This window comes from Apium graveolens, chromosome 2, assembly GCF_009905375.1.
Source record: "Apium graveolens cultivar Ventura chromosome 2, ASM990537v1, whole genome shotgun sequence".
NCBI lineage: Eukaryota > Viridiplantae > Streptophyta > Magnoliopsida > Apiales > Apiaceae > Apium > Apium graveolens.
This window is the reverse complement of record NC_133648.1, coordinates 78,334,608-78,386,285: the sequence shown is the minus strand read 5'-3', so window position 1 is coordinate 78,386,285 and position 51,678 is coordinate 78,334,608. Positions and strand designations below refer to the sequence as shown.

The following is a 51,678-nucleotide window of genomic DNA, read 5'->3' as shown; positions in this document are numbered from 1 at the left end:
GCTTTCAACGGATAGGGAATATCTGTTGATAGAATAAGTCTTACTCAAAGCCAACTTTGTTCTTGCAGCAAATTCATTTCAGGCTTCAAGGCAGATTTCAAAGAGGACATAAATTTATGAATAATTAAGCATACCTAGCTCACTTACTAATCTTGTGAATGTTAATTCATCAAGTGGCTTGGTAACTATGTCTGCAATCTGCTTTTCACTTGGAACAAAATGAAGTTCCACTGTACCTTTCATCACATGTTCCCTAATGAAGTGGTACTTGATGTCAATGTGCTTGGTTCTTGAGTACTGCACTGGATTTTCAGTAATGGCAATGGCACTTATGTTGTCACAGAATATAGGAATTTTGTCAACAGTTAGTCCATAGTCAAATAGTTGATTTCTCATCCATAGTATATGTGCACAGCAACTACCAGCAACAATGTACTCTGCTTCAGCTGTTGATGTAGAAACAGAATTTTGTTTCTTGCTGAACCATGACACAAGCTTGTTCCCTAGAAATTGACAGGTGCCAGTTGTGCTTTTCCTGTCTATTTTGCAGCCTGCATAATCTGCATCTGAGTAGCCAATTAGATCAAAACCAGACTCTCTAGGGGTACTAAATTCCTAGATTTGGAGTCCCTTTGAGATATCTGAAGATTCTTTTAATAGCCACTAAGTGAGATTCTTTAGGGTCAGCTTGAAATCTAGCACAGAGACATGTAGAAAACATTATATCAGGTCTACTAGCAGTTAAATATAAAAGTGAGCCAACCATGCCTCTATAACTTGAAATGTGCACAAACTTTTCAGCCTTGTTTAATTCAAGCTTGGTGGTAGTGGCCATGGGAGTTTTTGCAGATGAACAGTCCATTAAGTCAAACTTCTTTAAAAGATCATGAATATATTTAGTTTGACTAATGAAAATTCCACCACTAACTTGTTTAACTTGTAAACCAAGAAAATAAGTTAGCTCTCCCATCATGCTCATTTCATATTTACTTTGCATTAACTTAGCAAACTTTTTACAAAGCTTATCATCTGTAGATCCAAATATAATATCATCTACATAAATTTGAACAAGTATTGTAGAGCCATTAACATTTCTAAAGAAAAGAGTTTTGTCAACAGTACCTCTTGTGAAGTGATTATCTAGAAGAAATTTTGACAAAGTCTCATACCAGGCTCTAGGTGCTTGCTTTAGTCCATAGAGTGCTTTCAACAGATAATACACATAGTCTGGAAAGTTTGGATCTTCAAATCCTGGAGGTTGGCTTACATAAACTTCTTCCTCCAATTCCCTATTTAGAAATGCACTCTTGACATCCATTTGATAGACTTTGAAATTGGCATGGGCTGCATAGGTTAGAAAGATTCTGATGGCTTCAAGTCTGGCAACTGGAGCAAATGTTTCATCAAAATCTATTCCCTCTTGTTGAGAATAGCCTTTAGCAACCAATCTGGATTTATTCCTTATGACAATGCCATTTTCATCCATCTTGTTTCTGAATACCCATTTTATGTCAATAGAACTCTTGTTCTTTGGCTTGGGTACCAGCTTCCATACTTTGTTCCTCTCAAATTGGTTTAGCTCCTCTTGCATTGCTAAAATCCAATCTGGATCCAATAGAGCTTCTTCCACTCTCTTAGGTTCCTCCTGTGATAGAAAACTACTATACAAACATTCATCTTGAGTAGCCCTTCTAGTTTGCACTTTAGATGTAGCATCACCAATGATCAGTTCAAAAGGGTGATTCTTGGTCCAATTCCTTTGAGGTGGTAGATTAGCTCTAAATGAGGTTGCCTCAGTATTGTCATGATGTGTGATAGAATGTTGATTGGTTGAAACTCCCCCTGAGTTGTTGATCCTTTGAAAGGAATTGGGAGCTCTATCAACTGATGAAGTGAATTGATTATCCGTTGACAGACCGTGATCAACGGATGCTTCATTATGAACTTCAACGGATGATGCACTTTGTCTTTCAACGGATGCTGCATTGCTTCTTTCAACGGAAGCTGAATTATAACTTTCAACGGATGCAGCATTCTGTGCATTATCCAAAGGCAGATTTTGAATTCTTCTTGAGATGCCTTCTTCATCATTCTCATCTTCACTATCATCACAATATATCTCAATATTGTCAAATTTGAGTCCTTCATGATGTCCCTCATCTGTTAGTCCATTAATCTTTTTATCATCAAACACAATATGCACAGATTTCATGACAATGTTGGTTCTTAGATTGTAGACCCTATATGATTTTCCAGCAGAATAACCAACAAATATTCCTTCATCAGCCTTTGCATCAAACTTCCCTTTGTGATCAGATTGATTCCTTAAGATGTAACATTTGCAACCAAAGACATGCAGAAAGTTTAAAGTTGGTTTTCTTCTCTTGAATAATTGATAGGGAGTCATGCCTTTTGCCTGATTGATTAGAGAAATATTCTGAGTGTAACATGCACAGTTAACAGCCTCAGCCCAAAAGTAAGTTGGGAGTTTTGACTCTTCAAGCATTGTCCTTGCAGCTTCAATTAGTGATATGTTCTTCCTTTCCACCACACCATTTTGTTGTGAGGTCCTTGGAGCTGAGAACTCATGCATGATCCCATTTTTTTCACAGAACAACTTCATGGTTGAATTCTTGAACTCAGTTCCATTGTCACGCCTAATATTCCTTACTTTGAAATCAGGATGATTGTTGACTTGCTTGATATGATTGATAATGATTTCACTAGCTTCATCCTTTGATCCAAGAAAATAAACCCATGAAAACTTTGAGAAATCATCTACAATCACTAGGCAATATTTTTTCCTTGAAATTGACAATACATTGACTGGTCCAAAAAGATCCATGTGTAGCAGTTGTAATGGTTCATCAATTGCAGATTCAAGCTTCTTACTGAATGATACTTTCTTTTGCTTTCTTTTCTGACAAGCATCACACAGTCCATCCCTTGTGAATTCTACTAGAGGTATTCCTCTAACTAAGTCCTTTTTGACTAGATCATTCATTGTCTTGAAATTCAAATGGGACAGCTTCTTGTGCCATAGCCAACTTTCAACTGAGCTTGCTTTGCTGAGAAGACAAGTAATAGATTCTGCATCTGTAGAGTTGAAGTCAGCTAAGTACACATTCCCTTTTCTAACTCCAGTTAGAACCACTTTATTGTCCTTCTTACTTGTGACAATACAGGCTTCAGAATTGAAGGAAACAGTATTCCCTCTGTCACATAGTTGACTGATGTTCAATAAGTTGTGTTTGAGACCATCAACCAGTGCAACTTCATCAATGATGACATTTTCTTTTGAAATCAAGCCATATCCCATAGTGAATCCTTTGCTGCCATCTCCAAAGGTTATGCTAGGGTCAGCTCTCTCCTTAAACTCTGTGAGCAGGGTGAAATCTCCTGTCATGTGTCTTGAACAGCCACTGTCCAAGTACCATAGATTACTTCTTTTTCCCTGCACACAACAAAATCAATCAAGTTGATTTTGGTACCCAAGTTTCCTTGGGTCCAGCCTTGTTAGTCTTTTTCCTAGACTTCATTCCTCCTGCATCTTTTGACTTAGGTAACTTTGGGTCAACCTTGATCTCGGATGTGGTTGGTTGAAGTGTAGGGTTAGTCACAAAATCATTTAGCACATTTGATTGAATTTGATAAGGCATAGATTGTGCAAATATGTTATTCCACATAGGCATATTGTATGGCATTTGAGGCATACTAAATGCAGTAAAATAAGGATTATTAATATATGGCATGTTTGCAAAATGTGCATGGGGATTCTGATGAGACATAACAGGCATAGCATGCAGAGGTGACATAGACATGTTAGGCATGGAGGGATTTGAAGGCATGGGAGCATTTTTAACAGATTTGCAATTATCAGATAGGTGATTAACACTTTTACAATGTACACAGCTTTTTCTAGGAGCATACCTATTAGGTGTGTAATTGTTATGTTTATTAATCCCTACCTTCCCATTTCTTTTAGATTTTCTTTTAGTTTCCTTCTTACCCTCAACCAACTTAAGCCTATTTTTCAGCTGGTCTAAAGTCATGTGTCCTATATTCACCTTACTGGCATCTTTGGATGTGCTAGCTCCTTCTTTGACAAAGTTCTTGAAAGTTGAATCATCCTTCTTATTGAGATTTTTATTTTTAAAATTACTTGCATGTTCTAATTGATGAGCCTTCAACGGATGCTCTTTTTCTTCCTTCAACGGATAACTTTCATCATCCGTTGATTCCACATCCGTTGACAATCCATCAATTAATTCTAACTCCTTTTTATTTTTCTTCCAGGCATCCTCACAGAATGATTCAATTCCCTGAACCTTGGCAATCTGAACACTAACATCCCTAGATGTTTTCCAGGCCTTGATTACCTCTTGCTCACTTTCTAACTGTTTAGAAAGAATTTATACTTTCTTAACAGCTTCTTCTAGTTCACTCTCAACAGTCAAGCATCTAAGTTTAATCTTTTCAAGCTCAATTACCTGATCTTCTAACACAGCATTCCTATCACTTAAAAACACATTATTCTCTTTGATCCTGGTGTTTTCTTTAGCTAGTGATTTAAGGGAAACACGCAAATGATATAATTCATTGGACATATCATTTATGGCTTCATTGCATTCATTTTTAGAAAGCTGAGAGAGATCAGTAGTAATTACCTGGTTGCTTGATGGGCTAGTTTCATTTTCATCAGAATTAGCCATCAGGGCTAGGTTGACATATTCCATATCATCATCTTCATTGACTCCATCTACTGCCCAATCATCTTGAGTGAGAAAAGCTCTTTCCTTTTGTTTGAGCAAATCAAAATACTTCTTTTTGTAATCAACTTGCTCAAATTTCTTCTTATCAGAGGTTGGCTTCCTACACTCACTTGCAAAGTGTCCACTAATGCCACAGTTATAACATTTGAACTTGGATTTGTCCACCATATTTTTGTTTGGCTTAGTGAATTTTATATTTTTCCTGAACTTCATCTTTGCAAACCTCCTGGACAGAAAAGCCAGATGTTCATCAACATCATCAGAGTCATCCTGACTGGAATTGTTTTCATCCTCAGCTACTTGCTCTTTACCCTTGCTTGATTCTGATTTGCTTGTGCCAATTTTGAGACTTGGCATTGTCTTCTCCTCATTCCTGGCTCCAACCTTCTCACTGTCAGCTACAAGTGCAACTGATCCTCCTTTTCTCTTTCCCTTTTCCAACAGCTCATCTTGCTCCATCTCAAGTTCATATGTCTTCAAAATTCCATATAATCTTTCAAGTGTGAAGTCCTTATAATCTTGAGAATTTCTTAGAGAAACAGTCATAGGCTTCCATTCCTTTGGTAGAGACCTTAAAAATTTTAAATTGGAGTCCTTGACTTGGTAAATTCTGTCATACAACTTCAATCCATTCACCAGTTTCTGAAATCTGTTGAAGGTATCATTCAATGATTCTCCTTCTTCAAAATGAAAATATTCATACTGTTGAATGAGAAACTGCATTTTGTTTTCTCTAACTTGCTCAGTGCCTTCACAGATAAGCTGCACAGTGTCCCAAATTTCCTTAGCAGTTTGGCTGTTAATGACATTGTCAAACATATCTTGATCTAGGCCATTAAACAGAATGTTCATGGCTTTCTTGTCCTTGTGAACCTCTTCAATATCTTCAACAGTCCATTCTGCTTTTGGCTTGGGAATAGACTGTCCAACAGCAACTGTTGCAGTAGCAGCTGTGGCTACCTTGTGAGGGATGTGAGGACCATTTTCAATGCAGTTGATGTAGCTTTCATCTTGAGAGAGAAGATGTATATGCATCTTCACTTTCCAGTGATGATAGTTATCTCTTTCCAAGATTGGAATCTTTACACCAATATCCTTCTTACTCATGATGTTAGCAGAATAGATCTTTAAACTCTTTGTATGTTAAGAGCTTGCTCTGATACCAATTGTTATTCCCAGTGGACTAACAATGAGATTTACAGAAGGGGGGTTGAATGTAAATCTCAAAACTTTTTCAAGTTTTGAGTAGTTTCTAAGGCTAAGTGTTTTAGTGAGCAAATGTGTGTGAATGGATTGAAGTTAATACAGACAGATATATATACAAACACAAATGTAAAGAACACAAAAAACTTAAAAACTTTTCTGATGGATTTGTTGTTCCACTAGAGATGTGTTATTTCAGAAAATCTGTGATTCAAGGAATTAAATCACAGCTGCTTCCTAGTACAAACTAGATGATTTTCTCTCTGGATTTTTCTAAACAGTTCTGGAAAAATTCACATCTAATTACTAGCTGTTACTTGGTTTATATATCACCAAGTTTACAAGTGAAGACAAAACTGTAAAATACAATTAAAAAGGCTCTTCAAATGTTTCTTCTTCATTTCTCTATCCAATGCAATTTAGGCTTAGCTGTTAATCTTTGAATACTTCCTTGTTTGTACCAGAATGGAAATGCTACATTTTCTTGATTCCTCCTAGAGGCTTCCACATTCCAGTTTGTCTCTGTCAACCCATGTGCCTCTGTCAGCTTATGAATTGTCACTATCAACTGCTAATGAACTAAGCATCCGTTGATGCCTTCATCCGTTGATGCCTTATCCGTTGAGGCTTTATCCGTTGAAGCTTTATCCGTTGATGCATTAGCAGTTGAAGTCTTTATCCGTTGAAGCACTTATCCGTTGATGGATATTATCCGTTGAAACTTTAGAGACATCCGTTGAAGCTTTGTTTCTTATCCGTTGAAGGTCTTCAATATCAGTTGATACTTCTTCACTTATACAAAATTACAAGGCATGAAATATTTACAATTAGCCCTCATATTTGCATATCCACTAGTAGTCAACATGACTGATAATTTCCTACAACATCTAAGAATTACAACTTGAATCCAGAGAATGAAATGTGCTACAATACTAAACTTATTGCTAAGTAAAGATACTCCTTCAACGGATAGCCAAGATGATCTTATCCGTTGAGGCTACAAACACTAGATTTCTACTTAAGTGTTTTGTATAACTTATCATCAAACTAATACACATATTCCTAACACATACTGACTAATGCCTACTAGCTAGTAATAGAGCTTAGTTATAAATCGAATACAAACTTAAAACCCTTTTTTCTAAGAAGTTGGTTAATAACATTTTATCGATTTAACAGCTTGTATGCCTATAATTTTTTTTAAAAACTGAAGAGTTAGGGATAATAGGTAAATTTATTAGTTAAAATACAATTATCTAAAATTTGTTGAAACTGTAATGATTTATGCTACTATGGTATTGGCTATATTTATTAGATATATTCAAATATTATTTTATTCAATGCAATTGAAAATGGAAGAATATGTATTTAGTAAAAAGTTATTTAATGATAATATTTTTATATTTATGTAAATATTATAAAAAATTATTACAATTATAAACATAATAATATATTTAATAATGGCAAAAATAAAGGTAACAAATGTTACTTACATATATTTTAAATGTATAACTAAAACATAATTTATATATTAGAATTTTAAATTTTGGTTAACAATTATATAATATTTCAAAATGATTTAAGATAGTATGTCATATGTTATAAAATAAAATAATTTTTTTAGAGAGGACTTGGGTAGGATTATGTCATAGTCATAAGATCTTTTAAGCAGAGATGATGAGGATTGATTTACATGAAGGTAACAAATATATTGTGCCCCTTTTTTGAAATATTTTAGATATTATACCTAATATATAATTAGTTGTTCCAAATGTATTTGGTTAAAATAATATAAATAAATATTATGTAAAATTTGCGGAATTTATAAGTGTTGTGTCCCGATGGGACTAATTATAATGTTAAATTTATATTTGTTAAAGAGATTCGATAAATTTAGCTCACATTAGATGTTGGTTATAATTTTAATTAAAAAAAATTATGAGTAAAGTTTTAGAATGTATATAAATTATCTATAATATTTGCCACCTAACTAGCATTTTTTTGCCAAGAATTTCTTACATCAAAGATGCTGTTATAAAGCACTTTTTAAATAGGAATATATGTCAAATTGACCGTGCAGTAGGCATTTGCTACTTCCCTACTTTGGGCAATAGGAAATATTAAAATAGATAATTTATAACTTAAAATGCATAAATAACTTATAAGTGACTTAAAATAATAAGTAAATGAAAACTTATAAATTATATAAGTGTTTTGATGATTTAATTTATGTCAACTTTTTTTACTTAAATGAACTAAAATAAATAATATTTAAATATAACTATCTTTATTTGTGGATTTTAAATTTAAAATACATTTACAAACATATATTTTAAATCTAAAATTAATAAAAAAGAGAAAAATTAAAATAAGTTGGGAAAAGTATTCAACTTATCAACATATAAGTTATGAATTCAATTTATGAATTATATCGACAAATACTGTTCATAAGTGTTTTAGCCATTATTTTAAGGTCTTTGTTCCTACTAAATCCGATAACTAATATCTCATACATGTTTTCTAATATTAGCAATTTAGCATGAAAATGATTATTGGTATTTGATTTAATGTCTCGCAATCTATCTAGTACTTATATTCGCTATTTTTGTCACTTATAATTACATGTCAAGTTATAACTTGAGTGAATTATGCTAGCAATTATTTATGCACAATGTACACTTTCGATGACTTGATGTTATAAAGAGAGCTAAGATTACTAAAAGTTGCTTGTGAGGCAACTAACTAGATAAAATTTATGTAAACCAACTATGTAAATATAGACAAGACATGGCTAAGACTCGAGAGCTTGTGCACGAAATCTTTGACATGTATGTAAAAACATAGTAATTCTAATTCATATGATTATGTTTCTGCCCAATTTAAAACACACAGGCAGCCTGACATAAATCATGCATGCAACTATTCAAGATATTAATGTTACCAACACTTTCAAGCATGGAACCACGTTAACTCGAGTGGAGTTAAGATTCTCACCTAAACAATTTTATATATATATCCCTTGTACTACCATTTTAAGAACTTAAAATGCAAATTTAATTGCGCATGTATAAGAAACATACATTAATATGTATAGGTTATACAGATTACAAAGAGTGTGAATCGTCAAATATTTGGTGACCGTACAATATCACGGTGAGCATTTTTTTATTATCTTAAGATTTTAAATTTTAGAATGATTGATTTTTAATATAATATTAAAGAACTTGTTTTAGGGTGTATTTGTGTTGGAGTCCTCCCCCAAGCATATTGAAGACTGTAATGCACTGTTGGGCCCACGTACTTAAAAAAAAGTTCACAATATAACTTGCCTAAGCAAAGGTTAGATGATAAATAAAGTTAGTGACAAATAACGTAGGTATAACTGTGACTACTTGTTTGTAAGCATGGTTATAAAAAATAGGTTGATTTATGAAAAATCGTTAATAAATTGCTTAAAAATTGGTTAAAAAAATTGTTAGATTTAATTGTTTTTTGATAAATCACCGATAAATTATTAGATATTTTAAAAATCAATTGATAAATCGTAAATTAATAACTCAACCGAATAATTTTGATTTCACACTATATTTGTTATGAATTGTGATACATGCTCCATTTTTAGAGCCTATTTAGTTTGGTAAAAAACTACTATTTATAAAGTGTACTAGTGCCATGCACAGGGTTAAAATATTAAAAAGTACTCCTATAATTTTGTATGTAAATTATATTATTTTATTATATTATAATTTAAATTAGTAAAATTAATTTTGGAAGTGTTTGGTTCCCACAAAGAAGATAAGAAAAAGAAGTTAAATGGGATTAGAAATTAAGTTGAATAATTTTTTATAGAGTTTGTAGTTGGATACATGTTTTAATTTTTAAAATTAAATTATACTACTCATTTAAACTTTATTTTGGAAGATGTTAACGTACTTTTTAGAAAAGCGTTAACCAACCGGCCAAGCCAAACATGATTTCGCTTGTAATAGTATAGTACATATTGTGAATATTAATTTATTTTAATTATGTTTATATTGATATAATAATATTGTGAATATTAATTTATTAATAAGGGTATTTTATATTAAATATATAAAATCTTAATTTATGTTTTTAGAAGATGCTAATATTTTTGGAAGGTGTTAAGCAACCAATTAAATTATCTTATATTTTGCTTGTAATAGTATAGTTTAATAATACGGATATATTGTTAAAAATAATTAATATTATTAAAATAATTAGTAATATGTAAATTGTTTATATATATTTTTTCTTATAATTTAAAATAAGCATCGGTTGGTTATTCGAATGCAAGAAAATTCAGAAGAGCAAGAAAATTCAAAAGAGGAGTACACTATGTTGTGATCACAATGAAGTGTTTGTATGTATGTACGTCACAATTGTGATTTAAAAAAATATTAAAATCTTTTTTTTTGAAAATATAATATTAAAATCTTAATTTGTGTTCTTAGAATGTGCTACTATTTTTTTGGAAGGTGTTAACCAACCAACCAAATTATCATATGTTTTGCGTATAATAGTATAGTATAGAATGTAAATTGTTTATATGTTTTTTTCTTATATCATTTAAAATAAGCATCAGTTGGTTATTCAAATACAAGAAGATTTCAGAGGAGTACGCTATGTTGTGATCACAATGAAATGTTTGTATGTATGTACGTCACATTTGTGATTTAAAAAAATAATATTAAAACTCTTTTATTTTGAAAAAATAATATTAAAATCTTAATTTGTGTTTTTAGAAGGTGCTACTATTTTGTTGGAAGGTGTTAACCAACCAACCAAATTATCATATATTTTGTTTATAATAGTATAATATAGATAGTCATTTAAGTTGTATAGTGAAAAATTACAATTTTTTGATTGGGTAATTTTAGGATTTTGTATAATGTGAAAAATTAAAATTGTTTGATCGGATATTTTTATGATTTCGTATGACTTTGAGTTATTAAAAATAATAATTTTAGGAGTTACTTAGCAATTATCGAATAAAAAAATTAAATCATTTTCAAAAAAGTATTTCTTATCAACTTCCGATTTTAATTTTTTTAACTTAAAATTATTTCTTGACTTATTACGAAATAAGAAATTTTTATTTTGAAGTTAAAATGCGAGCTAGATAGGCTCGTAATTTGAACAACAAGAAACTGAGACCACGTTCCCGGTTGTATCATGATTGTTGAGCCAGAATATTGCAAAAAACAGATTTTTATTTAAAAAGAAGTATATTGCTATTTTTATTATATTTAAATATTACTTTTTCTAAAAAAAACATCTTTGCCCATATTCTAGTTCAACGGCCATGATACAACCAGGCCCTCCTCCATGATATAGCAACCATGTAGAATTCGGTCCTTGTTTTTTAAAAAAAAATATTTTTCACAGGTTGTTTCAACATTAAACATCAACTCAGATCTTACTCTTTTCTATATTATGGCTCAAAATGATCTATATATAAAAAATACTACAAAGAATAAACTGATTCTGTAACGGTACTTAATTTACCCACATTTTTCTTCGGGTTTCCCCATAAATCATAAGCTTAATCAAGGTCCCTAATTGAACAAGAATTTAGAACGGTACATACCGGACAATTAACCATGGTTAAACATTTAACAAAATAAAATAAAATAAACCATAGTTAAAGCAACAGGTAATGTAATTTTCATTGGGTATTTTTTAACATTTTAACAGGCAATGTAATCCTTAAATAAAAATTCATTTGGATTTCCTTTTTTAATTTATATATTTAAAATTTTAAAATTTGTTAATAAAAAAATAGTCAAAATAATCTAACTTTTCAATTTTTTTTAAAATACTGATAAAGTTACATATTGCAAAAAAATATTTGATATTACATATAAGGTTTGTACAAAATTTGTTACAAAAAGAAATATGTAACTTCGAATATTTTTTAAAAAACCACAAAAGTATTGTATATTCAAATTTTATTTAATACCTATTTTAATCTAGATTTTAACCATATTAAATAATGGTTTTATTCAAAAAATTTAAAATTTTAATATATAGGCTAAATTCCAGTTTTTTTAGGTAAGGGTCAGGTTGAATTCTTCCAAAAAATAAAAGGTGCATTTGAAGCTTATTGTCAAGCAGGATCAAGATTTTAGACTTTTTCCTGTCCGATCGAGTTTGGTTTTGGACTTCTTAAACTTGAACATTGGAGAAAATATCCTTAAAAAACACACTCTATTCACTTTTTAAAAATTTAAGTATTATTTTGAAAAAAAATTATAATTAGATAATTTTTTATATTTTCAAAGTAATACACTAATAATAGTGAAGAAAATAAGTTTAGAAAATACGTGAATAACATAAAATTATTATTCACAAGTGCATGTGTAAAATTAATAATTAAATAAGGAAGTGTAGCCTAATATTATTGCAAGTTGTAAGTGGACTCGCATGGGGACCTAGCAGAAAAATATTGTTTTGAAAAAGAGAGAAAAAGATTAAAAAACTGTAGACATGGACACTTCATAAACCAACAAGAAGAGAACACGTTTCACAAAATCTCCAACTTCTTCGCATATGCAAATTCACCAGTCTCACGTGCACACCATTAGCTCACTCGCCAATATTCAACTCATTTTAGTTTTATTTCTCCATTCTACTCAAATGTACAAGTGCTGTGATATAATATGCAAGAAGTTTCTTTAAATATGTTTCTAAATTTTAAGCTTATTATATATGTTGATATAGTTGCGGATGTGTACATAAAGTTGACAAATGTAAAATATGGATAAGTGGTTTCTGCAAGATGAGACTTAATAACATTTTCTCATCGATACTAACCTAAAAAAAATAATAAGTATGTATTATTGAGATTAATGAAATTAAAATATTTATATATTATTTTATATGTATTATATTATTAAATGATTCAAAATTTAAATAGTTAAAAACTTAATAAGTCTTTTTACCACGGACTCCGCTTTATTGTGCCAATATAGTGCTTATATGAAAGTGAGAGTCTTGAATGATTTGGTATTGTTTTTCTTAATATTGATTTTTTATTTTTTTTCTTAATTTATTAATTATTTTGTTATATTATAATCTGAATAACCAAAATTAATCTTGAAACTGTTTGGTTCCTATAAAAGAGGTAAAATAGAAGTCGACTTTGATTAGAAATTAAGTTGGATAATATTTTTTAATTAAATTATAATTATTTAAACTTTATTTTGGAAAGTGTTAACAGACTTTTTAGGAAGGTGTGAACCAACCAACCAAATTATCATATGTTTTGTTTATAATAGTATAGTATAGATAAGGAATTTATATTGTTTCATAAAATTAAATTAAATCTATAATATTTTTTGTGTACACATGAAATAACCATCCACCAAAAATTGGAATATCCATCCACAAAGACTATAGTATTCAGCTATATGTCTGCCCTAGTAGTTGAAAAGTTAAAATTTTGTTGGAATAAACAAATAAATACAAACAAGGAGAAAAAATGATATTTAAGCCAAAAAGGAAAAGTAAAATGAGACTAGTGCAAATTTATATCATATCTATATATGTATACATAATTTCTATAATACATTTTTTACATATAAACTAATATTTTTTATATAATTTTGCAATTTTTATAACACAAATATTTTTCATTCTAAAATTTTAAAATGATTAAAGAAAAATTTATGAATAATTATGCATAATAATAAAATATTACTAGGTCAACAAGTGGACAAAACCAAATTAGTTGGTCAAAAATTGGTTTAATCCTGAAAAATTTACATAATTGGTTAAAAAATTGAAAAATATGTAGTAGAAATATAAAGGCATTTTTAAAGTAGAAAACTAAATTAAAATACTAAATAAAAATTTCATTATCGTGCACATAATTATTATTTTAAATGATTAAATTATGAACCTTCTTTATTTTTCCTCTCAAATTGATCAAATTCAACAATTAAATATTAAAAATTATATTTAATCTAATAATGATATATATTTTAAATATGTTTGTATAAATATATGTTAATTTTATATGCACAATAAAAAAATTAAAATAATGTCATCCAAATAATAATAGAAAAATAAGTTTAAATTAGTTTCGATTAATAACCTCGTTAATTATTTGATTAAAATCCGATTATTCGATTAATCCTTTTACAAATCCGGTCTTACTATTCCGAAAAATACATGCCAAATGAACCCTTAAATTTTAAATATAAGGAATTTAAAATAAAATGTCGCTAGAAGAGGTTAGCTAGTTGTTCATTAAAAATTTAGCATGTTCTACTCTATTATTAAGGAATCATAGGGATGAGCGCGGTGCGGGCGGTGCGGTTTTTTCCTCAAACCGTAAACCAAGTTACGCATGCAGTTTGATCAAATTTCCAAACCGCACCCGCACCACGTACTCTCAAAAATCGCATAAACCACACCATGAAAATGCGGTGCGGTGCGGTGCGGTTTACACTTTACAAGTTTGAAAATTTTAAATAAAATATAAAACTTAAATTTAAATAAAATACAAAACTTAAATTTAATCAAATTTCGACTAATATAACACAAAGTCGCCAATATTCTTCAATAATATAAATTAGAAATTACACACCGGGAAATTTAACTTTTTTAGGAATTCAATTACAAAACAAAAATAACTTATAAATTATAAATTATAATTATTCTAATAAAAAATTAAGTTATGATTAAAAATAACTGGTGGACAACAATGGTTAATTGTATTTTATATTTTTGGTAGGTAATGCAGCAGAGTAGTCATTTTTCCAAGTCAATGATCTCACGAGAACAAGTAACCAAAGGGAAAAAAATAACTTAAATCTATTGTAACCTTTAAATTCTATTAAATGAGTTCACTATTTATAACATATTAAATATTAGGGTACGGTACGAACGGTTTTTGCGGTTTTTGCAGTTTTCTGCTCACCCCTAAAGAATCATATCTCATTTTTTTCATTTTTATGAATAAAATATTTATTTTCTTTCATTTTCAATCTTTTTTCCTCTCTTTCATTCTTTAAATTTAATTTTAAATTATAATAAAAGGCATATATAAAGAGTATTAAGGTTATGTAAGAATTATCATTTACCTTATAATATCCAAAACCTCGTTAGGTTTTACATTGATAAGAAATGTACCAAGAGACTTTCAAAGTTCGATTGTTTCAAGTCTATTGCCTCTTTTTACAAGACCAATGATAACACGAAAATTTATAGGAGTGAACTAGTAAGTAATCAGTCCGTTTAAAAATTTAAGGTGATAAGAGAAAATTTTGAACATGATTTTATACTCTACTCTCTCTCAACCGTATAATATATTTCGCTACAATTGACAACGATAAATACGACCAATACCAATATACCAATACTAACAATAAATATTTAAATTAAATAAACGGGTTGAGAGGACTCGAACCCGAGTCTCTCTCTAAACCGAGTTCTGATATCATGTTAAGTAATCAGTCCGTCTAAAATATTAAGGCGGTAGAGGAAGACCCGAACATGATCTTATACTTTTATACAAAATGACTAAACGTAGGCCTGGAAGTCGGGCTGAGCGAGCAGAATTCCGAGTCTGTCATAATTGGAGCGGAGTTTACTCTAGTCAAGCTGAACCGGCTCGTTTAACTAATTGAGCATAAACCTCCGAACTCCACTCGTTTAATTTTAAGAGTCAAGTCGAGTCGGCTCATTTAGCTAAACGAGACGTATTAAACGAGTCGGGCAAACCGGCTCCTTAAATTTTATACTTAATGGACTATAAAACTTTTCTCGAACTCCACACATTTACTTTCACGAGACGAGTCGGCTTGTTTAATTAAATGAATTAGAATCTGTGCCCGAACTCGGCTCGTTTAATCAAACAAGTCGAGTCTTAAATAAGCTGAATTGATCTAACTTAAACGAGTTTGAGTCGGGCGAGTTCGTCAGCCGATATAATCGAATTACAGGTTTGGGTGAACGATTTGGAGTAACATCTCGGAACTTATTTAGTGGACTCTTTAAAATCTTATATCAAAACGTGATTATACGCGACGAGACATGTTTTATTAATAAAAAAAATTGTAAGCATTTTTCTGAATATCTTAATATATTTCTTTAAAAAGCTGATGTAAAATTTGGTTTGAAAAATGCTTCCGATCGAAAAAATATATAGGAAGTTATGGGGATCGGGCGGCGGTGGTTAGACTAGACTAGTATAGTAGGTAAGAAGGATTATAATAACAATAAATGCATGTAGGGCTGAACATTCGGTCGGTTCGGTCCAAAACCGGACTGAACCGAATAGACCGAAAAATCGAATTATCATATTTTCTTGGAACGAACCGGACCGAAATTTTATTATGGACCGCACCGGACCGAACCGAAATAATTCGGTTTGGTCCGGTTTTGGACCGAATGGAGCGAATTTTTTGAAAAAAATAAAACTATATTAAAATTTTAAATCAAAAATTATAAAATCTAAAATATAATTAAAATAAGGTGATATGTAGAGTTCTAAGAGTGTATAAATATAATTATAAATTAAAATTTATGATTAAATTTTTTAAGATATATGTAAAAGATATAACATAAAATTATGATATTTATGATTTGGACTATTCGGTCTATTCGGTCCGGACCCAAATATTTTTTACAAGAACCGGACCGAACCGAATTTTATTTCGGTCTATTCGGTCCGGACCGAATAGACCGAATTTTCTGAAAAATCAGGACCGAACCGAACTGAATGAAAAATTAGGACCTCGGTTCGGTTCGGTTTTGCTAATGCATGGGCTGTATGTCCGTTCCTTTAAAACCGCAACTATTGGATGGAAAGACCATTTAAATCTTTGAATCTTGCGCTCTGTTTATTTTCGGGTCGAGAGAGAGGCACTTGCAGCTTGAGCTCTATTTGTTTTTCTGGAATTTTCAGAGGAAACATTTTCTAAACTTGCATGCAAAATACCTTCTTTTTTTTAATTTTCTTATGGCTATGTTATCTGGATAGTATTTTTGTTGAAGGGGCAATTTTAAAAATAAACGGTTTCTTACCATTTTTTTTGATAATATTTAAATAACGAAAAATATTTTTTCAATATTTCTTTGTTAGATAATATTTCCTAGAAAAATATTTTCCATTTAAGATGAATATTTATTCCAAAAAAAGTTATTTTAGACAAAAATAGTGGAATATTGACGTTTATGTTAAGTGTCCGTTCGGAAAATTTTAAAATAATTGACTTATAATTTGAAATAAATAAGCAATTTAGAAGTGATAAGTAGATGAATTCTTATAAGTTATATAAGTTTTTGGATAATTTTACTAACAAATCGATTTTTTTTACTTAAATAAAAAATATATTTTTAATATAACTATCTTAAATATTTGTTAATTTTAAATTAGATTAACATTTGAAACAATAAAATAATTTTTTTGTTAATAAAAAATGAAAAATCAAAGTAAGTTGAAAAGAGTACGTCGTTATCAATATTGAAATTTTCAGCTTATAAGTTCAATAAGCTGTTACGAATTTATAAGATATAAGGTGACTTATAAGCTCGTGCAAAACATATCATTAGTGATCAGTCGCTCTAAATCTTAACGGTGTAAAGTAAAGTTCATATACACTTTAACACTTCTCATCAACCGTATGATACATTTAACTAGTATTGACATAACAAATATGTTATTTCAATTTTTTACATCTAAATTTGTCAGATAGGATTACTTTTGTAAACCTTATTATTGCCTTTGTTTTTGTAAAGGATGCCTTTGTTCTTGTTTTAATGTAAACTAGCATAATAACTCGGCCGAGACACGAGTCATTTTTAAAATTTTTTGTGTACACCATACAATTATATTAGTAAAATTCTTGATCATTTTCTTATTGATAAATATTGTATAACGTCTAAAATATATCAAATACAAGTTGAGTATCTATCAATGAGTATAATTTTCATGTAAAACATTATTAACGTTCATAACGTTTTTAATATATCTCATTAATCATAATACATATTTTCTTGTTTGTGCCTTGTAATTTGTTTATACTAAATGAATACAAGCAGGGTAGTCACTATACGTGTAAAAAGAAAATATTGAAGTTAATTTATCAAATATTGTCAATATATTTATAAAAAGAAACTAAAATTTAACATATATGTAAATTACAAAGTCGAGTAAATTTTTTAAGTTTTGGTCAAATAAACCCGGAGTAATGAGATATTTTATTACTAAAGTCATTACTAATTTACAATTACCTTGCTTAATTTAAAATGATTAGTAATACATAATTAAAGTGGTCAAGATCTGCAATCGTAATATTCAACAAAGTAAAATTTACACTACAATTAATATAAGTTTATTTTTTAAGAAAAATGTTATTATTTAAATTCAACGTTTATGTTGATTTAATATCATTGCTAATGTTTTAATTCATTAACTAAATTTCATCTCGTCCGTATAGTTACTTTTTAATCCTCTCTATTATACAAAGTTAATTTTATAAGATGTCAGATAATTGTCAATTCATAAATTAAAATCGACATAATTGATAAGTAGATTTTATATCTACTTGGAACGCTTCATTTCAGGCTTAAATTGATGTTTTGGACTCAAGTATCTGGTATGTTTGATGTGTTTTTGTGTAATTGCATTGCAGGCACTAGTTGGATGAGGAAAGGAGCTTTACATGGATTTTATGCTGAAAATAGATCAGAATTGGAAGTCTAGACCATTCTCAAGTTGTAGAGAAACTCGTTAGCTTCGTGTGGGCAGTTGAATTGCCTAATTCTGACGAGCAGAACTCAAGATACGGCCAAAAGAAGAATTGTCAGAAAATCACTAGAAGTCCGGCGCGCCCGCACCCCAGAAAACAGTGAACCGGAGCGCCCGCGTGGATTTTGGGGCGCCTGGCGCCGCCCTTTTTGCCTCAGAATCCTGTTTTGAGTGGAATTTGATGATTTTAAGAGTTCAGGTCCACTAGGGGATTACATAAACCAATAAAAGACGTTTTTAACAAAAACAAAGGAGCCAATGGAGAGCACAAGACGGCTACGGAGAAGAAGATTTTTGTATTCTTCAATATAGTTGATACTTTGGATGCTTATTTTCGATTTGTCTTTAAACCCTAGTACTGTTATATTGTTTTTATCATGTTTTCATTGGAACCCATGGTGACGATGAGTTCAATTGTGAACTAATAGTTGTCATGGGGTTCTAACGGATTTATCTATGGATTTCAATAGTTAATTGTTTTATAATTCTATGTCTGTGGTGATTTATGATTTTCTAGTTTGGTTGTGCTTATTCGTATTTGATGCGTAGCTAACATCTAAGATTGTTTGTTAATTTCTATTGAAGCGAAAGTGAATATAGAGGTTTAGAACTTGCCATGCTAGCATAGGTTTATGTATATTTGATATGCATAATTTGTGGGTAATTTTAACCATCTTATTCACCCTATGTAATCAAGATAGGTCACTTACTCTTAAACCATTATATTTTCAATCTTTATAGACATATAGGGACTAAGCATAATTAATGTATATTCAACTTCTATCTTAATTGTGGATGTTTGATAGTAGGGTATATGTATAACGAAATTTAGCGTATACTAGTTTCGTGTTATCTGATTAGTTGTCATCACCATCACATGCTAGGGTTAAAGAATATAACTTTGAATGAAGTATTTAATGAAGTTAGAATCCCATGTTTATTCTCATATAAGTAATTCAATCTTAATTCTCTTAGTTAATATTATTTAGTATAATCTCTTATTTAAATCAAAACTCAATTTGTTATTTGTCTTAGCATTGAACGATAACCATACATTATTGCATATGTGCATAATCTGAACTTAACCTAAACTGAGTCTCTATGGGAACGAACTTGACTTATATCTTATACTACTTGTGATCGCGTACGCTTGCGTGTATTTTCTCTTTTGATTTACAGCGAACAAGTTTTTGGCGCCGCTGCCAGGGACTTGGTGTTATTTTTAGTTTATGTGCTTGACATTAGTGGTCGTTAAAGTTCACTGACTCCGATTCTTTTACTTTCACGGTTTACTTATTTGTGTTTCAGGTACTCGAGAGAGCGTGTATGCGAACACATTCTCAATTTCTTAAGGAAACTATTGAAGAAGTTGAAGAAGAAGTTTTTGTTGTAATGGGAGAACAAGCAGCAAATCCAAAAGTTTTGATGGATTATTCTCAACCGAAGATCAATGACATTCAATTAAGCATTGTCAGGCCAGCCATCGCGACTAATACCTTCGAGATCAAGCCTGGCACGATCCAGATGATCCAAAACTCAGTTCAGTTTGGGGATTCTCCAACGGAAGATCCAAATATGCACATCAGGGATTTCATAAAGATCTGCAACACCTTCAGGTTCATTGGTGTGTCTGAGGATGCGTTGAAACTAAGACTGTTCCCATTCTCTCTGAGGGACAAGGCTAAGAGCTGGTTACACCCTCTATCAACTGGTTCGATTGCTACTTGGGAAGATCTTGCACAAAAGTGTCTCACTAAATTCTTCCTCATGGCAAAAATAGCTGCAATCAGGAATGCTCTTACTCAGTTTACGCAGCAATCAGGGGAATCGCTAGGTGAAGCTTAGGAGCGATATAAGGAGATGCTTAGGAAGTATCCTCATCATGGAATGCCTAATTGGATGATCATCAATTGCGTCTATAACGGTTTGGGAGCACATTTAAGACCCATGCTCGATGCAGCATCAGGTGGAGCCTTATGGGCTAAGAGTTGTAATGAATCTTATGAGCTAATTGAACTGATGGTTGCTAATGAATATCAGTATCCAACCCAGAGATTGACATATGACAAGGTAGCAGGGGTTCTTGAAGTGGATACAGCTTTGGCTATCACTGCTCAACTAAAGGCGTTGTCTATGAAGATCGATTCTCTGGATAACTATGGTGTTAATCAGATAACTAGTATTTATGAGTTGTGTGCAGGTTCGCATGCGACGGAGCAATACGATATATCTAGTGAATCAGCTCAGTTTGTGAGCAACTTTCTGAGACAGCAGCAGCCAGTTCCTGCCATGTACCATCCTAACAACTATAATCATCCGAACTTCAGCTGGAGCAATAATCAGAATGCAATGCAACAGTCGTACCGGCAGTTTGGAAATAAGTAATTCAATCTTCCTGGTTTTCAGCAGCAATTTACACCAAGACAACAACTCCAACTTCAACAACAAACTCATGGAGGTGCAAGTCAATCTTCGAATGAAAAATATGAATTGGAGGAGTTGAGGCTTATGTGCATAAATCAGGCTCTTATATGTAAAAGCCAGACTGCTTCTATCAAGACTCTGGAGAACCAAATATGGCAAATTGCTAATGCCTTATTGAATCGACCAACATGAACGATTCTTAGTGATACAGAAGCCAATCCAGGCAAAAGGGAAATGAAAGAACAAGTGAACTCCATCATCTTGAGGTCTGGAAAGGTCGAAATCCCTCAAATTCAACAAGATGAAGATTCTGAAGATTATGTTCAAAATATAGGTGCATCTGCACTTTTGCCAATTCCAGAAAATGAGATTGTAGCTGAAAAAGTTGTGCAGAAGGATGCCGAGGTGGAACCAAATAAGAAAGCTGTTGAAAGCAATCCTCCTGAGGGTAATACAGGGGATAAGAAGGTCTACCCACCTCCCCCATTTCTTAAAAGGCTTCAAAAGCACAAGCTCGACAAGCAGTTTGCTAAGTTTTTGGAGGTTTTCAAGAAGTTTCACATTAACATACCTTTTACGGAAGCTCTAGGACAGATGCCGAGCTATGGTAAGTTTATGAAGGGTATTCTATCTCGGAAGCTAAAACTTGAGGAGTTGGAAACCGTTGCTCTAACAGAAGAGTGCAATGTTGTGCTGCAACAGAAACTACCCCCCAAACTTAAAGATCCAGGAAGCTTCACTATTCCTTGCACTATTGAAAACTTTTCTTTTGACAAGTGTTTATGTGACTTGGGAGCTAGCATCAATCTGATGCCATTATCAGTCTTCATGAAACTTGGTTTGCCTGAGCCAAAATCGACAAACATGTCCTTACAGTTTACCGATCGGATCATCACTTATCCACGAGGTATAGTGGAGGATGTCTTGTTCAAGGAGGACAAACTCATCTTCCCTGCTGATTTTGTAATTCTGGATTTTGAGGAAGATAAGAAGATTCCCATCATCTTGGGAAGACCATTCTTGGCGACAGGCCGAACTATGATCGATGTGCAAAAATGAGAGCTTACGATGAAGGTTCAAGATCAGAAGGTCACTTTTAATGTGTTCAAGGTAATAAAGTTACCCACAGATAAAGAAGAGTGCTTTAAAGTAAAGCGGGTCGCCTCTGTCGTGAATTCGGAGCTTGAGCAATTTCCAAAGTCAGATACCTTCGAGAGATCTTTAATAGGGGAATAAGTTATTGAAGATGAAGAAGGAGCAGAGCAACTGCAGGTTTTGAATGCACCTCCGTGTAAGAGGAAGTTGGATATGTCATTCGATTCTCTTGAGTTAGCAGAGCTGAAAATTTCTCAGGAGCGTCTTGAGCCGTCTATTGAAGAAACTCCCAAACTTGGGCTCAAACCGCTGCCAGATCATTTGAGTTATGCATTTTTAGGTGCACCCTCTGACAAGGGGTTGTAATATATCTATGATAATCTAAAGGGTGACCGGCCGGTCCCTTCCGTACTTATAGAGGGTCCCTCTCGTGCACCACAGACAGTTGATAGGTTTGGTCTTGGTGATGCGCAGTATAGAAGGTCGATTCGGCGTATTGAAGCCATGCATGACATCCACCGATGTTTTGCTGAAGATTTGACACACGCTCTCGGTACTATTTTCAGAGACACTTGTGTTGAGGTTGATTGACCACTTGATCCTCCACCCGAAGAGGGTGATCCTCCCGCTAACTAGGTATACCTTGTATCCTTATCATTACCTTCAATGAGGACATTGAAAATTTTAAGTTTGGTAGTGATAATGTAAGGATTAGTTTGTGTGTGTCCATATAGATTCAAATAGATTCATGTTGCATGTTTAGTTGTATTTCATCCATATTTTTGCATGATTGTTCATATAGGACATATTTGTTTGTATTTTTATGTAAGTGCATATAGTTGCATTTGCATGCATATAGCATGATCCCTTAGGTTGAGTTGTTTCTGATTGATTGGTTGGTGTTAATTTGAGTGTAATGATGACGAATAGAGGGATGTTTAAGTCTTAATGAATTGATTTGCATGCCCAGAAAAAAAATCACAAGTCTTATAGGATTGCTTTTGATCAACAGAAAGCGATGCAAGTATTCAAATGGTAAAAGGGTAAAAGGAGAAATTTACCTTCACAAGTAAATAATATATAATTTACAATTAGAATATGGAGTGATAACAGTAATTGTGATCTTTATAAGAGAGACCGGAAGTCAAAAGAATACACATAAATACATACTAGCTTAAAACATGTGCCATGCACAGATCACACAGATTTTTTTAATATTACATATTTTTAAAAAAAATATATTTTGAATTCAATTTTGAATTTTATTTATTTAAGAAATTTAATGATATGACTTCATGATAATTATATTAGTAGACATATATGTTCATAATTTTTTAGAACATTTAAACTTATTTTAAGTGATAACATTGGTAAAGGGGGAAATATTATTATAACGAAATTATTATTATATTGAAGATAAAAATATAATGTCTCCAATATGTTGGGACATTAAAAAATATTATTTTAGCATGATGATTAATTAATCGATTAATTATAATTTTATAAAAGATATTTGAGAAAGACAATATTACTAATTGAACGATGTAGTTTTATTGATAATTATATGTGTGTTTAAAAAAATATTGTTATTCCTAGAAGACTAACAATGAGATTTACAGAAGGGGGGTTGAATGTAAATCTCAAAACTTTTTCAAGTTTTGAGCAGTTTATAAAGTTGTGTGTTCAAGAAGAACAAGTGTGTGAATTGCTTTAAGCTAATACAGACAGATATATATTCAAGCACAAATGTAAAGAACACAACAGACCTTAAAAACTTTTCTGGTGGATTTGTTGTTCCACCAGAGATGGTATATTAGAAAATCTGTGTTCAACAATGTTGATCACAGCTGCATCCTAGTACAAACTAGATGAATTTTCTCTCAAGATATTTCTTAACAGCTCTGGAAAAAATCTCTCTAATTACTAGCTTCTTCTTGGTTCATATATATTACCAAGTGTACAAGTGAAAAACAATATAAAATTACAATAGTAAAATAAGTTCTTCACTTGCTTCTTTTCCTGTTCACTCAAGTACTTTGTTGACTATTGCAACTTTGTACAAAAGAAGAACGGCTGCTTTTTCTGTTGATCCTGAAATTCGGCTACCACATCTCAGTTTTCTCTGTCAACCCACGTGCCTCTGCTTGTAGGTACAACTACCACTTATCAACGGCTGATTAGCAGAACATCCGTTGAAGCTTTCATCCGTTGATGACTTCATCCGTTGAAGGATGTTATCCGTTGAAGCTTTCATCCGTTGATGCTCTCATCCGTTGAAGGATGTTATCCGTTGAAGCTTTCATCCGTTGATGCTCTCATCCGTTGAAGGATGTTATCCGTTGAAGCTTTCATCCGTTGATGCTCTCATCCGTTGAAGGATGTTATCCGTTGAAGCTTTAGAGACATCCGTTGAAGCTTAGCTTCTCATCCGTTGAAGGTCTTTTAAGTCATCCGTTGATACCACTTCATTTATACAAAATTACAAGGCATGAAATATTTACAATTGGCCTTCCTATCTGCATATCATCTAGTAGTCAACATGACTCATAGTTTCTCTCAACTTCTAAGAATTACAATTTTAAATACAGAGACTGAAATATGCTACAATACTAGACTTATTTCTAAGTAAAGCTACACCATCAACGGATAGCCAAAGTGGTCTTATCCGTTGAGGCTACAGACACTAAATTTCTACTTAAGTGTTTTGTTAAACATATCATCAAACTAATGCACATATATTCCTAACAATCTCCCCCTATTTATGTCTATAAGAACTGTAGGCATAAATTCAGAGTTAACTTGATGATAACAAAACACTTAACAAATATTTGAATTGAAACTAAGTAGAAATATAAAAAGTGCTGCAAAAGTGTATGTACTAGGAGGTAATTGAAGATTTACAGTATTTCCAAGGGTGCTCCTCTAGCCTGAGCAAAACATCATTTTCTTCTTTGTTCCCTGGTTTTCTTTCCTAGCCCTTTGTCATTTCCCTCAATTTGGAGTTGGAGTTTTCTGAAGAATTCAGCTTCATCTTCATCACTGATATCCAACTTAGATTGCATTTCCTTGAGAGTTTCATTGCTGGCAATCTTGAGTTGGTCTTCAAGTCTGAAAAATCTTCTGACTCCTCTGTCATCTCTAAATTCCATCAACCAATGAGGTGATTTGTGAATTTTAGTTCCCCTTTCTTGTATGAGTAAGGTTCTGGGCAAAGCATTTGGTTCCCTCCAAGTCTTCCTTATGTTGGCAATCTTGTTGAGAATTTCAGTCTTGGCTGTTCTGGTAAAGCCAGAATCCTTTTTGATGGCTGAAAAGACTCTGATCAAGGTAGAGTAGCCTTCATTTAGAATCCTGTGGAGAGGCCATGTTCTTTCCCCAGCTCCTTTATATCTGAACACTAATCTTTCTGGTAACTGTCTGTAGGCAGCTATTCCCCTTACATCCTCCAGCTCATCCAGATAGAGTTCAATGTCTGAAATTTCTTTTATGTCACAGATGTGAACATAATCATCTTTAGAAATGGGTGACTTAGGTTTAGGTTTTTGTTTTTGAGTGAATTTCTTAGAGGTGTGGGAGGTGTAGATTTTGGTTTTCTTTTCTGTTTCTTTGGTGGTGGAAGAGTGGTTAGAAAGGTAGGCAATGTGATGTTGTCCCAATCAATAGGTTCCTCTTTTGGAATGATTGGTTCACCATGGATATTTATAGAGGGATCAGTAACAAAAGGTTCAGGTATGGAAGGTAGTGGTTTAGATGTAGATTTGGTATCTTCAGGGTTATCTTCACTCCTTCTGTGTGCCTTGGCCTTTCTTCTGTTTCCCTTCTGCCATTCCTCTCTTTCCTCCATATTTTCACCAAATATGCTCCCAAGAACCTCATCTAAGTTAGCAATCTTTTCTTCACCCCTGACTTCAATTCCTTTCATTTCTTCAACTTGGCTTGACTTTAGCTGTTTTTCAAGCTTTGCTTGTGCTCTTTTGTCAGCCTTTAATTGCTTGGCTTCTTCTTTCTTAGCTATTGAGAATTTGGGATGTCCTTGCATCACACATATGCTCTTTCCCTCTCTAATGATAATAGCTCTATTTCTCCTTACAGCCTCATCCATGGACTTTTTGAGATAGGCAATACTCCTGCCTAAGATCTTGTTCTCATCATCTTTTGAAGGAGGAAAGTCCACTTCTTTTAAAGGATTCTTTGTTGAGTCCTTATTGGATCTTTCATTGGGCTTGAGGATTATAGCTTGTAGCTCTTTGGAAGAAGCTTCTCCATCCTTAAGACTCCCTACTGGCATGAGCTCCATGTTGATTGGTTCAATCTTTGTGCTAAATTTCACAGATGTTGATTTGTTTTGTGTAGAACCAAACACCAATTGCAACCTTTCATCAATTCTCCTCCATTGTTCTTTCATTTGTATTTCAGCTGCTGCTAGCTGAATCAAATCAATTCCATCAGATTTTCCCTTGATTTGAATGATTGGAGAGGTAGTGATGGCAGGAACTAGCACTTTAGATATCTGAATCTTTGTAGAGGGCTCTCCTTCCCCTTCCCTGTTATTCTCCCCCTTTTTGTTATCATCAAGGAGAGGGGTCAAGCCTTGTGCTTTTGCCAGCTGCATTAGGAGATTGGTTTGAGATTGTTGGTTGAGAAGAAGGGTGGCCACAGAATCTTCAATTCCTTGAACTCTGTCTTCCAACTTGGCCAGCCTTTGTTCAGTAACTGATTCCTTTTTCAATCTCGAAACCAAGTCCTGCAAAGTACCATAGGGCATGACTGAATCCAATTTTTCTGAAGTGAAGGATTTCAAGTCAGCAATATCTTTCCTGAGATCATTTAGACTCATATCTTGCTTTACTTTCTGCAACTTCATGAGATGCAGTGAGTCCAGGTGAGCTTGGAGGATAGCCTTGATATTTGCATTTGAAGTGTTCTGAATGGCCTGTTGAATAGTGATGATTTGTTTGACCAGGTGGACATTGAATTCACCTGTTCTATGCTCCTTAGTCAGGGCCCATTCAGGTAGATTAGAAATGGAACTAGGGTCTTCATCTCCCCCTATGTTCATGCTTCCATCAGAAGAAATAGAGTCATCATCATCAGAATTTACTCCAAATTCCTCAGATGGCTCACCAGCTGTAGAAGGCATCCTGTTAATAGCAGCTTTATCCCTTTGAAGAGATTCTGTTGAGTGCACTAGATGTAGTGTCCTCTCTGCCTCCTCATTGCCCTGAGCAGCCAACAGTTGATAGGCTGTCACAGGATGAGTAAAAGTGTCAGCATCCAAGGAAATGTTATCAATTACAGCTTTGTAATGTTGCTGAAATTGTCTTTCCTTTTCAGCATCATCCACAATCATTGACTCATGAGCAATGGCTGGTTCCACCCTTGTATCAACTGTACCTGCTTTTCTCTCTTTTTCTCTATGTTCTTGCATCAGGGGCTCCCCCTGGCTCACACATCTCACTCCCTCACCTTCACCTTCTAAGGTGGTACTCCACTCACTGACTTTTGCCATGCTGGAAGAAATAGCATGCATTTTTGTGCTCTCAATCTCTCCTTTTGCCTGGGAGCAACCCAGCCTCTCACTCAAATTTTCACTCCCTGCCCTCAATCCTAAAAGTGATTGCACAGTATTCATGTCTTCTACACTTGGAATCATTTCAGTTGTTTGTGTAGAGACTATCAACGGATGTGGAATATCCGTTGAAGTTGAAACTGTTGTTATCAACGGATAACTGCTGTTAAGCTTATCCGTTGAAGAGCAACCACTTGTCAACGGATGAGTGATATCCATTGAAGAAGGAAAAGAAGATGAAATTGAAAGTGATATAACTGTTGAATCTGTATAGATTGATTTGATATGTGTTGATACAGATCCTTCAATTATATCTGAAAGAATTTGCGGGTGATCCAACAAATCATCTAAAAGATGATGATCACCTGTATTTGAGTGGGGCTCCTCCCTGAGTTGTAAAGAGGGAGAATCAGGAATTGATGGGAATAGCATATCCACATCCAGAGATGGTGAAGAAGCATTTGGTGATTGATGTGTAGTTATTGTGAGAGAATGGGGCTGTGACTCCACATTTATTGGAGTCACATCAAACTGAGTTTGAGAAGGCACAGAGACAGATGGATGTTTCTGTGCAGTGTGTGCACCCTGTGTAGAAGATTGGGTTCTAGCCTTCTTTCTTCTAATAAAGGCTTTTGTAGGTGAGTGTTTGGCTTTAGTGTCCCTCCCTCTTTTGTTCTGTGTTCCTGGATGGGAACTCTTTTCAATAGTAACATCCTTTTGGGAGGATGCTACTAGGGATGTGCTAGAGACCTTTTCAACCACCACAGCTTTTTGAGAAACTGGGGCTTGGCTAGCTTGGGAAGCACTCAACTCTCCTTCCTTATCCTGGGGGTTTCTTTGATGTTCACCCCTCCCCTCACCACTCATACCCTGATCACTTCCCTCAGGGTTAATGGTTGTTGTTACAACTGTTGTCTTTTGAGAAACAACAGAGGTGGTTTTCTTTGTCTTGGATTTTGAAAGTTTGGATTTGGTGACTTTGGTAGAAATCTGTTGGGGCATTGACACAGATTTCATGGCCACACTAGAAGATAAAGAAATAGAGGGGTTGGAAGAAGTAGGAGTTGTAGAAGCAATTACCTCACCTACCTGGGGTGCATTCATGATTGGTAAATATACCAATTGCACACTGCTGTTAAGATCCATTCTCTTCAAGTCTGCAAGAACTCTTTTCTCTTGTGCCCAGCACTTGAGTTTATTATTCTCATTGATTATGACTAAACCTTCAGCAACATGGTTAGCCAATAACATAAAGAATCTAGCATAATAGATGTTATTAGGTCTATTAGCTTTGTTACCTAATCTAGTACCTAATTCTAGCATCACATAGTTGCTAAAGTTAAAGTACCTATCAGAAACAAGCATATAGAACATGTTAACAAGAGATGAAGTTATGGCATCAAAATTACTAATTTTCCCAGAGAAAACCTTTATGAAGGCATCCCCAAGAAAACTCCATTCTTTCCTAAGGCCTTTTCGTCTAATACCCCCTAAATTAGCAGAGTTAAGAGAGTAACCTATGGAATCTAACATGCTGGATACATCACTATCAGTGTGTGGTGTCATGGCATTGTTCTCAGGTAATTTAAAACATGCTTGTAAGTCATCACAGTTTATACAGTGATTTTTACCTTTGAGAGTGAAGGAGATAGTCATATCCATGGAGTTGAACTCAGCAGTTGTCCAAATCTCCTCAACTACTTCACAGAAAATCGTTGGGGCTTCCAGCATTGCATAGCTAAGTTTACAGTTTTTGATGAAGTCCATCATTTTGTGATAATCTGAGTGGGCTTCATTCTTCTCTACCAGAGCTATGAAATTATTCTTCTCGTAGATGAACCCAGATTGAGACATAATCTTCACGACTGGTGCCATTGTTGTGAGTAGAAATTGCAGAGAATAACTTGAGGGTTTTGCAGAGAGAAAATGGTAAATGCTTGAAATTCTAAGAAAGCGTAAAGTAATAATGAACAATCAGAAGGGCTTATATGCTTTCAAAAAAAAAAATAAATAAAGGATTAATCAATAAATAGGTGTTAGTGAATTTCAGCCGTTTAAGAATAAACTGTAAGTATTCTAATAACTACCTTTAAAACCAATACATACAGATGTATGTATGGTATCAACGGTTAAGAAAATAGAATCAACGGCTGTGAAACACCTCAAACGTCTGATGTGACATTTCAACGGATAATGTAAATTGTCATCCGTTGAAAGGTACTTCAGCTTTATCCGTTGACGGATAAAAGTTCCAGAGATATACTTGTCTTTCAACGGATAATGAATATCCGTTGATAGAGCAATTTTGACTTTCAACGGATAGGGAACATCCGTTGATGGAATAAACTTTGTTAAAAGTCAAATTTGTTCTAGCAACTAATATATTTCAGGCTCCACATCAAATTGCAAAGAAGACATGAATTTTAAGAGTAATTAAGCATACCTAGCTCACTTACCAATCTTGTGAATGTTGATTCATCAAGTGGCTTGGTAAATATGTCAGCAATTTGTTGTTCACTTGGAACAAAATGTAGTTCTACTGTACCATTCATGACATGCTCCCTGATGAAGTGGTACTTAATATCAATGTGCTTGGTCCTTGAGTGCTGCACAGGATTCTCTGTTATGGCTATGGCACTTGTGTTGTCACAAAAGATAGGTACTCTATCAACATGAAGTCCATAATCAAGGAGTTGATTCCTCATCCATAACATTTGAGAACAGCAACTTCCAGCAGCAATGTATTCAGCCTCAGCTGTAGAAGTAGAGACTGAATTTTGCTTTTTGCTAAACCATGATACAAGCTTGTTTCCCAGGAATTGACAGGAGCCTGTTGTACTTTTCCTGTCTATTTTGCAACCTGCATAGTCTGCATCTGAATAACCAATTAGATCAAAGCCAGATTCTCTAGGATACCAAATTCCTAAATTTGGTGTACCCTTGAGATATCTGAAAATTCTCTTGATAGCAATTAAGTGAGACTCCCTAGGATCAGCTTGAAATCTCGCACACAGACATGTAGCAAACATTATATCTGGTCTGCTAGCAGTTAAATATAAAAGTGAACCAACCATGCCTCTATAACTTGTAATGTCCACAGACCTTTCAGTCTTATTTAATTCAAGTTTGGTGGCAGTGGCCATGGGAGTTTTTGCAGATGAACATTCCATTAAGTCAAACTTCTTTAAAAGATCATGAATATATTTAGTTTGACTAATGAAAATTCCATTACTAACTTGTTTAATTTGTAAACCAAGAAAATAGGTTAGTTCTCCCATTAGGCTCATTTCATAATTGCTTTGCATTAGCTTAGCAAACTTCTTACAAAGATTATTATCTTTAGAACCAAATATTATGTCATCTACATAAATTTGAACAAGTATACTAGAGCCATTAACATTTCTAAAGAAGAGAGTTTTATCAACAGTACCTCTAGTGAAGTGATTCTCCAAAAGAAATTTTGATAATGTTTCATACCAGGCTCTAGGTGCTTGCTTCAGTCCATAGAGTGCTTTCAACAGATAATACACATAGTCTGGAAAATTTGGATCTTCAAATCCTGGAGGTTGACTTACATAGACTTCTTCCTCTAATTTCCCATTTAGAAATGCACTCTTGACATCCATTTGATAGACTTTGAAATTGGCATGGGCTGCATAGGCTAGAAAGATTCTGATAGCTTCAAGTCTTGCAACAGGAGCATATGTCTCATCAAAATCTATTCCCTCTTGCTGAGAATAGCCTTTAGCAACCAATCTGGCTTTATTCCTTATGATAATGCCATTTTCATCCATCTTATTTCTGAATACCCATTTTGTATCAATAGGACTCTTGTTCTTTGGTTTGGGTACCAGCTTCCAAACTTGGTTTCTCTCAAATTGGTTTAGCTCTTCCTGCATAGCTAATATCCAATCTGGATCCAATAAGGCTTCTTCCACTTTCTTAGGTTCCTCCTGAGATAGAAAACTACTATACAGACATTCATCTTGAGTAGCTCTTCTTGTTTGCACTTTAGATGATGCATCACCAATGATCAGTTCAAAGGGATGATTCTTGGTCCATTTCCTTTGAGGTGGAAGATGAGCTCTAGATGAGGTGATCTCAGTATTGTCATGATGTGAGATAGAGTTTTGATTAGTTGAAACTCCCCCTGAGTTGTTGGTCCTTTGCAGGGAACTTGGAGTTCCATCAATTAATGATGTAAATTGATTATCAGTTGATGAGCTATGATCAACGGATGTTTCATTAAGTACTTCAACGGATGATGCACAATGTCTTTCAACGGATGCTGAATTTTGTGCATTATCCAGGAGCAAATTTTGTATTCCTTTTGAAGTGTCGTCTCCATCAATCTCTTCTTCACTATCATCACAATATATTTCAATATTGTCAAATTTGAGTCTCTCATAATGTTCCTCATCTGTTAGTCCATCAATCTTTTTATCATCAAACACAACATGCACAGATTCCATAACAATGTTGGTTCTTAGATTGTAGACCCTATAAGATTTTCCAGCTGAATAACCAACAAATATTCCTTCATCAGCCTTTGCATCAAACTTCCCTTTATGGTCAGATTGATTCCTTAGTATAAAACATTTACATCCAAAGACATGAAGAAAGTTTAGAGTTGGTTTTCTTTTCTTGAACAACTGATAAGGAGTCATGCCTTTAGCTTGATTGATCAGAGAAATATTTTGAGTGAAACAGGCACAATTAACAGCTTCAGCCCAAAAATATGTTGGTAACTTTGATTCTTCAAGCATTGTTCTGGCAGCCTCAATTAAAGATCTGTTCTTTCTTTCAACTACCCCATTTTGCTGAGGTGTTCTTGGAGCTGAGAACTCATGCATGATTCCATTTTCTTCACAGAACAGCCTTAATGTCAAATTCTTGAATTCAGTTCCATTGTCACTCCTGATGTTTCTTACTTTTAAGTCAGGATGATTATTGACTTGCCTGATGTGATTGATAATGATTTCACTTGCTTCATCCTTTGATCCAAGAAAATAGACCCATGTGAACTTTGAGAAATCATCTACAATCACTAAACAATATCTTTTTCTTGCTATTGACAATACATTGACTGGTCCAAACAAATCCATATGTAACAGCTGTAATGGTTCATCAATTGTTGTTTCAAGCTTCTTCTGAAATGATGCTTTCCTTTGTTTGCCTTTCTGACAAGCATCACACAGACCATCCCTTGAGAATTCAACAAGAGGAATTCCTCTTACTAAGTCCTTTTTGACTAGATCATTCATTGTCTTGAAATTCAAATGGGATAGCTTCTTGTGCCATAGCCAACTCTCAACTGAACTTGCTTTGCTGAAAAGACAAGTAATAGATTCTGCATCTGTAGAGTTGAAGTCAGCTAAGTACACATTTCCTTTTCTAACTCCAGTTAGAACCACTTTGTTGTCTTTCTTACTAGTGACAACACAGGCTTCAGAATTGAAGGAAACTGTATTCCCTCTATCACATAGTTGACTGATACTCAGTAAGTTGTGCTTGAGACCATCAACTAATGCAACTTCTTCAATGATGACATTCCTTGTTGAAATCAAGCCATATCCCATAGTAAACCCTTTGCTGTCATCTCCAAAGGTTATGCTGGGGCCAGCTCTCTCTTTAAACTCTGTGAGCAGGGAGAAATCTCCAGTCATGTGTCTTGAACAGCCACTGTCCAAGTACCATAGATTTCTTCTATTTTCCTGCACACCACAAAATCAATCAATTTGATTTTGGTACCCAAGTTTCCTTGGGTCCATTCTTGTTAGCCTTTCTCCTAGACTTCATTCCTCCTGCATCTTTAGACTTAGGTGAGTTTGAGTCAACCTTGGTCTTAGATGTGGTTGGTTGAGGTGTAGGGTTAGTCACAACATTATCCAGCACATTTATAGTATTATTAGGCATGGATTGTGCATACATGTTATTCCACATTGGCATATTGTATGGAAATTGAGGCATACTGAATGCAGCAAGATAAGAATTGTTAAAATATGGCATGTTTGCAAAATGTGCATAAGGATTTTGTTGAGACATAACAGGCAGAGCATGTAGAGGTGATACAGACATGTTAGGCATGGAAGAGGGTACAGTTATGGGAGATTTCTTAATAGATTTACAGTTAGCAGATAGATGATTAACACTACTACAATGCACACAGCTTTTTCTAGGAGCATACTTGTCAGGTGTGTAATTGTTATGTTTGTTAACTCCTACCTTCCCATTTCTGTTGGATTTCCTTTTGGATTCCTTTTTATCCTCAACCATCTTGAGCCTATTGTTTAACTGTTCTAAGGTCATGTGCCCTACATTCACCTTTCTGACATCTTTGGATGTGCTTGCTCCTTCTTTGACAAAGTTCTTTGAAGTTGAACCAAACTTTTTGTTGAGTTTCTTTAGATTTTCTCTTTTAGAAACATCTGCCTGTTTTAATTGAGGAACCTTCAACGGATGTTCCTTTTCTTCCTTCAACGGATAACTTTCATCATCCGTTGATTCCACATCCGTTGACAGTCCATCAATTAATTCCAGTTTCTTTTTATTTTTATCCCAGGCAGTTTCACAGAATGATTCAATTCCTTGGACTTTGGCAATTTGAGCACTTACATCCCTAGATGTTTTCCAGGCTTTAATCACCTCTTGCTCTTTCTCTAATTGATTGGAAAGTATTTCTACTTTCTTAATAGATTCAGCTAGTTCATTTTCAACAGATACACAATGCAGCTTAGTCTTTTCTAGGTCAATTAACTTATCTTCTAACACAGCATTTCTATTACTTAAAAACAGATTGTTCTCTTTAATCCTACTATTTTCTTTAGCAAGAGATTTAAGAGATACACGCAAATGATACAGTTCAGTAGACATGTCATTAAAAGCATCATTGCACTCTTCTTTAGTAAGCTGTGTTATATCAGTAGTAATTACCTGGTTGCTTGATGAACTAACTTCATTCTCCTCAGAATCAGCCATGAGAGCCAAGTTAACATATTCCATGTCTTCATCCTCTTCTTCTCCATCAGCTGCCCAGTCTCTTTCTTGAGTAATGAAAGCCCTTTCCTTCTGTTTGAGCAGATCAAAATATTTCTTTTTGTAATCTACTTGTTCAAATTTCTTCTTTTCAGAGGTTGGCTTTCTGCACTCACTTGCAAAGTGTCCACTCATACCACAATTAAAACACTTGAACTTGGATTTGTCCACCATGTTCTTATGGGGTTTAGTGGCTCTAGTGTTTTTCCTGAACTTCATCTTTGCAAATCTCCTGGACAGAAATGCAAGATGCTCATCAATACCATCAGAGTCATCTTGACTGGAGTTGTCTTCATTTTCAGCAACTTGCCCTTTACCCTTGTCTGATTCTGGATTTCTTACACCATCTTTGGAGCTTGATGTAGATCTCACAGTTTCTTTTCTGCATTCTTTCTCATTTTCAGCTACCAATGCAACTGAACCTCCTTTCTTTCTCCCCCTCTCCAATACCTCATCCTGTTCCAACTCTAGTTCATAAGTCTTCAAGATTCCATATAATCTTTCAAGAGTAAAGTCCTTATAATCTTGAGAGTTTCTTAAGGAAACAGTCATGGGTTTCCATTCCTTTGGTAAGGATCTCAAAAATTTAAGATTTGAATCCTTCACCTGGTACACTCTACCATACAGCTTCAGTCCATTCAACAGTTTTTGGAATCTATTGAATGTGTCATTTAAAGATTCATTTTCTTCAAAATGAAAGTGCTCATACTGTTGAATGAGAAGCTGCATTTTGTTCTCTCTTACTTGTTCTGTACCTTCACACAGCAGCTGAACTGTGTCCCAAACCTCTTTGGCAGTTGAACAATTTATCACATTATCAAACATATCCTTGTCAAGACCATTAAACAAAATGTTCATAGCCTTCTTATCCTTGTGGACTTCTTCTGTGTCTTCCATTGTCCATTCTGCTCTGGGTTTTGGAATGGATTGACCAACAGCAATTGTGGCCGTAGCAACTGTGGCTACTTTGTGGGGAATGTGAGGACCATTCTCAATGCAGTTTACATAACCTTCATCTTGGGAGAGTAGATGAAGGTGCATTTTCACCTTCCAGTGGTGATAACTGTCTTTGTCAAGAACTGGGATCTTTACTCCAATATCCTTCTTACTCATCTTTGTTAGATTCCAAGATCTTTAAACTCTTTGTGTGTCAAGAGCCTGCTCTGATACCAATTGTTATTCCTAGAAGACTAACAATGAGATTTACAGAAGGGGGGTTGAATGTAAATCTCAAAACTTTTTCAAGTTTTGAGCAGTTTATAAAGTTGTGTGTTCAAGAAGAACAAGTGTGTGAATTGCTTTAAGCTAATACAGACAGATATATATTCAAGCACAAATGTAAAGAACACAACAGACCTTAAAAACTTTTCTGGTGGATTTGTTGTTCCACCAGAGATGGTATATTAGAAAATCTGTGTTCAACAATGTTGATCACAGCTGCATCCTAGTACAAACTAGATGAATTTTCTCTCAAGATATTTCTTAACAGCTCTGGAAAAAATCTCTCTAATTACTAGCTTCTTCTTGGTTCATATATATTACCAAGTGTACAAGTGAAAAACAATATAAAATTACAATAGTAAAATAAGTTCTTCACTTGCTTCTTTTCCTGTTCACTCAAGTACTTTGTTGACTATTGCAACTTTGTACAAAAGAAGAACGGCTGCTTTTTCTGTTGATCCTGAAATTCGGCTACCACATCTCAGTTTTCTCTGTCAACCCACGTGCCTCTGCTTGTAGGTACAACTACCACTTATCAACGGCTGATTAGCAGAACATCCGTTGAAGCTTTCATCCGTTGATGACTTCATCCGTTGAAGGATGTTATCCGTTGAAGCTTTCATCCGTTGATGCTCTCATCCGTTGAAGGATGTTATCCGTTGAAGCTTTCATCCGTTGATGCTCTCATCCGTTGAAGGATGTTATCCGTTGAAGCTTTCATCCGTTGATGCTCTCATCCGTTGAAGGATGTTATCCGTTGAAGCTTTAGAGACATCCGTTGAAGCTTAGCTTCTCATCCGTTGAAGGTCTTTTAAGTCATCCGTTGATACCACTTCATTTATACAAAATTACAAGGCATGAAATATTTACAATTGGCCTTCCTATCTGCATATCATCTAGTAGTCAACATGACTCATAGTTTCTCTCAACTTCTAAGAATTACAATTTTAAATACAGAGACTGAAATATGCTACAATACTAGACTTATTTCTAAGTAAAGCTACACCATCAACGGATAGCCAAAGTGGTCTTATCCGTTGAGGCTACAGACACTAAATTTCTACTTAAGTGTTTTGTTAAACATATCATCAAACTAATGCACATATATTCCTAACAAATATTTATGTTTTAATTAAAATTTATTTTTTAGTTCACATTAATAGGATACGAATAATACCTAATTTAATATTAATTTGATTTATCTCGTATAAATGGTTTACATTATTTTATTTTAGCCCGGTGTCCACTACACCAATCAAGTCAAACTAATTCTTTTTAGTTTAATTTTATTTTTTTTTAAAGTCGAGATCAATAAGATAGTTTTGTTTTAGACTAAATAATTAGTATATATGATTTTATTTGTGTTGGTCAAATTATATTTTTTTGTGTTAGTCTAAATCAATTGTATAATGTTTTTTTACTCTGGATAAATAAAATATATTATTTTGTTTATTCAAGTTCATTAGTATAATTTTTTTAGGAGGACTAATAATATTATTATTTTATCTTAACTCGAGTCACATTATATCAACTAAATCTAAATAATTATATTTAGTTTGCTTAAATTTATTTTAGCCCGAATTAACAAATTGGAATAATATAGAACTTGATATGAATCAAAATTTAAATTGGTAGAAGAAGTTGAATATAATGTAAATTATAATGATATAGAGTTCGATATAAAATAAAATTGAAATTGGTAAAGTAATAGAGGAACTTGACTTCAATATCAATTAGAATTAGAATTGATCGACCCAATAATTAGAATTAAAATAATTTAGTAAGGGTAATTAAGTAATTTCAGCAAGTACCGATCAACCGACTACCCAACTTTTAATGTTTCGTCTATTATACCCATGCGATGCACGAATTGTTTTTAATATTATATAATTTTTAAAATTTAATTTGAAGTGAAAATTTTAAGCTATGATATTTAATTCTTTGAAATATTAACAATATAATTTGATAATAATTACAATATACACATAGGTGTATAAGTGAGTGGTATTTCAATTTAAAAAAAGAAGTAATTATTGAAATATTTAGTTTTATTGATATTTAAAGGTGTGTTTACAAAAGATAATTATAATTTAATCGAAAGATTAATTTTAGCTCACATTAAAAATATACGAATTATTTTTAGTCTGTTAACCGACCAAATTCAACGAACTATATTCGTATTTATGTTAGATTAATTTGTTTAAACTCGGATCAATGGTAAAATTTAATATATCAATGGAAATTTTTTACGTATTAATATTAAAATAATTTATGTTAGCCGGATAAATATAAACATTAATTTATTTTAGTTGTTCTAGATTTTTTCTTATTTTATTTTTGTTTATTATGGATTAATTGTATAACTTTTTAGCCCAAATAAATAGTACTTTGATTTATTTTCGTTCGTTGCTGACTAAGGAATCATCTATATTTTCAGTTTATTAAAATAATATGTATATTATAGAAATTAAAGATAACTCGTATTTATATAAACCCAAACATGCATTGTATACACAAATCAACTATCAAATTTTAATATTTCGGCTATTAGGGTCGGATCCCACTTACCCCACTCTTCTGAGCCTATATGATATCTACCAACGAATTAGATGGACTTTAATTTGATTTTTAACCCGGATCCAAAATATAAGAATTATCTTTAGTATGAATTTAGTTTTGGCGTAGATTAATAAAATATATATTTTTTTTATCCCAAGACCGTTATATCTACCAGATCTAACTAATTATATTTAGCTTGTTTTTAATTTTATTTTAGCTATGGGTGAATATTATTTTGTTTTAAATCGAATAAATGTTATTTTTTTATTTTGTTTTAGTATAATGCCCTTATATTGATGAAAAAATTACCTTTCAAATTTTAATTTTGTTTTAGCCCCGTTCAATAATATTTTTTAGTCAGATCGGTAGTATTCATTTTTTTTTTATTTAGAATGAGACATCAAATTTTTGTTTTAACTTCTGACTCGTTATATCAACCAAATCCTGATAATTTTACTTAGTTTTTTGTTTATTTTATTTTAGTCCGGGATGAATATTATTTGTTTTAGACCGAATAAATAATATATTTTATTTTATTTTAGCCTCATAACTATATATCGATCAAACAAGTTTCATTTCAATTTTTTATTTTGTTTTATGTCGGTCCAACAATATAATATTTTTAACGGGATCAATAGTCGTTATTATTTTGATTTAGCCTCAACCTGCAAATCCGACTAACTGTATGTAGTTTATTTTTATTTTTTATTTAAATTTGGATCAATAATATAATTTTGTTTAGTCCGGTCCGGGTGAATATTATATATTATTTTGTTAAAACCAAAATTATTGAATATATTATAATTCTACTATAATATTTATCTATTTATAAGAGTATTTTATTTTAAATATTACTATAATCATGGTAACCAAATCGACTACCAACCAAACTTTTATAATTTCGTTTTTAATATAATAGTGTAGATAGACCGATAGAAATGTATATATACATAATTTAGCGAAGATAAGTATAAATAATATAATATATAATAGATGATGTCAAAGATTACTGGAGCTAACAATGTCATTAGTATCTCTGATCATAGTATGTAGCAAATCAAATGGATATATGATCTTAGTAGAAGATTAATGAACAATTATCTTCAGTAATCAGTTAATTTTGGGGTCAATCCTAAGTAAGTTGTATTGTTATCTAAATTTGTATTTTATACTTGTAACACTTCAAGTCTGTAAAAATGCAAAGGAGCAGACTGGAGTCTTTTTTCTAGAACAGTATCAAGCCTAAGGATTCTATCTGGAAGATCATGCCTCAGAAGAATTTTGAAGAAGCTTGGAGTTGAATAAATCTGTTTGGAGAAAAATGTTCTAAGTCAAGATCTCTACAAGTCACAGATTTAATGTTATAGAGAAGTCATTCGAGAATTCCAGAATGGCTTATCGAGAAGTCATTCAAACTCTAGAGAGTACCGACGGATGAACAGTGTCTACTCGATGGATGAGCAGTGTCTACTCGATGGATGAACAATGTCTACTTGACGGATGAGCAATGTCTACTCGATGGATAAGCAACCACTACTCGACGGATAAGCAATACCCACCGGGAGTAGAGAAGTCAGGAAAACTACTCGAGAACTCAAGAAGATATCGACAAGCCAATTGAAGAACTGTAGGTTGGAGATATCGACAAGTCATTCCTTCACTAGAGAACTCAGAGTTATCGACAAGTCTACATTTATTCGAAAACTCAGAGATATCTACAAGTCAAAGTGAAGATATGAAGACTAGAGATCTCAACAAGCTGAAGACCTCTACAAGCCAAACTCATTACGGAGTGCTAGAGATCTCGATAAGCCTATGTACTTATCGAGATGTCAAGTGTTCTATTAAATCAAACTAGAGATCTCGAAGTACAGTCTAAAGTACAAAATTTTGCAGATCAGTTCAATATCCAAGATAAATAATCAACATACAATCCAACAGGTGGATTGACAAGTCTACAAAAAGCAGCTTGAAGAGTGTGCAAGATAAATATCAAAGATTAACTGACAGAGGAAGATTAAAGTAAACACGGGATGCCAAAGATATGCTAAGCCAGAAATGGAAGATTTGCTTTTCTATAAATAGAAATGACAAGTGACAGTTTAGAAAAGTTAATAGCATGTTTATTATCCATTGTGTAAACCAGCAGTTAACTGAGATATAAAGTTAGCACTGGTCCTCTAGTTAGAATTAACAATTTAGATTAAAATTTTTGTAACACTCTCGAGAAGAAGCTGAGCTCTTTAACTTCAAAGAGCTTAGAAATTTTGTAGCAAAACATATTAATTTTTAATACAAAAATTAAGTGAGTTTTGAAGATATGTGTTTTTTATTTTCTGGAAGCTTATATTCTGCATGAACACTTTTCTATATAAGATTTAATTTACTTTGTTCAACCATTAACTTCCAAGAAAAGCCTAAAATCAGAAAAACACATTCACCCCCCTGTGTGTGATTCATTACCTAACAAGTGATATTAGAGCAAAATCTGAAAGTAAACAGATTCAAGATCTTGGAAGAATGAATACACAGAAAATTAGTAGTATCAAAATTCCTACCTTTGATAAAGCTAACTACACTCTTTGGAAAAAGAAAATAATGTTGTTTATCAGGATGGCCAATCCATTCTATATTCAGATCCTCAAGAATGGACCCTTCATTCCTATGGTAAGAGTTGAGGAATCTACAGATGGAGACATGGTCATACCAGCTCATTATGCTCCCAAAGATCCAACAGAGTATTCTGACCCTAAAAAGGAGAAAGTATCCCTGGATAGCAGCTTGTAATTAATATTGATTGAGTCACTTGACAATGTGATGTACAACAACATTTCCAAGCAAATATGGGAGAAAATTGAAATACTCTGTGAAGGAACTGAGGAGGTTAGATCTAATCAAAGAAGGATATTGATTTCACAGTATGAGAGTTTCATGGCTAAGCCTAAGGAACGCATTACTGATGTGTTTGAAAGGTTCAATAAGCTGATAAATGACTTGCAGCTTCATGACAAATACTATGAAGTTGAAGAGATGAATATGAAGTTTTTGCTTACTTTTCCTGACCATTTGGAACAGAAAATATCAGCAATCAGGGAAGGGAGAGACTTGAGCAGAATAACTCTGGAAGTTCTATATGGAATTCTCAAAACCTATGAACTAGAGATGATTCAAAGGCAATCATTGAGATCTGGGCAAGGACATGTTGTAGATGGTTCAAGTGTTTTAATAGTAAATGAAGGTCAAACATATAATGATGAACCAAGATCTCATATTCCAGTTGCCTCAACAAGTGAGCAGAGAACAATTGATTCACAGGAGCAAGTCATACTAGAATTGGAAAAGGATGAGTTCTATACTCTTGAAGAACTGGATGAGCTAGATCAGTCAATGGCCTATCTTGCTAGAAATTTTTTTAACATTAGAGTAAGGAAGCCAAGATACTTCAAAAGTAAAGGACAGTCCTTTAACAAAGACAGCAGCTGGAGAGAGAAAGAGAAGTACAATTCTGATAGCAAGAGTGGTTACAAAACTGGATCTGTTGACAGATCTAATATAAGGTGCTTCAGCTGTGATCAACTAGGCCACTTTGCTACAGAATGCAGGAAACCCAAGAAGGCAAAGAAAGATAAGGCTTATCTTGAACTTGAAGCAAAGTCTGAAGCTCTTATGAAGAAACAGCAAAGCAAAGATTATATTACAGAAGGTAGAAGTTGGGATGACTCTGAAAATGATGAAGATGAAGAACTTGGAAACTATACACTCATGGCCTTGGAGCAAGGAGAATCATCCTTATCTAAATCACAGGTACCGACGCTTACCTCCACTGATGTAAATATGAATTAATATAAGGAAACTGTTGAAAAGATGAGCACATAAATGTTTCACATTCATACAAGCATGGTTACTGCTAATGAAGAAGTTAGCAGATTAACAAAGTTAAATGAGAAGCTTGAAAGTGAAAAACAAGAAGCTGAATTGTTGATAGTGGGGCTTGAAGCCTTGAAACAAGAAAATGGCTATCTGAAAAACAAGCTTAAGTGTGCAAATGAGATTGAGGTCGTGCTAAGGGAAAAACTGGAGAAAAGTGAAGTAAAGTTGAAGTCCTTCAAGAATGCATCTGAATTGGTTGGTCAGTACCATGAGAAAAATAAACCATATGCAAACATTGCTATTGGTCTTGATTTTGATGCCTTAAACAACAAAAAGAAAAATACTGGTGACAGAGGAAAAGCAACAAAGAGTTAAAATGTTCCAGCAATGCTGAGAATATTGGGTCACCTGTGTTTAAGACTTATGAAGTAAACTTTAGTGAAGAAGAATTGATCATCAAGCAAGAAATTGCAGATGAGGACAATGAAAAGAAAAATACAAGCTCAATTCAATCTTCTAAGGCTAAAGAAAATCTTATGGACAATCAAAGTACCAAGACTCATGTCAAAGAAACCAAGATTGAAGATGCAAGAAAGAAGAAGAAAAATAGAAATGGGAGAAAGGGGATAACCAAAAGCAATAATCTGGCCTATGTTGCAGATGTTCCTGGCAAGAAGTGTGGAAAATGTGGCTCTACAAATCATCTAACTCACCTTTGTAAAAAGGGTGTTAGTAAGCCAACAGAAGGAACTTGCAAATACAATGAAGCAGATTTAAATGATCCCTACTTATTCTGTGATAAGTTTGATTGCATCCCTTGCAACTTAAAAGCGATGAAAAGTTGCCACAAACTAAGAGTAGATCTTAAGGAAACAAAAATATAGTCTACATCAGAAAGGGAAAATGCACAACAATCATTGAACTCTATTTTATCTGAAACAAATCAATCTACTTCTGCTAAATCAGTTAACAAGAAGAAAGTACCCAACACAGCTTGGATCACTAAACACACCTGAATCTCATTGTGTGCAGGGCAAAGTGAAGAAAGTCATATGGATCATTGACAGTGGATGTTCCAAACATATGACAAGTGATAAGGCCCTGCTATCACAGTTTGAGGAGAAAGCTGGCCCATTGGTAACCTTTGGAGACAACAACAAAGGATTCACAATGGGATATGGCAAGATTGTCTCTGAAAATGTTGTCATTGATGATGTAGCACTAGTAGTTGGTCTTGAGGTGAATCTTCTCAGTGTTAGCCAATTTGCAGACAAAGGCTTTGAAGTTTTATTCAATAAAGAAGAATGCACCTTTATCAGCAAGAAAACTGGTGAAATTGCTCTGAAAGGAGCAAGGAAAGGAAGCTTGTTTGTTGCAAACTTGGACTCAACAAATAAGGATGGTATTTGTTGCTTCTACACCAAGGAATCAGAAGAATAAAGTAAGCTATAGCATAAGAAGCTGTCTCACTTGAATTTCAAGGCAGTTAGCAACTTAGTCAAATAGGAGTTAGTGAGAGAAATGCCCAAGCTGGAGTTTGCTCAAGTTGAAGTCTGTGAAGCTTGTCAGAAAGAAAAGATGAAAAGATCTAGTCACAAGTCAAAAACTGTGAATTCTATTAGTGTACCCTTGTAGCTTATTCACATGGACTTGTTTTGGCCAGTAAATGTCTTATCAATTTCAAGGAACAGATATGCACTTGTGATGGTGGATGATTTCTCAAGATACACTTGGGTAGAGTTCATGTACTCTAAAGATGAAACTCCACATATCATAATTGAGCACATCAAGAAGATAGAAAAGCAGGTTGAAGATTACAATTGTGTAAAAAGACTGAGAAGTGACAATGGAACAGAATTCAGAAATGTTACATTAAGTGAATTCTGCAAAGGCAAAGGCATTATTCAAGAATTCTCAGCTGCCAGGACACCTCAAGAAAATGGAGTAGTTGAGAGAAAGAACAGAACATTGGTTGAAGCTGCTAGAACAATGCTGCAATATGCCAACAAGTTTCTGGGAAGAGGCTGTCAACACTACATGTTATACTCAGAACATATATCTCATTAACAAGGCACATGGCAAGTCATCCTACTCAATCATGTCCAAGAGAAAGCCTATTGTAAAGCATCTTCATGTGTTTGGAAGCAAGTGTTACATTTTGAAAGACAACTCTAAATATGTGGGAAAATTTGACTCAAAAGTTTTTGAAGCAATTTTTCAGGGATATTCACTGGAATGAACAGCCTACAAAGTCTATGTGATTGATCAAAAAAAGATTATGGAAAGCACATATGTGACCTTTGATAATGAAAAGTGTCCAGGCTTGGAATGCCTTGATGATAATAAAGCTGAAGCACTTGCATTTGAAAACCTCAACATTAACAGTGATTCTGATGGAGAAGATGAAGTTAATGCACAACAAATGATGAATGATGAGTCTACTGAACATGAAAATCATGGGAATGGAAGCTCATCTCAAACACCTGAATTTGATGTCACAAACTCAGGGGGAGAAAGAGAGGAAGGATCTACCAGTCATACCAATAATGGAGAAAATGATGAAGACACAAGTCAACAAACTCACACAAGGAAGTGGGATAGAAGTCACTCCAGAGAAGCAATTATTGGTGATCCTACTGCTAGTGTGAGGACTAGAAGTGCAACTGCTAATGAGTGCCTACATGCATATTTTCTATCTCAAGTAGAGCCTAAGAAAATTGATGAAGCTCTGCTGGATCCTGACTGGATATCTACCATGCAGGAAGAGCTGAATCAGTTTGAAAGAAGAAAAGTCTAGGAGTTAGTTCATGCATCAAAGAACAGAAGCATTATCGGAACAAAATGGGTGTTCAGGAACAAAATGGATGAAAATGGTATAGTTACCAGAAACAAAGCAAGTTTAGTTGCAAAAGGCTACTCACAAGAAGAAGGGATTGATTATGATGAAACTTTTGCTCCTGTTGCAAGACTTGAAGCTATAAGAATTTTTCTAGTATTTGTTGCACATTCAAATTTTAAAGTGTATCAAATGGATGTCAAAAGTTCCTTTCTGAATGGTGAGCTAGAAGAAGAAGTTTATGTGCAACAGCCTCCTGGCTTTGAGGATCCAAAAATTCCCAAATTTTGTGTATAAGTTACTCAAGGCTCTTTATGGACTAAAACAAGCACCTAGAGCTTGGTATGACACACTGTCAGATTTCCTATTGAAGCATGGTTTTACTAGAGGAACCATAGACAAGACTCTCTTCTACAAGAAACATGGTGAAAATATGATCCTAGTTCAGATATATGTAGATGATATCATCTTTGGTTCTACTAATGAGAAGCTGTGCCAAAGATTCTCCAAGCTTATGCAAAGTGAATATGAAATGAGTATGATGGGGGAACTGAGTTACTTCCTTGGACTTCAAGTCAACCAAAGAAGTGATGGTATCTTCATCAGCCAAACTAAATATGTCAAGGATCTTTTAAAAAAGTTTGGAATGGTTGATTGTTCACCTGCATCTACACCTATGTCTACTGCAACAAAGTTGGATGAAGATAAAAAAGGCAAGCATGTAGATATCTTAAGCTACAGAGGGATGATTGGATCATTGCTTTACTTAACAGCTAGTAGACCAGACATCATGTTTGCAACATGTCTATGTGCAAGATTTCAAGCCAATCCAAAAGAATCACATTTGATGGCTGTAAAGAGGATTTTCAGATATTTGAAGGGAACTCCAAACTTGGGATTATGGTATCCTAAGGGAACTGGTTTTGAAGTTGTTGGATACACAGATGCAGATTTTGCTGGATGCAGGGTTGACAGAAAGAGTACCAGTGGAAGCTGTCAATTTCTTGGACAAAGACTTGTATCTTGGTATAGCAAGAAACAACAATCTGTATCAACTTATACAGCTGAAGCTGAATACATAGCTACAGGAAGTTGTTGTGCTCAAGTGCTTTGGATTAGAAATCAGCTAATGGATTATGGCCTAGTGTTACAAAAAATTCCTATCATGTGTGACAATACTAGTGCTATATCTATAGTAGCTAATCCAGTTAATCTTTCTAGGACAAACACATTGATGTGAGGTACCATTTTATTAGAGAACATGCTACTAATGGTATCATTGAGCTCATTTTTGTACCAACAGAAAAACAACTAGCTGACATTTTTATTAAACCTTTGGATGAAGCAACTTTCACTAGACTTGTAAGTGAAATTGGAATGCTTAATTCTTCATCCTAAGGCAAGAACCCAGCTAATGTTTTTCAGCAGATTAATCTCCAGTAAATCAAAAATTAATTTGATTAAATTGGAAATTAACTGAAATATGAATTATAAATATTTCAGAAATCTCTGCATATTTGTTTTTCAAATTCATTTAACTTGGAATTTTTCAAATTCTGAGTAAACTGTTTAGTTGTTAATTTACATCCTTAATATGTAAAATTAACTCAAGGCAGAATTACAATAACCAAAGGTATCTAGAGAACTGAGTTCTCGATAAGTATAAATTGACTTCTCGACAAGTCATTTTAGGACTTCTCGAGTGAGTCCTTGATAACTCAACTTACTGACTTCTCGAGTGACTTCTCGATAGGTTTAAAATGACTTATCGATAAGTCCTTGTAGAGTTCTCTAATAATGTTCATTCACAGAGTTCTCTACAAGTACAATTCTTGACTTATCATTAACTCAGAACTGAGATAATTTAAATTGATAAATTATTTTGGTAAATTACTTTTGGAAAATTTATTCTAATTTTATTTTGAATTTATTCAAATAAAAGTTAGAACTAATTCAGTCCTTTTTGGACAAACTGGGCATTTATCTGACATTTTGATAAGTCATTTTTGAGTTCTTTATAAGAATAATTTAAAATGACTTCTCGATATGTACTTCACTTCTCTAAATGGCTTCTCGATATACAACTCCAAATGTCTATTTTTGAGTTCTCGACAAGTCATCTACTTTTACTATAAATACCCAGACTTCTCGATTGTTTTAACTTGGAATTTCTCAAAATTCTAAGTAAACTGAATATTTATTAATTTATATCCTCACTATATGAAGTTAATAAATAGCAGATCAAAAGAAGTAAAAAGTATGAAAAATTGATATAAATTTAATTCATAAATTATGTTCAGCAAAATACTTTTGACATACCTTGTCTATAATTACTCTGACTTATTGACATATTTACATGCTTATTTTTTTAAATATGTTGGTCTAATGTAAGTAGACTAGTACTTTATATATGATGTTTTGAGATAGTTGTTAATGGTTAAATTATTTGACTATATCATGATAGGAGTAGTTACTTTTATGTAGGGAGTTCTTGTTTATTTGCATGGGGAATAGTTATTCTAAATAGTGAACTAATATTCTTGAGTACTTGCATGGGGAATAGTAACTAGTCATTTCTAACTGTCAAATATGCTTATGTGATTATTACTCTTATTATCCGGGCAACTCAAGAGTCTATTGGTTTCTATCTTTACTCCCTCTATATATTAAAATGCTTCACTCTTTATCATTCGTTATTCTCCTATTCTCAACTAACATATAATTTCAAACTCACCTCCTGTTCATCTCTCTCTCTCACTCAAATGGATGCCCCAGTCTTTTACAGACTTATTCATGGAGCTTACCAGCTTGCTCATCACCTAGATGAAGACCAAATTTACTTTGATCCCTTCGGACTTCGTGTCCGTCTCAGGGGGTTGTTCGCAGCCCCTTTGATATTCCAAGAGAGATCTTTGATGAACTCTAATGAGATGATTAACTTAGCATCCTTTTCTTTGAGATGGAAGTCTCTCTCGAGCAGGAGAGACGTGCAAGAGTAGCTGAGCAGCAACGCCTTGCTGTTTTGGAGTTGCAGGAGAGAATCATTTCTCTTGCACACTCCATGTCCAGAGCTTACCAGCACAGGGTAAGGAGGTTGAAGGCAGAGAAGAAGTCCAAACTAGAGTAGTTAGGATTAGGATTGACTTGTTGAAATCTGTCCTAATGTACTCTGTTTGTTGTGTATATGTGGTGTACTTGATGATTTCATGAACAAAACATCTAAGTAGATTTTACTTAGTAAAATAATGTAGCACTCGACGGATAAGAATTATAGTCCCGATGGATATCTCATTGTAGTCCCGACGGATGTTGACTTATTATCCATCGAGTGAGTAGCTTATGTAATAATAAGTCTGTAGCACAGTTCTGTATACATCTTTGTATAGATTCTGTAGTAGCCTATAAGTCATGTTGACTTTAACTAGATATGCAGAATAGGTTGATTAATTGTATATAAATGATGTCTTGTAATCCTGCATAAGTGAAATGAAGTCAAGTGCCAAAATAGCTACCGACGGATGTTTAACAAAGCCATCGACGGATGATCAAATGACTATCAACAGATGTTTAATTTAGCAGTCGACGGATGATCAATGAAGCCATCAACGGATGTTCAGAAAGTCGACGGATGATCATATATCCAACGGATGTTCATAGAATCTAACGGATGATCATGTAAAGAATTCAAACAGCAGTTGAACAGTGAAAGTTGAGCACAACCGTCGAGATGTATACAAATCTACTGTGGAAGCCCATTAACTGGGTAATAGAAGACGAAAAGTAGCAAAGCTTAAGACTAATAGTTTTTATATTTGTTCAGTCTTTTTGACTTTGTAATCTTGGTAATATATAAACCAAGAATGTAGCAAATAGAAAAGTAGAGCTGAGATACACAAAAACAGAGAAATCTTTGTAAGCAGAATCATTAGCATTTCCCTGTATTCTCAGTAGTTCAATTTGTAAGCAGCTGTGAGCATTCTTGCACACAGAGTCCTCTCGATATATAATATATATATCTCTGGTGGAATTGTTTAAATCCACCAGAAAGTTTTTAAAGACTCTTGTTTTTAATTACTTATGTTTTGATTCAATTAAGTTTCTATTCCGCATTGTGCTAATCAAAACATTATATCTATATTCGAGTTGAACATTTTTATTTCGAGAAAAAGGTTCAAGAATTCCATTCAACCCCCCTTCTGTAATTCTTGTTATATTGTTAAGGGACTAACAATTGGTATCAGAGCAAGCTCTTAATCTACAAAGAGTTTAAAGATCAAAACAATTCAGCAAGATGAACAAGAAAGACGTTGAAGTCAAGATTCCTTTTCTAGATAAAGATAATTACCATCATTGGAAGGTAAAGATGCATCTTTCTATGATTTCTCAAGATGAGGCCTATGTGGACTGCATAAAAAGAGGCCCTCACGTTCCAATGAGAGCTGCAACAGGAAACGAGCCATCAGTTCCCAAGCCAAGGCACGAATGGTCTGATCCTGACATTGAACAAGTCAGGAAGGACAAAAAGGCCATGAACATTTTGTTCAATGGAGTTGATGCAGACATGTTTGACAACATTATAAACTGCAAAACTGCCAAGAAAGTTTGGGATACTATACAGATAATTTGTGATGGCACTGAGCAAGTTAGAGAAAATAAAATGCAGCTCCTGATTCAGCAATATGAGCATTTTCACAATGAAGAAACTGAGTCACTCACTGACATTTTTAGTAGATTTCAAAAACTATTAAATGCTCTTAAGTTGCATGGAAGAATCTATCAGACTAAAGACTCTAATATGAAATTTCTCAGATCTCTTCCAAAGGAATGGAAACCAATGACAGTCTCATTGAGAAACTCACAAGATTATAAGGAGTTTACTTTAGAGAGACTATATGGCATCCTGAAGACCTATGAGCTTGAGATAGAGCAGGATAAAAGGATGGAGAGAGGAAAGAAGAAAGGAGGATCCATTGCACTAGTTGCTGATTTGGAAAAGGAGAAGGAAGTGAAGATGGAAGCTATTGAATCAACTTCAAAGGTCTGTGAGAATAAGGGCAAGGGGCTTGCAGCAGAAAGTGAAGTTTCTTTGAGCCAAGATGACATGGAGGATATTGATGAGCACCTAGCATTTCTTTCCAGGAGATTTTCCAAGCTCAAGTTCAAGAAGAACTTTCGAGCAACCAAGCCAAATAGAAACATGGTGGATAAATCAAAATTCAAATGTTTCAAATGTGGCTTGGCAGTGAATTTTGCAAATGAGTGTAGGAAGTCAGATTCCAGTAAGAAAAGGTTTGAGTCTGTGGATTATAAGCAAAAATACTTTGATCTACTCAAACAAAAGGAAAGGGCTTTTATTACACAAGAGAATGACTGGGCAGCAGATGGTTTGGATGAAGATGAAGATGTCAGCTATGTCAATCTAGCCCTAATGGCCAAGTCTGATGAAACAGAGACAAGTTCCTTAAGCAATCAGGTAATTACTACAAACCTTACACATTTATCTAAAGCTGAGTGTAATGATGCCATAAATTACATGTCTACAGAATTATATCATTTGCGTGTCACACTTAAGTCTCTTACTAAAGAAAATGCTAAAATCTAAGAAAACAACTTGTTTTTAAGTGAGAGGAATAATGTGCTTAAGTCTCAGTTTGTTGAGTTTGAGAAACTAAAAATTGAGTGTAAGATTGCCAAGCAGGAATTAACTGAGTCCTTGAAAAAGGAAGAGATTTTAAAGAAGCAGCTCGAGCGTGAACAAGAGGTGATTAAAGCATGGAAAACATCCAGGGATGTCCATGCTCAAATCACCAAAGTTCAAGGAATTGAGTCTTTTTGTGATGAAGCCTGGAAAAAGAATAAAGAGAAACTAGAACCTAATTTGGTAGATGGTTTGCTGACAGATGTAGACTCGACGGATGATGAGGACTATCCGTCGCATAACAAAAAGTGTTATCCGTCGAAAGATGAAAATCCTCATTCGTCGGTTGTGAGCAAGCCCATTAGTAAAGCCAAACTAATCAAGCTAAATGAGAAGTATGGGTCTGTTTCTAAGAACTTTGTTTCAGGAGAGTCAAGTCAAGCTAAGAAAGGGAAAAAGGCTAATGTTGGTCACATGACTGTCAAATAGTTAAGTGACAGACTTGAGAAAATTGAGGTAAAAACATAGACTAAAAGGAAAAACAATAGGAATGGTAAAGTAGGGATTAACAAACACAATAACTACACACCTGATAAATATGCTCCTAGAAAAATCTGTGTCAAGTGTGGTAGTGTAAATCATTTGTCTGTTAATTGCAAATCTGCCATGCCTACTCCA

General features: G+C 33.6%; 1 non-coding gene across 1 annotated transcript; it reads right to left on the bottom strand.

The window, feature by feature from the left end:
- Positions 1 to 20,535: 20,535 nt before the first annotated feature.
- Positions 20,536 to 20,642, bottom strand: LOC141709242 (small nucleolar RNA R71). Its single transcript, XR_012569830.1, has one exon. It is a non-coding gene; the product is annotated as a small nucleolar RNA R71 (small nucleolar RNA).
- Positions 20,643 to 51,678: the final 31,036 nt, after the last annotated feature.